The sequence below is a fragment of the Cibotium barometz genome, chromosome 12, assembly GCF_041138505.1.
Source record: "Cibotium barometz isolate CiBa-2024 chromosome 12, ASM4113850v1, whole genome shotgun sequence".
Classification (NCBI taxonomy): Eukaryota; Viridiplantae; Streptophyta; class Polypodiopsida; order Cyatheales; family Cibotiaceae; genus Cibotium; species Cibotium barometz.
In genome coordinates this window covers 5,334,233-5,406,321 of record NC_141057.1, presented here as the reverse complement: position 1 = coordinate 5,406,321, position 72,089 = coordinate 5,334,233, and the positions used below count along the sequence as shown (strand labels likewise).

General features: G+C 40.6%; 1 protein-coding gene across 2 annotated transcripts; it reads left to right on the top strand.

Annotated features, from left to right (window-relative positions):
* Window positions 1–36,568: 36,568 nt before the first annotated feature.
* LOC147632980 (uncharacterized) lies at window positions 36,569–61,973 on the top strand. 2 transcript variants are annotated; one of them, XM_086805983.1, is made up of 2 exons: window positions 36,569–36,814; window positions 61,427–61,566. In XM_086805983.1, exons 1-2 carry the CDS (start codon window positions 36,653–36,655, stop codon window positions 61,520–61,522), a joined length of 258 nt encoding a protein of 85 aa, XP_086662109.1. In that variant the 5' UTR covers window positions 36,569–36,652; the 3' UTR covers window positions 61,523–61,566. The 2 variants fall into 2 exon arrangements, with proteins under 2 accessions (XP_086662109.1, XP_086662108.1); XM_086805982.1 differs by having other exon boundaries at window positions 36,582–36,814; window positions 61,532–61,973.
* Window positions 61,974–72,089: the final 10,116 nt, after the last annotated feature.

Genomic DNA, 72,089 nt, shown 5'->3' with positions numbered 1-72,089 from the left:
TTTAAAAGAGGAATTTTCATCGTACTTTAATTAAAAAATACATAAATTAAATTCAGTGTTAAAAGAGAAGGTTTCACCATAATTTCATGTAGAAAATTATGGTATATTAATGTTGAGGATCAAAATGGAGAAAATAATATTTTAAGATATTTCTATGCGAATAAATCAATAAAATGATGTATGTATATTCACAAATGGATTATTTGAAAAAGAGTTATCTTTATAAAATTTCATTATTCTCAAATAGAACTATTTATAATTCTATTGTGGCCAGGAAAGAATAAATTTTCATAATTTTGGATTTTACCCTTGTTAATTTTATCAGATAAATAGAAGAAAAATCCTTAGGAATTAAAACTAGGATTAAATCCGAGTAATTTATGGTTAGACCACGACCACGTGAGAATGGTGGGCTAGTAAGATGCTTACCTATCTCTCGAATCAAAAATTAAACCAAAACCTTGTGACCATTCCCATTTCTTCAATACGAAGAAGGAATTACCCGGTGGTTTAGAGAAGTTTTCCTTAGACTGGAATCATCGAGAAATAAGTCAAAAATTCATTGTAATTAATGGGTGGGTTACCAAGATACTAGAATTGTGATTTTCATTAAGAAAGTTTGGATACTGAGAAAAAGGGTCTTGTGGAATCAAACTCAATGGGAAATTCTTACTTGCATAGAAACTCTGTTTTTCTAAAGGACTGTCTTACGCCAGAATGCTAGAGGAAGCATTTGGCTTAAGGTTTAATCTAAGGAGAATTACGTTGTAACAGGGGAGTCATCGAAGGACATCTTGCGGCAAAGCCTGCCAAGGTCTTGACCAGCCTTGGTATCGTTAAAATGGTGCGCTTCCGGTACGATGGGCAAGGGCCGACGAACGAAGCCCGTCCGAACCTTGTGTTGCTATTTCCAGTTGGCCACCTTTTGCCTCCCCTTCTTATCCCAAGTTGGCTCTTTCCCCACCTCCAGGGTCTCGGGTTGCATGGGCCTGGTCACCGCCATGGTTGATGATTCTGCCACCTCTGTGGTGGTTGGCCTGATTTCTTTCTACTCGTTTAGAGCTAAGGTTTCCACAGGCCTGAGGTTGAAGCTTGGGCACCTTCCACCTCTGCCCTATGCTTCCTCTAGATTTTGCAATCGAATTTTTGATGGCATGGTGCATGGCAATAGAAGCATGTGAAAAAGGGTCGCTAAGCACCTGGTACACCTCTCTGGGAGAAAAATTCCCGCGTGGGTGGTATGGTGGCCTTCTGTATGGATCTTGCGGAGCCATCTGTGGGGCGGTAGGTTGGAACTACTGACACCACTGGGGCTTGTACCACAGGTTGCTGAGGTGGTCTCCTCCCATTTTATCTGCATGCATCGATGTTGTGTGGCTATCCTACAAATGGCACACCAGAGCTCATGTAAGCCGTATCCTTTGGCTCCATGGTCGTGATTTCGACACCTCAAGCATCAAGTTCCTGATCGAACTTTCTGAGGGAACTTTACTCACTGTTCAACTGAGCCATGGTGGCTGTCAAACATTTGCATTTTGACACATTTACATTTTTTCAATGAGACACATTTGCATTTTGATGCACCAAGTATGATACTTGGATCCATCAAATTTATCGGTTTTGTCAAACATCTTTCCCACCATGTTTGCCATGATTCTCAACCTAGCACACATACACACACACACAGTGCTACACAAATAAGGAAGTCCTTTATAGCTCTAGGAGTTTACAATGGAGCTTGTATTTTACCAAGAAAAATGCTCTACTCAAGTATCCCTTCACCAAATAAGTGAATATGTGTACACATAACCTTTGAAAACTCCAGATAATGTGACTTTGTCTTGATCTTGAAATTGGTTCTAGTGTAATTTGAGCTTTAGTTTTAGTGTGTAAATACCTTGGCATTTCACTAACACACCACACCCTTGAACCCTTTCCACTAAGAAATGCAAGATGAGATGTGCTCTTTATAGTGTTAGAGCATATGCATAATGTTAACAGTTCACAAAGGATGCATATGTAATGCTACTCTCCCACAAAGATGCAAGCAAATATGTTATCAAGAGTGTGATAATCCTCCTTCATCAGAAGATAAATATGTATGATTCTTTGAAACCTTAGAGCTTTTTTAAAAATCACAACAAAGAAATTTTTAAAAAATACTTTCCCTCCTATAATGAAGGAGGAAAAGGAGCTAGCGGTGGAGGACAAATTTCTGCCTGGAGTGTGCCCCAAATCGTACGTTGATTGGAGCTTTTGCTGCGACTTTGAGCTGTGCCACCTGCTTGGCTGCTCAATTGAATTGATTAACACCCGATTGAATCAAGATTAATCGACTGATTAACCTCTATTTTCTTGTGCTCTTCCTCGACTCTGAATTTGATGCTGTTCACGTGATTTACTACAACTTTGAGAGAGGTTTTGGGCTAGGCTTCACCACCTTGAGAAGGACTACAAAATCCCTACGAAGCTAATGCTGAAGGTTGGCTTGATTAGGTGAATTATGGCCTCCCATCCTTGCTATTCTCAGCACCACAGAAGGCTCCCGCCCGTTAATTCGATTGTAGGCATCTGTTTTCATGTAATTTTTGCAGGCTCAAGGCTCAAAGCTTAGCGCCCCGAGGTGGGATACTAAAGCCCCAATGCAATGATGGAAATGTACAATCACTCAAGTGTGATTGAAGCCTCCAATTAGTACCTTTTTTCACACTGTTTTTGTCACTCAGAGAAAAAACAACAAGGAATACCTTCATTATAATGTTGTTCTAGCAGAGCTATGTTGTACCCCATTGAGTTTGGTGTTGATCATCAAGAGCTTTAGATTGTTGATGATTAATTTGAAGGAGGTCTTTGAGCTCAGCTTCAATTCTTCAATATTGATGCAATCAACTCTATTCACAATGCAATCACCACACCAATACTATGCTCTTCACGCAAGGTTCTCTCACATAGAGGTTCCCTTCTTCTAATGGTGTGTCCCACTAAGAGATGATCCCTCCCTTAATCTCTAAATGTTTCACTCACTAAGATAATGAGAGTGATAGTTAAGATAATGATCACAAAAAAGCAAGATTCACATATAATGTTGTGCTCACACAGAGACTTGCACAGACATGTGTGGACAGATTTGACACCTTCTTCTTCACTCCAACATGCCACCCAATGAAGTGATGAATCAACCCTAAATGCAACAATAATTTTCTCACAAAGAATACCACTTGATGATAATAGAGAATTCTTGTGAGCAACAATAATTTTCTCACAAAGAATACCACTTGATGATAATAGAGAATTCTTGTGAGCGCTCACACATACACCCACAATCACTAAGATGTACCTATTAACACATGAAGGATTACACTCCCATGGAAAGGAGCTCTGATAACATGTTAAAAGACATGGTGTGAGATTAATGAATGCATGAATCGAGCAATGGAAATGATCATCACATAGACAAACTCACACCACTAGAGCAACGCATGCCATCACTTAGATAATAATTAGATGTAACCCATGAGCAATAGAGTGTACTCAAGGTCACCACAAGCATCACATAAGCACAAACTAATAAAAAATGCAAAGAGAAGAGTATTTCCACAAAGGACCACTTAGTATATTGATCATCTAAGAAACTACACAAATCATGGGCATTACACTCTCCACTTAGCTCTCTAGTTAGCTCTAGAGTGTGAGTAGTATACCTTGTTTATATAGGATTATGAGAAGGAGGTGCCTAGGGCCCATGAATCTCTCCACCTCCCTTAGATTTCTCACCAGACTCACCTAAAAGTTGATGCCTCAATCATAGGAGAGTATCTACTAGACCTACACTCAGTTACTCTAGTAAATGAGCCTTCTAACCTTAGAACAAGACACTCTAAGGTATCACTAAGAATATCACACTAAGAATGGATGCTAGATCACATATTTTCTAACACATAGCTTATCAATCACATGTATGTATATCTTATCTTCTCAAAATCTTTGAAGAAAGGCATCTCTGATTGCATCGTATGTCGAAAAATGAGCATACTCATACTGAGCAACCCAGAGAGCTGCACCCTTTTGTAAAGTTGGTACAAAAGTTACTTTCTTCAGGTTCTGATCAACTACTCCTGGGATGTTCGCCTGCCAGGCATTGTCAAAGAGAAGGATGTGGGCATCCGCATCCTCTAAGGATTTCCTGGAGAATTTTGGATACTTCACTGTTGTGACAACTGGTCATCGCTAAAGCATGTTGTATTGTTGAAGCTGGGGAGGGGGTGGTGGTATGTATAGTTGTGGTTGTGGTGGCAGAGTTACCGTTTCTTCATCTTGTGATGATTTCAAGATGGAGTTAGCAAACTAAAGTGCCGGAGCCTGTAGCCACGCCAAATAGGGTTGTTCACGTGCGGATATGAATGATGGACTCAAACACAAAGGAAATCAAACAACAAGTGAAACAGGCACAACAAGATGCATCATGGTCGCCAAAGTGTTTCCGAGTGACCCGTTACCTGATAACCTACCGAGTGTTCTCTAGTTATGCGTGCAATATACACCAGCGTGACATGAAAAACATATACAAAAAGATGTGAAAGACAACGTGTAAATAGAATTACAAGAGACGCAAACAATTTTACAAGAGATGGATCGACCCGCATATGTACTACCAGATTGAAAACAAAAGACTGAAAAGACAAATATATAAAATGGTATACTTTGATCAACACAACTGGCTCTAACAGAACCAGTGTACAGATTTCCATTACATCTGCTTAATGTGCGGTTACGAAAAAAATAGATGGCATTGTGCTTTGAGCATGGCTGAGTTACATCCATGATCTCCTATTAACCGGTTAATCTGTTACTGTTACCCGATTGAGCCATGACTGTGGTGTTAAATGTGCTCGACTAGGCCATGACTCTGGCATTCCGACTCGCCTGGTTATCTAGCCGCCCCGATACCTTCTATAGGAAAATCAGTTACATGGGCATGTATATTGTTTCACCAATTGAAGGCAGAACTAGATAGCATTAGGCCAAATTCAAAGACCAAGATTGGTATGTATATTCAGTTCATGCATCAAGGAGTTCTAGAGGACATTCAAAATCTTAATACTGCTACCATGGGTGCCTTAAGATTTTTTCACAAAGATAAAAAGAATAAGAAGAATCAAGTGCAAGGAGGAAGTTCTAGAATGTACCTAGGAAGATCAACCTCGGAAGGAATCTAGAAAAGCATCCGTAGTTTCGGATCTAGCTGCACAAAGAAGAGCTCTGGCTTGGTTTCTTCTTTTCCAAACACTGTGGAGGAAGTGGATCCTGTCATGTTGCAAGTTGCTTGTTGCAGATACATTTCCCAGTGTGCCAAAAAGACACTAGTCCTTCAAACTAAAATAGAATTAACAAAGGAGGAGCTGTGTAACGCTAAAGAAGATTTGCAAAACCTCTTTGTAGTTCAACACAGGGTATAAAATCTAGAGGCGGAGTAGGTTCATTTTTGAAACTTCATTGAGATCCAAGACAAAGAGCTATCACAAGCAAGATAAGGTGCATATGTAGTAGCAAATCCAAGATCTACAATAGAAATACATGAAAATTGAGGTATAAAGTCAACATCTTTTGTGCTAGCATATGTTCGTCATGTAGCAACATGAGGCCCAAGCCAAGGCAGATCAGGCAAGCTTATAGGTCCTGAAGAGCAATAGTGCTTTTGAAGCCGATGATAATCAAGAAGTTTATGAGTTGTTCACAAGCGAGGTGGATACTTTTATGAAGCCCACATCCAAGAACTCGTGGATAATTATATGCAAGCTATATTGCAGAAATCAATTTTTTTTTTGAAATGACATGTTGCCCCGATGAGCTTCGTATAACATGATGAGCTTCGTATAACATGATGATAAATCTGGCATAGGCAAATCTGCCAGAGGTCGTGGAGAAGATGGACCTCTTGGTCCTATTCATAGCACGCACGACAAGACACTCAAAAGGATCAAGGCCAAAACATCAAATGATCCTAAAGGCAAGGGCGAGTAGGTAGGCTCATCTACGGATACAACTTTAGCCCAACTTCGTATGCCGTATATTGTAATTCAGGGGAAAGATTGGGCATTTCATCACAATGCCTAGTAGTATAAGAATGAAGTCGAGGCATTAAAACTAGCCAATCAGCAAACTGGAGGAGCGTAACGCTGAGCTGGAATGTGAGAAAGTCCATGATTTGGCCAGGATTACAAATCTACATGAAAAAGTTGTTGCTTCCGCTAACCTGAAGGATACAATCAAGAAGTTGGAACAATATGAAGAAGAACTTCGGCACATGCAGAATGAACATACAGAATATGCAAATGAAAGTGAAGGTAAAGTAAGAGTTTTAGAAGTGCAGGCAAGACAACTTAGAAATTCAATTCAGGTTTTGGAAAGGGAGATGGACCGGTGTGCAATTTGAATACAAGAAACAGTTGCAACCTTACGCTTCCAAAATCTTCCACTTCCCTCCAATTAGCAGGTAGTGCAGAATATTTTGAGATATCAAGCTCATCTAGTGAGGCGGTGGACACTGATGACCCGCCTGGGGGGGGATAGGCCCCACACTTACACCACTGGCATGGTTGGTGAAATCATGGGTGATGTGCGGCCACTGGGATGACAGGCTATGTGACAGCCATTCTAGAGACTGGCATAGTTATAGCGCCAGCTCATTTAGTTGGGTTCACACTATAGAGAACCCTAGTATGCATTTGGTTGAGTACCTTTTCATATGTGTGTACTCTTATCTTTGTATATGGTGTGTTGAGTGTTGTGTGAAGAAGAATAAGATTTTCAGCCTCTCACCTTGTGTGTTCTCTTTTAGGGTTTTGTGAGTGTGTGTGTGCTTGCAAGAGCTCAAGCTCTCTTCTCCCCTGCATCTTTTCATGGTATCAGAGAGCCTGGTTCATGCTAAGGGCTGAGCTACAAGCAAGAGAAGCACAGGAAGCGGTACAAGGGTAAGAGGAGCTTCATCTACTCTTCCCTATTTATGTTGGCGACTACACCCTTGTCGGGAGCTCTACGGGAGGCACCGGCAAACGATCTCTGATTGAGGAGCTTTCTTCACAGGAGTAAAGCTACAGGGCAACTATATTGTCTTATCGGACTATTTTTTGGAGCCGAAAATGCGTTTCGGGCACGTTAGGACCTCCGTTTTTTGGAAAGCAGGTGATTTCGAGCACTGCGTGTAAGTCATCGATTCCTTGTGCTGTAGAACTCTGTTTTAAGAACTACAGGAAGACAGATTGGTTGTGCAGACATTGTGTGTGCTGCAAGGAGGTCAACAGTGCCATTGGGTGTATGTATGCACATTGAGGTCACTGGTTGTGACATTTGAGTGTAGTACAGTACCGCTGCAGAAAATACAACAGTTTGTGCAGGACAAACCAGAGTGCTATTTCTGGTAGGTCAACAGTGCCATTGGGTGTATGTATGCACATTGAGGTCACTGGTTGTGACATTTGAGTGTAGTACAGTACCGCTGCAGAAAATACAACAGTTTGTGCAGGACAAACCAGAGTGCTATTTCTGGTAAATTTGTGTGTTTGGCAAGATGTCAAATGATGGCATAAACCAAATTGTTTCTGAGAAGCTTGATAAGAACTTCCATGCTTGGAGGTTCAGGTTGACAAATTTCCTGATGGGAAAAGGTTACTGGGACTACATAGAAGGTGAGCATGAAGAGGCACCGGAGATACCGGAGATCAATCCGACTGCTTCTGCAGATGTGAAAGAGTTCAAGGATTGGAACCAAGGAGCTATAAAAGTTATGTATTGGCTCTCTATCAGTATACAGGACACCATGATTGGGCACATATAGGATGCCAAGTCCCCCAAGGAGGCGTGGGACACCTTGGTAAAACTCTATGAAATTAATACCAAGGCACGAAAGATACAATTGAAGAATGAACTTCATACTGTGGAGAAAAAGAGTATGTCTGTGAATGACTATGCAAGCATTGAAGATCAAGGGTATTGTAGAATCCCTTGCATCTATGGGCATTTCAGTAGATGATGATGATAAGGTGGAAGTTTGTCTACGTGGTCTCGGGCCACAATACAAGGCGTTCAAGACGTCTATTCAAACTCGGAAAAACATTCCCAATTTTACAGATTTGGTGTCTATATTGATTATAGAAGAGAAGAGCTTGGGTGAAGACCAACAGTCTTCACAAAACAAAAACAGTTCAGAGCAACAGGCCTTCTACACAAGTTCACGAAGAGGACAAGGTAGAGGAGGCCGTGGACGCGGCCAAAGAGGTGGCCGAACAGGTAATCAGAATTATGGCCAACAGTAGCAACAGAATCATAATTCATATAAAAATCATGCATGAAAATTGAATCCTCTCATTGTGTAAACCAATAGACCAAAATTGGAGTGAGATCTAAGGATTCTATTGCCAATGCAACTAGAGTAAGTTTCAGGTTGGGATCATAGGTGTTGTCAATGCTGAGAGTGAGCGAGACATGAAGCTTCACATGGACTACTGCGGGTCATCAATTTGAGGGAGGGATTGATGGATAAAATTTATGAGTACATGAGGATGAGGGATAATATATGAAGCATGACCTTAGGGAAAATGTGTGTAAAGGTCAAAGGTCAAAGGTGTAATCACCAAGCAGTAAAGTATCAAAAGAATTCATCCAAGTGGAAGCCATTCATGGAGAATCTGGTAGGTGAGAGATCATGGAGGAGAGAATGTAGCCGAGTGATGAGCTAGAATCAAGGAAAGAATTATGGGAAGGTGGCGACGATGATTTGGAGGTGGATTCCTGACCTCATCATTGATGTAATCAACTATGTACTTGTGCCTATTCAAGAGGAAAGATCTAATGTAAATGTATCGCCTGCATTTTATATCATTATATGCTGGTATTCTGTTGATTACATTTTCTTATTGTTAATCACTTAATGATGTGCATGCTTATGTTAATCACTTAATGATGTGCATGCTTATGTTATATCCACTATGTTGATCTTAATCTATGATCCGCCTTGAAATCTAACTCTAGCTAGGGTGGGGACCTTACAGATACAAACTTAAAGATGGGCACTTCTATTACAACCATCACTTATATGTCCCAAGCAACAAGAATTTCAAATATTGAATTTAGTTAAGGCTCATGACAACCCAATTACAGGAGGACATCCAGGTTATGTGAAGACCTTTGCAATAGTCAAGAAGAGATTCCTTTAGCTAGGAATGAAAAAGGATGTACTAAATTATGTCCATCAATGCCTTTATTTTATCAAAATATTAAAGCTGAGAAAGAGTCAAATTGTTTGGGAAACTTCATCCTTTGGATATACTAACAATGAAATGGGAGTGCACTAGTATGGATTTCATCACCGGATTGCCTTCTAATTCTGGATATGACTCCACATTCATATAGTGACAAACTTACCAAGGTTTCTTATCTTATACTAGTAAAGAAGAACTGCACTACCTCAGATATTGCCAAGATATTCTTGTGAGAGATCTTTCATTTACATGGATTATCTGCAGAATTGTGAGCAAAAAGATCCAAAATTTACTTCTCGATTCTAGACTTCATTCTTTGAAGCAATTGGGACTTCTCTTGATCTTAGCATAGCTTATCATCCAAAGATCAATGGCTACACTAAAAGGGTTAATCAAGTTATCAAAGATACCCTTAGATCTTTGTGTGGATGCGAGCCAAAAAGATGGTTGAATTACCTACAGCTGGTGGAATTCACTTATAATGCTTCTTATCTCTCGAAGTATTGGTATGAGTCCTTTCAAAGCTTTGTAAGGTCAATTCTATCTTATGCCTTTAAGTTAGTCTGACCCTCTGATTAAGGTAGAATTTTCAAGGTACTATGGACCTTATGTTATCACAAGGAAGATTAGAGATCAAGCTCATGAGTTGCTTCTTCTTCCATATCTTAAGATTCACAATGTCTTTCATGTCAACCTACTAAAGAAGTATCATCCAAACCCTGAGCACACCTTAGAAGATAATCATATCATCATTCCAACATAAGGACATATGGATTTGGAACTTAAAAAGAGCCTCGATATTAGAGACAAACCTTTACGAAACAGGATTCTAAGAGAATGCTTAGTTAAGTGGAATTATTTTCCTATTGAAGATGCAACTTGGGGAAAGAGAAGGGTCTAGCCAAAGAGTATCCCCATTTTGTGAGATAAGGACATGTTAGTGCTTAAGTGGGGGTGTGGGGGAGAATTTAATATCCCTCCTACCCGTGTAAAAAGAACTTATTAAATAAAAAGAATTTAATATCCCTCCTACCCGTGTAAAAAGAAATTATTAAATAAAATAAATTTGGCCTAAAGTTATTAAAATTGTGTACTTTTGAACAAAGGGTAAAATTATTTAAAATGTGTACTTTTGAACAAAGAGTAAAATGTGAACACAAGGAAAGATTATAATGAGAAGGATAAAAGCCCTTGAAAATTTAATATTTATTTGGAAACCTTGAAATTTATCCTAAAATCTAAGGTGCATATGCGCACACTTGTGTGTGTGTGTGTGTGTACCCTTGTGAGAAGGCACTTAGGTCCCAAGAGAATTTAAAAAATATGAGTCCACATTTAAATCCATAGGGGATAGTGTGGGGTTTACCCTAGGGCCAAGGGCATGGGCAAAAATATTATTACTATAGCACATTGAAAAAAATAAATTAAATTGGTGTGTACCCTTGGGTAATTTTATTAAATAAGTCTAAGGTTCTAAGGCTTGGGTAAAAACCATGGTTTTATGAAACCAAGTGGAATTGGGATGAGTGGTAAACGGGAAAGGGTAAGTGGTTTGGCTGACACATGGATTTTACTAAAGGCTTTTGGTAAACCATGGGTTGGCTAGTGGTTTGGTGCATGAGTGGTGTTCGACTCCCTGAACTTGAGTTATATTTGTGCATGTTGGGCTCTTGCTTTATTAAGACTTCATCTAGCCCCTTTCTTATAAAGTTAACTAACTTGATGTGAAATGCATGATGTGAAGGAGCCAACATCTATATAAAGGGGCCCCCCTTTCTCATTTTTTCTCCATGCCTAGTAATTTCTCATTATTTTCTTTTGAAATTATTCCCTTTTCACCCTATAATACTTATATGACACTCTTATAGCATCTAGGACCACCTAATCTAGTCAACTAGGTCATTTAGGTGATAAGGAGGTGTGGGTTTTTGAAGGGCTTGGAGGTGGTTTTCCTTATCCTACAGCATACACACATCAAGCCTTGGGAAAATTTCAAGTAGGTTATCACGTATTTTATTAAAATTTTTGAATCTATGAAGGTACACCTTTTGAGCTTAAAGTATTTACCTTTTTATTTTTCATTTCCTTGTTAATTAAATAATAAACCAAGGATCTATTAGATGTGTACCTTATGTGTAGAGTCTATTAAATTAAATGAAATAGGGGATTTAACCACATGGGAATGACCTTAGAACATAATGTTGTACCCTACAAATAAATTATTGCAGCAGTGTTGGTGGTGGAATAGCCCATTTGGCCACCACCACACCAAGTTTCCTCCCTTCTACAACGGACTCATCAATGAGTCGATGTTTCTTGTACTGCAAACAGTTTCTTGAAAATGAATAGTACGCCTATGGATGTAAGGAGTTGAAGGGAGATTCTCCCCAATATGTGATATGTGTGTGTGATAATGTTCGAAGGAGAATGTCTTCTAGGTTGGTTATCTCTCTTGTTACTACTCTGTGTTGCAAGGTTCTATCTCTCTTATTGCTATTTTGTGTTCCATGAATATCTATATTTGTGTTAACTACTATTAGGAGGCATGAATGAATGGGAATTTAAACCACATGCAATCTTAGTTAACTCCCCTGTGTATGAGTAGACCAGAGATCAACGCTCTACATTGGCTTATCGTATTGCGAACAATAGAGATAGTTGTTGCTCTTCAGGAGCTAACTAGGTGGTCAGGAACCACCACTAAAGTGTCGAGTCTTGACCAAATGATGACACTTTTGGCAATCCTACTAGGGAGCTTGAATGCCAAGAAGGGGAGTAGGAAGGTAAGGGGTTAGTTCTACATAGGAAGCTTGAATTGTTTTCATGTGTATGAAATGCATGTTCTACTGATTAAAACTCCTAACATAGAGGAATAAGTTAGGGTAGGTCTCACGAGGGGAAGTGTGAACGTCATGGTGTTTGGTATGTTTATGAGTAAGTCAAAGTAGTGCAATGGATGGTGTATGGAGAATAAAGGAAGTTCAAGCAGAGCAGTACAGTACCGCTACTGTAGGAAGTCAGAGGCCTCTGTAAATGAGGGATAGTCACATCATGCGAAAAAACATTCGGAAGGGGCCCTATGCTAGCAAGATCAAGAACGACAAAATCAAGATCCTCTGAGAGATCAAGAGGGAGAGGGAGAACACCAGAAGCTCTAAAATAGGAGGTAGGGAGACCAAGAAGGAGAAGAACAAGTAGCATTAGGAAGAAGAGCAAGAGGAAAGGATAGTAAAAAAACAAATAGTCGCTCGATACAAGATCAAATCGAGAGCATAACTAAGGACAAGTGCATACATAGATGTGACCCATCATGATTACAACCAATGCATGCTTGACACTTGGCATCCACATGTGCATACGTTAAATATACATGGAATCCACACGTGAAAATAAATGTGTGGCGGCCGCCAATGCATGAATGCCACATGTCAAGGTCGTTCTCGTTAGCCGCACATTCACTCTTGTGTTCTTATGCAATTCATTTCATCATTCAATTATCGAGTCCAATTCATTTCATTTGAGCAGCCAAATAAGGCCAGTACAAGATGAGGCTAAGTATGTGCATTATCAATAGTATGTACTTCAATCATACCAAACCCCATGGTCATCGAACACTAGGAACCATATTTTTCAAGCCCCCCAAAAACCCTCATGACAAAAGTTGCATACTGGCCCACTGAGCACAAATTCTTGGATAAATTTCCTTGGACAGTAATAACTTCTGCAAAAGTGTCCACTTTTACAAACTAATTATATCAATGGAAATCTTGAAATCATTAGATAAATTTAGACTACAAGAACACCCCGATCAGAGCTGTATAACTCAAGTTATGATCTCAACAAGTTGGGGCTATTTCTGGAGCAATTAGGTGTATGGGACCAAATAGATGTCCACGCCTAGTTCAAAAAGGAGCCTAGCGATGACAGATGTAGTCAAGGAGTTACATATAGCAAGAACAACGTCTAATATTGATGCATACCAAAGCTTGGCTCATTTCAAGTATGTTCGCTATATTTTTAAAGCACTCCAAAAGAGCACATGACAAAGATTTGGCAGATTGGCATATAGGGTAACAAAAAGAGGACCAAATCATCTCAGAATAGAACAAGAACTGGTATGGAAGTTAATCTCATTAAGAAGCTTAGGCATACCAAGTCTCATGACATTTAGACAACTCCAGCCAAGGGTTACCCTTGGCTGGTAGGCAGGGCTCACACGACAAAATACATTGAAATTGCTCTATTTTGGTAATTTACTATTTTTAGATGGGTCAAAGTGAGCATCGGACATCTACTAAGCTAAATCTAGAGAAGATTTCCACGCCTGGTGAAAATCTGACATTCCCATCATCAGTTTCTAACTTGCTCATAAAGATATGTTCATCTGTAGTGAAACTACATGTATACCAAATTATGGTAGTTTTCGGGTAACCTCGGCAATTCAATAGGTGAAAATACATGTTCTAGGTAGTAGCTTGTATGCAAGAACACCCAATAGCAATTATCTATCCACGGTGTAAAGAGGGGATAGATGGTCTCAGTTGGTTACATGGCTTCACATGTGTGGAAAACCCCCAGGCTAGGCACATGCCAAATATTAAATCATTCTGAGCAAGTACTGCTATTTTTCCAAGCTGTTCAAATATGCTAAAGGGCCATGTTTCTCCACATGCATCCCCTTGTAAAAAGTTGTTCACACCTTGTCACACGGGAGCTTTTGTAATTCTTGAAGAAATAATTAAAAACTCACAAATACATCAATAATTAAAACAAAGACTTGAATCAAATTGATATCAAAAAGCATAACATAGCATAAGACACGAGAAATAGAATGACATCACCATCGACAAGATTGGGTGCAATCTACTCCCCATGCGTGTAGCTCCACTTCCACGACATGAGTATTTTGAGAATTATATTCAATAAATAGCCCAAGAAACTATTAATAGTAGTGCATACAAAATTGAGCTTTACTTTTCCACTTTTTACAAAAATAGCTCAAGCACTAGAGCTTGTTCATACACTAAGTGTAAATAATTAAAACTCTTTTAGCCTATGTGCTAGGAATATAGCAACGTCATGCACAAGCATACATAAATAATTTGTACAAACATTTGGCACATGGCCAACAAAAATAACTCATAAAATAACCTTGTGCTCATTCACACATATAATAACCTTGTGTACATTCGCACATTCCATTAAGCTAATTTCTGCACACATTAAATCAAGATCATTATGCATCAAAAATATGATGAAATATATACTTGTAACACACCTGGCAGAACAACAGAGGCTTTAATAGTATCAAAATCAAATGCAGCTGAGTATGTGAATTTATATCAACTTGAACTAGCCTTGTGCTAAATATCAACTTCATTAGACACTTTAGAGTATGTGTTGTGCTAATAGCCCATACAGTGAGCCAAATTTTACAAATTAAGTCTAAAATTAGCAAATATGTGGTTCTATGTGTGACACATGTCAGATTCACATGAGATTTCAAAGTTCTATTTCCTAATGATGGAGATGCCACATATCAGTTTTGGTCACATTGGATATGCTTAGCCAATCATCATCAACAGATAAAAAGATGTTTCCACCTGGCAGTTTGCTACCCTTAATGCTGATGAAATTGGGTAAAATCTTACATATGGCATCTACCAAGTGCATAGAAGCCAGTATATTCAGGGCTTGAGTCATTTGAACATGTGTAAGATGCTAAAAATAGAAATATTAGTTTTTGAGCTAGTAAAAGAGCAATTTTCTCAAAATTGGGTTGTAGGAAGCCTCCTAATGACATGTATGTGCTAACAAGAGCTAGACACCTCCTACAACATGTATACTATGTAGATATCAAATCTTGTCCCAATCGGACAACCCTAAGTATGAATGTCAAATAAGTGAGTACAACTAGCTAGATTCAGACCAAATCTATCATCAAGCCCAAACTGATGTTCATGCCTGGTAAAATGATGCCCTTTTGCACCTCAGATGCCAGCAAGGCTTCATACATGGATTTATAGTTGTCCAATCTTCTTGCAGATCAAATCTCATATCAAACGAACAAAGGTAAGTACAGTTTTTAGCACCTCAAAGTACCCCCTTTGCAAAGATTAGAACATTGAGTCATGACAAGCCAAAAGTTGGTTATGACTGCTATTTTTAGCTTATTGAAGCCAGAATTAGATGAGGTTTCCCACAGGTTTGAATTATATCTTAAACTTGCATGATATTGAATCTTACTCAAACCTAATGCTTACAAACAAAGATATCAGCCAATGATAGGTTTACGCGGCAGTATTCAAGATTATGCACAAAATCAGGTATCAAGGCCAGTGGTATGTAAACGCCTGATAAAAAATTGGTCTTTTATATGATGGAATCTTGCTATAGCTTGTACACATATTGTTTTATATCTAACCTACAAGCATATCAGATCTAGAACAAATCTAGCATTGTTTGGATACTTTTCACGCATACCAAAGTAGGCCCAGAACCTAGTTTTCACATACTGCCTTTGGGAGCCAGAAAGTTGATTACACCCAGCTTGGAAATGGTGTTGTGGTACTCAAATGTTTAGGAGTTTCTTCATACTTTCTATAACCTATAGGAATATGAAATTTGAAGTTCTTCAGAATGGTTTTAGCTAACCAACCACATCAGATATGCATTTTTTTGCACTGTGGACATGCAACTAGCCAAGCCCAATCATTATGCCCAATTGTCTGTCATTTGGTAAAAACAAGGGCTTCCCAAGGTCTAAATTTAGCAAAGGTCATGCACATCATCTCTTCATACACATTACCTCAAACATACCATGCCTCAAGTCATTCCGAATCAATCTGATATGTTTTCAGAGAACTGGAAAAGAGTATCTGACATTGTTTTCGCATTTAATATGGGAAAAGCACACAGATGTCCATGCATGGTATTTTCTACCCCTTACACACACTAAAATGCTACATGCCAATGTACATGGGTCCACAACTTCCTAGACTCCGTGCATACCAAATATGGAGGCAATCTAACCATGTATGGTGAACTAACTACCTGAAATTCATGAAACGGGCAATCTAACCATGTATGGTGAACTAACTAGCTGAAATTCATGAAATGGGCAATGGGAGCATATTTTTGACACACAAGCCTACTAGCTTGTCTACACTTGGTCAAATGAAGGGTCTTGCACCATATGATGACTGTGCCAACTAACATATGTTGAAATTTTACTATGGACTTACCATATACCAAACCCTATTAGTTTCTGACAATATTGTCTATGTTTTCAAACACAGGGAACATGCCATATAGCAAACAGTTGCATGGTTGACCAATAAGCGAAAAAGTTATTTATACCTAGCCAGTACAAGACCTTATATTTATCCAAATACCATAATATTATGCAGAGCCATGTAACTAGGTGTACTTCATAAGACTACAAAGTTTGGTTGCATTTTGGGCACTTAAGGTCAATCAAACCACTTTCCAGGCCCTGCCCGGGTTTAACAATTGCAGAAAGTGAAAATCTAGCATCATGGCCAACTATCTATCCACACCTGGTAAAAAATATACCTTCTACATATATCAGTTTGCTAAAGGCATCTAAGTTGCTGATCTTCATATACCAAAATAGCCATAGATTAGACCTCAAGTCAAATGAACATATCTAGCATGTAAGGCTGTTGATATAGGCTTCGAGCATAGATTTGCAACTTACATGTTACGTCTCATCAGATGTCCATGCCGACTAATTTGAGAATGTAGATGGAGTTAGTTTTGTATGTGGCCTGAGAGCAGTGTTTCAGACATCCTGTAGTTACCCTGTGTCAAATCTTCACCTATTTCGACTATACTAGAGGCTGATTACTATAAATAGTAATTCAATGAAACTAGGTCTGCTTTGGAGGATAACAAAAGAAAAATACCTCGGAAGTAAAAACCCTGTTCACACTTGAGTGGTTGATGTCTCAGCATACACCTAATGACTATACAAATTTGTATGAGGGCTGCCCATACAATAACCTACAAATACACAAAATCTCACATGCCACTGGCTAAAATTAAGGCATTCTTAAAGCTGCTCAAATATTACCCAGACACACTGGACAAAATCTACAAACCACGACGTGGCCATGTTTACACCTGGAAAATTGAATCTACTAATGGACTCGAGTGGATACAAGATTTTGTACCAGGCAAAAATTCAACATGACTAATGATCTTGCCAAATCTCATCAAATTTTGACCACAGGAGGCAGGACTTCCTTTACAAGGCTGTAAGCTAAATTTGGTATTAATTACGTATTTTTGGGATTAATGATGATAATGAATGTTTTTCAAGCTTTAAATTTCCACTTTTCGATAGATTTTGGTGATTTTTTCAAAAATTTTAGCTATTTCACTCATTTTTTTGCCATAAAAATTTATTTATGCAAGTGAGTTGGGTTTATTATCACAAATTGATCAAAAAACAACCGTAAAGAACTCGACTGCTTCCCTTCACCCTACCTATTCATCATTGCAAACACCTTTCCCTCACCCTACCATAAAGCACTTAATTGCTTCCCTTAACCCTACCTATTTATCTTTGCAAACTTTTTTCCCTCAAACACTAGAATTCTACACTCTACTGAGCTCGAAATGCTCATAGCCTACTGGCACACTATGCATGCTTGCACTCTGTGATTTTTGAAGATCTTCGACCTGAAGTTTGCATAAAGAAAATAGACTTGCTTCTTCACTCTCCTAAGCCCCAATTTGCAAAAGTACTTGCTAATTAGCATCAAATTGTGGCCTTGATAAGTCGGTTAACCAGATTTAAGCTCTCTTTTGCATATTTTACTCATAAAATTGATTTTTTCACTTGATTTCAATCAAAGCTTTCGAGGAGAACCTAAACCTAAATTAATTATCAATTCTCATTATATTTTCAGGCTTACTTATGCTTTTTGATATGCATATTTTCAGGCTTGCTTATGCTTTTCGAACTGCTAATGACTTTGATCTCGTATTTTCTGTAAATTTTTGTTAAAAAATGTTCTTTTCAATTAAAAATTAAGTTGAATTACATTAATTACTGCTTTTTAATTTCAAATTCATGGTTGGTCATTAAAGATTAAGTCTGTGCAATTATTATATCGTAATTTTACACATTTTAATCAAAATTACGATGTACAGCAAATATGGGGAGGTTATGTAGAAATTTTTCAGATTTTCGCAAAGCCTGTAAGTTCACTCGAATTTAAATTTTTCAGCGATTCATGACTGAAATGACTTAAGACTTGGAATAACAGTCCATAATCATGTTCCACACAAGCATGAAAAACCTTGTCCCCATTTGAGACCATTCACTGGCTATTTTTTTAGCATTTTATGCTAAATTAGGCTATTTTGCATAAATTCAGAATTAGTTGCTTAACACAAATGTTGAGGTTTGGTCACAAAATAAAATCAAGTTTTATGTAAGTGTCAGTACCCTCCACAGGCCTACCAAATCTCATAACAATTGAAGGTCATCTACTGTACCCTATATTAGGTAGCCACCATGACCCTAGACGAGCATTTTTTGGGCCAATATTGGAAAATTTGACTATTTTCTTCCAAACCAATTAGTTTTTGCTCCTACTCATGGGCAACTCTTACATAATTTTGAATGTCATATCCCAAATCAATGAGCTCATGTTTTCGCAACAAAATTTTTAACTGTCTATTTTTAGACAGTGGCATTTTTGGACCAAAATCACCTTTTTGGCTGGACAAGTACCTTTTTGACTACTTCTTGCTCTGGAAGGCTATCCTTGTTCCCATAATAATTTATTTTCCAACCCAACCTCAACTCTTTATTTCTAATGTACTTCCACACTCGTGGAAGAGTGTGAAACGTTTAGGCAAGGGGAGGGGATCTTTATGAGTCTCTAGCTCCCAAGATTTTTTACTACCTTCAATCAAAAAGGAAAAGGGCCATAAGAACTCACAACGGAAGTGGGAAAATTTTTAAATTTTATATTGAATCCCTCTCCAAGTTTTGTGGGCTTTGGGGTAGAAGACACTTTATGGGTTGCATCTCATTATCAGTAATTTCTCACTAAGATTAAAAGAAGCAGATTGCTAACATAAACTAGTGAGTGCAGAAACCATGTCTACCAGGGCTCATGAATGCTCTACCGACAAGCTTAAAAGCAACTATGAAGAAGAGGAGGCCAGAATTTCCTAATTCGTCTACCTTGGATGTTGAAGGATAGGCTATCAAACACAACTATTCAAAAACTTGTCTAGGTGATGTGGGTAAAAATGGAGAGAGCGTCCATCTATACGACCGATGAAATACGGTCCTAACCAGCAAAATGAGTATTTATGTACCATTCACCTATATGGTACTTAATTCTACAAAATTCTAGAGTACAAGAGAATCTGTAAGCCATAGGACTTGGTCATTTAGCAAGCTCTTGGTCAGAAGATTATGATCCCATTTAGATTTTAAAATTCCTCAGCATATATGATGCAAATTTAAATATGGGGATAGTGGAACTAAGAGGTCACATAGTGGAGGTGGCCATTGATAGAGAACTTATCGTAGAAGCCCTCCAATTACCAACCTCACCCTGATACACAAAACTCACAATGGAAAGCTTGGATTTGAGTACATACTTAAGGAATTGGCAAAAGTTAAATGCAGAAGTACCTTTAACGTCATCACATATCCAATGCTTATAAAAGTAAGCCATGATCTATGTATGCTTATGCAAGTTAAGTACATAGACAAACACAATAGAATTAACCCAAGACCATTGTACATGTTAGCAACTGGAAAAGAAGATGATTAAGGTTTTCAATAATTCACAAGGATATACGAGCTTGCTCTACAGAGAACACAAGAACACAGTAGCCAATCCGTTCTTATTGCATAAGTTGTTCCTCCAGTCGGTTTGTACATAAAATATCATTTGCCACTGTCGAATAAATAATCATCACATGCCATGCGTCAATAGATTTTCGCCGAAGCAAGCCCAATGGATCCATACACATCTCGCACACTAACCTTGCCCTGATCTGCACTGACATTCACAATATAGCTCAAAATATGTGACAAGTTAGAGGTGATCAGTCTTGCTTGCACATAAAATAAATATCCATCAAATAAATCCATAAATTTTAAATAATGCAAATAATTCCAACATTCCTCCCTGGTGAAAAACAAATGTCCTCACAGTTGCTAAACATGCAATACCTCAAAGTTGGTACCTTTGCATATTTAAACAACAACGTGCAATACCTCAATTCAGTGACCTTTGCGCACGAAAGAAAATAGCAAATTGAAAATATCCATCACCAAAATCCACAATATCAAAACCTCAATACCTCAATTCCTCAATACCTCAATTCGGTGACCTTTGCATGGAAAAATAACCATGTGTAATACCTCAAATCAGTGACCTTCACACATACCAATGCCAAATACCAAAAGAAACTGACAATCGTGTGATACCTCAAATCAGTGACCTTCACACGATTACATCGGGCCCAATACCAAGTGTAAAATTCACTAGAACTGTCTGTGAAATGAGTTGATTAGGGCCAAAGTGTGTAGCAAGGGCATGGTCTGGAATCCACTGAGATTCTTCGATAGGATGATTCTTATACTTAACCAAATATCTGACATAAACATTGCCATTGCAAGTTGTAGTTTGCTCACGATCAAGAATTTCTTATGGAACTAAAATTTATGTATCAGCCTCTAGGAGAGGTGGGTCATCATAAATGGGGGTAGAAGGTGGTGTACCTTTAAAGGGTCTAAGTAGACTAATGTAAAAGGAATTATGAATATTCCAATGGTCAGGAAGGGACAAACGATAAGCATTGTCATTGATCTTAGCAGTTATTCAAAAAGGCCCATAAAATCGTGGAGATAATTTAATGGTTGGATGTTTCTCAACAGACTTTAGTCTGTGCTTTTCTATGCGAAGCTAAACTAAATCATTTTCTTCAAAAGTCTTTGGTCTTCTATGCTTGTTAGCCTATTTAGTGTAGCCTATTTAGTGTAAGCTTGTAGAGCCTTAATAATAGACTCACAAGCTTCAGCCAAAATTCGGTTATGAATCATGACAAAATCATCGGCCCCGCTGGAACTTCATGAGAAAGTCTAGTAATTGGAGTTGGAAGTTTCTTACAATAGACAATCTCAAAAGGAGCTTTAGCAGTGGTTATATGAGGTGTGTTATTATATGAAAATTGCAAAAGATGCAAATATTGATCCCAATGTGTAGAAGATGAGATAGTGTAAGACCTCAAAAGATCTAAAATAGTGTTGTTTGTGGCCTCAGTTTGTCCATTACTTTCTAGATGATATGCAGAACTAAAATCAATCTTTGTGCCTAAATTTGAAAACATTGACATCCAAAAATGATTACAAAATTGAGAATCATGATATGAAATAATGACTTTAGGTAATCCATGATTTGTGAAAACAGTTTTGATAAACAATTGTGTACAATGTAAAGCATTCAATGTTTTACAACATGCAATGAAATAAGCTTGCTTACTAAACCTATCAACAATTGTCCATATCATATCATTTCGAGAAGATGTGGTAGGTAAACCACTTATAAAGTCCATAGAAATTTCTTCCCATGGTGCCGCGGGGAATAGGTAAAGGCATGAGTAGCCCATACTGTTTCCCTTGGTGTCTTTTAACTCATTGACATATCACACATTCCGATACAAAAGAAGAAACATCATGTTTTAATTGTGGCCAGTAAAAATATTCTTCTATGGTGCGAAGAGTAGTGAGAATGCTAGATGAACAACATATGGGGGACGATGCATCTCTTCAATAATAAAAGATCTATAAGGGAGTGTAATGCATAAACGCTTTTAAAAGAAAGTGAAGCCATCATTATATGCATAATCATGAAGAGGCAACCAATTATTAGTTTCTAACTTGTACCAAACATCAAAAAAATCAGGATCTGTAACATATGAATCACACATATCATGCAAAGTATGAATGTCAAGCATTGAAATGTTAGAAATTGAAGGTCGTCGACTAAGTGCATCAGCCACTACATTCTCTTTACCAGGTTGGTATTGGGATAAGAGGATGAAAACTCTAAATAAAAGATGCCCATTTAATATGGCGGTTTGAGATAAGGGGTTGATTAAGAAGATATCTAATACTTTGTTGGTCGGTCTTAATCATAAACTCAGAACCCATAAGATAATGTTTCCACATGTGTAAGGCATGGACAACTGCTAATAACTCCTTGTCATATGTACTATATAAAAGTTCAGGAGGTGTCAATTTTCTACTCTCATAAGCCAAAGAATGTCCATCCTACATGAGGACTGCACCGATTCCTGAGCCACTAGCATCAGTGACTATGAGGAAGAACGGTAAAGTCTCGAAGTTGGAGGATAGGGGCATGAGTTAACAAATATTTTAGTCTATCAAATGATTTTTGTTGGCTTTCACCCCATCGAAAAACTAGACCTTTCTTAAGCAACATTGTCAAAGGAAGTGCTATCAATGAGAAATTATGAATAAACTTCCTATAAAAACCAACCAAACCAAGAAAAGATTTAACACATGTTGGAGTAGGCCAAGTCTCAATGACTTTTACCTTTTTTGGATCAACTTTGGTACCTTCACCTGAAACAATGTGTGTTAATCCAATTCTATGATTAACAAGAGCTACCGCCATTATCTTACATCAAGGAGTAATGATAGATACACCAAAGTGTCATACATTCAAGATATAAAGTAATAGTGTCCAAAGCTACAACTTGGATGGGTGCCCGTAATGGTGTGACGGAGTATTTATGGCAATTCTCGCTTCAAGAGTGTGTGGTAGCAAGTTAGGATGAAGTCCTAAGTGATGTACTTCATGGATGTATTATGAGAGTAGTCATTGTAATAGCATTAGGCCTCTTATGAGCCTAAAGTGCCCGGCCGACCATAGTTTAAGTGAGTGTGAGCACTTATGGCAATGTATATAAGTGAATTTCTCTCATAATACAACATACTCTCCCATTGTGCAATTGAGTCTTACTCTTGTTAATATCTCTCTCTAATCATGCTAGTGAGTGTGTTTGAGTGAAGTGAGGTGAGAGAAGGGACGAGGACTCGTAGTGCAACGCGACGGTGTGACAACGTTCGAGGGAGACGCAGTGGAATTGCTTCTCAAGGAGTTGTGGAGCTTGGAGACCTCAAGGGTTACGAGCTCGGCCATTGGAAATATCCTCACGATAGTTGCAGTTCACCAGGTAATCTCTTTTTGGATGTGTTTCAAGGAGCGTTAGGGTGGGCCATAACATTTTTGGCGCCGCTCTGTCGGGGAGCCATCCCTTAGCTCATCCCTTAGCTTTTTCCATCGTTTTGCCTCTAATCTATATATAACCCATTGCCCATTATCTTGATTAGTGATTTACCATGAAAAAGATGTGTATTTGATGGTGATTTGTGTGAGATTTGGTGTAGAATAGCTCTCTTTTTTGTTTTTGAAAAGAATGCTTTTTTGTTTTTGAAAAGAATGCTTTTTGCTTAATTTTTAGATTAATTTATTATTTTTGTTGTTGTTTTGGTGGTTTTTCATGTTCTTAGGGCTTGCACATAGTTTGTATTAGGCTTAGTTTGCATCCATTGCATCAAACAATGCAATAGAATGCAATTTTTAGTGAATGTTAGCTCTCTTTAGTTTAAACATAGATCCAAGATCATTAATTCTAGTTTAATTGTGTGTTTTGTTGAAATTTTTTGGATTAGAGTGTTAGCAAGTATTAGTAGTAGCTTAATCTTTTAAAAAATTTCTTAAAACCATCAAAAAACCCTTGAATTTGACTAATTTCTCTTAATGGACTGGTTTTTGTCATTAAGGGTGATTAATCTTATTCAAGAGGCTAAAAATTTAGAAAATGTGTTAATTGGGGTTTAAATTGGTCATATGAGTAGTCCAAATTGAGATTTTCGAGTGTTTTGAGAGCATCTAGATGCATTAAAACATCTAATCACATCAAATTTTTTATCAATTGGATAAATTTGACTCTCTTTGTGCTGAATTTTACCTTAAAGAGAAGACTATAATTAAGAGTCTAATTAATTCTCTAAATTAGATTAATTTACACCATTGTTGATGCACAAAGATTAGCATTCCCTTGCTCTATCCAATGATGTGCTCAATTGTGTGAATTAATTAGGGATTAATAGTTAATTATAGTCTTTGATTAGTGTAAAAGAGGAAAAGATAAGTGAAAGGATTAATCTTGGATTAATACTTAATCACTTTTTTACATAACTTATTAAGGCTAACGAGCATTCAATGAGAAGATGCTCATGAGTTGTTAATTTGTCCATTTCGGGGGTCATTTATGAAGGATGTAAGGTGTGTCATTAAAAGGTTGACTTTTTTTCCACTTACCTTTTTTGGGAAAATACCAATATCCCTTTCATTTTAAATTCAAAAAATATTCCCCCCAAAAGGAAAATTCGTATTTCCCACTAGACTCCAAAAAATAAAAATTAAAAAATTTAAAATTTAATTTCCGTGTGAAGTCCGGTCCACGCGTGAAAACCGTTTCACGGCATGAAACACTAGTTCACGACGCGGGTCAAAAAAAATCAAAATCAAAATTTAATTTCTGCGTGAAGTTCAGTTCACACATGAAAACCGTTTCATGGCGTGAAACACTAGTTCACGTGGGCAAAATAATAATGATTCAAAATTTAATTTCCACATGAAGTCCGGTTCACGCGTGAAAACCGTTTCACGACGTGAAACACTAGTTCACGCGATAAAAAGATAAATAAATTAATTAATTTAATTTTTTCGTGAAGTCCGATTCATGTGTGAAAACCGTTTCAAGGCGTGAAATACTAGTTCATGGGGTTTTTATAAAAAAACCAAATTTAATTCCACGTGAAGTCCGGCTCACGCGTGAAAACCATTTCACGGCATGAAACACTAGTTCACACAGGTTTTTTTTAAAGCAAAATTTAATTTTCGCGTGAAGTTTGGTTCACGCATGAAAACCATTTCACGGCATGAAACACTAGTTCACGAGGGTTTAAATAATAATAATAATCAAAATTTAATTTCCATGTGTTTGGTTCATGCATGAAAACCGTTTCATGACGTGAAACAGTAGCTTCACGAGGCCAAAAAAAATATATCGAAATTTAATTTCCACATGAAGTTTCGGTTCACGCGTGAAACCATTTCACGACGTGAACTAGTTCATGCGGCCAACCAAAAAAAAAAGCGAAATTTAATTTCCACGTCAAGTCTGGTCCATGCATGAAAACCGTTTCACGATGTGAAACACTAGTTCACACGGCCAAAAAAAAACAACCTGTTTAGAGGCCCGTATCTCCTAAACCATATATCCGCTGAAGGTGCTCTAAGGCTCACCAAAAAGCTGACATCGAGCTCTTCGACTTTGGACTTGGTCGTCCGAAGTCAAAATCGGTCATTTTGGCCTTCGACCAGGAGCCTCAAAATTCAACCCGAAAATCGAGGCAAAAACATCCCAAAAACCACGAAAAATCATAAAAATAGCACAAAAACGACGAGGAGTCATATTCGGGCTACTTTTTGAGGGTCTAAACGACAAAATCACGGATGACTCGTGGGAACAAAGTTATAGTACTCCAAAAATACTACAATCTCAAAGGTTCATGTGCATATAGCGCCTAAGCTAATTAGGGCAAACGGACACCCGTTTGATCCAACAAAGAATACGCCAAGCCTCTTGAGGCTTTAACGGGCTATAGGAAAGTATAAAAAGCAAAAATAAAAAATAAAAAAAATTATGATTGCTCATTAAGGAGCATTTAGGTACTCTGACATGGCCAGGGTAAAGCGATTACCAGGGATCACACAAGGACTCAACCCAATGGTTGACATCTTTGAGCCATTGAGATCTATGCCACCAATTCATCTCCCCATGCCACTGGCCATGCCTATAACAAGCGTGTCATCGGGTTTTACACCCCTTGTCACTTCGATTCAACCGGGCTTTGGTCCCTTGCCTAACATTCCCGCAAATCCTATAAGTACCAACCCTTTCCTGGATGCCCACACCTTGGACATACTGACTAGTCTAGGAAAGGGGGGTGGCCCAAGGACTCACTGAGTCTCTTCCACAAGAGCACTCATATACGGTCTCAATGATTCATACAAAAATACGACCGTTCAAATTTCTAAAATTATGGGCAAATACGACAGAACAACAGACCTTATTCAATTCATTCAAATGTTTGAACAGAGACGTGAAGCCTTTGGAAATCCCAATTACCCCACTAAGGTACATGTGTTGAACTTATGCTTAGAGGGAAAAGCTAGTCGATGGTTTATCGCATTAATGCCAGCGATCAAGACCAACTTCAAAACCTTAAAATCAGCCTTTATACATGGCTTTTCCTCCAGACAAGGTGATCGATGGAGTGCAGTAACAGAACTCTATTCAATTGAGCATCAACCCAATGAATCCATTAGAGATTTTACCCTTCGGATAAAACTCTTGGACTGACGTTATGAGTCATGGGAAAAATTAAACGATATTTAATCGAGGAGATGTTTCATGATGGAGTTGAAGAATAATAGCTTACACAACTTGATCATTGAATCCAATCTGAAAACATTCGATCAATGTTGTAAAGAAGCAATACGTTTAGATGACAGCATGCTAGAAGATGAGCATGCTACAAGGTGTTCCTCATCTAAACCAAGTGAAGCAATGACAAAAGAAAGATCGATCTCGGAATTGACATTCCCAGAATTTTATGCAGCCTTGTTTAAAACCTTACAGCCAACATCTGTAAGAGAGGATGAAAACCTTCAAAACCAAACATCCTTAATGCCTATAAAAGTGAGGAGCGAAATGCCTTGTGTTGAATGCAATTAATACGACCATCCCAATCCTCATTGTGCATACAAGACACCTGTTCTTCTATACTGCATATATTGTAAAACCTTTGACCATGATAGTAAAAAGTGTCCCGCTTCATCCACAATGGACTCAAAACCTCCATCTCCCATGCACCAAACAGAAACAATCCAAAGGGTAGAAACTACTCTCAGGAAGCAATTAATCGGACACTTCAGTGTTTCTATTATTATGGATCTCACAAGGTGGCAGACTGCATAGTCTGGAATACTTCCATGTCCATAGTCACTGACACCTTACGACCAATGTGTGAACGATGTGGCATTGATCATAAGTTCCAAGATTGCCCAAGACGAGTTGCTTCAATGTAACTTGTCTCATAAAATACAACTCTTAATATCTTAAGTGTACAAAATGGGTAATTGTCCACGGTGCCCTTGAATGTGCTTACACGCTTACAAGCCAAGGCACGACAAATAGTCAAAAAGAACGCAAAAGACAATACCTCAACATGGGTAGAAGAACATGCTTTAAAACAGAACCCAAAAGAGAAAACAAAACCTTCTAAACCCAAGAAAAACAAAAGACAACAAATTGTCAAAACCAAGGTCAAAATAAACAACAGAGAAAAGGAGTTTGTAGAGGACATAAACCTAAAAGGGAGCATAAACACAAAAGAGCCAAACGTTATACATGATGCAGAAGCATCCACCTTAAAGGCCACCACATAAACCTCGACACCCATAAGTGCGACACAGGATACAAAAACCTAAAAGAAAATTCGATCTCATCGCATGTGTAAACATAATGAAAAACTGAAAAACCAAAGGAAGTCAGATAATGAAACAAGTTCTAGTACATCACTAAGTGAGGATGAAATAAGTTCTTACTCTTCACTCAGTGTACCACAGAGACCAATCAAGAAACTAGAACCCACCCAACTACCCCAAATGGATAATAATGATCACATGACATATGCGGAACGCAAAAAGCAAGCTCAGGAGAGCATGCTTAGCTTGGTTGAATGTCTTACAGGGTCACCGGTTATGATTGAACCTCATAATGCCAAACCTAAAACAGCAACCAAGATACAAAGCCTAGAGGAGTACCACTTTCCCTTTCAAGATGAAGACATACTCTCCACAGAAAAGTCATTTGAAACAGACTGTACGAACTATAGGCTTGAGAAAGCACGTGAGGAATTCGATAATTCCCTTACAAGATTAGAACAGTCTCTCAAAACCTCATTCAAAGGAATGCTCTTCTCTCATGATACAGCTAGCATCACATCAACACTTGCACCTTTAATGGATTAACCTGAGTTATACAAGGACATAACAAACTACATAAAACAGGAATGTCAGGATTCACAAGTTTCCAAACAACCCTCATTAAGAATTGTCAGAGGACCAAGTGTGCCATTGTACGCATTGGGTACTCTTGAAAAAGCTGAGACCCAAACAAAGGATGAAAGTGAATGGGAATATGAAACAGATACAGGATCTGAAGCTGAAACAATAACCGAAACACCCATGGTTCCTTTGGAAGATTCTATCATGGTATGGTTGGATTTTCCTACAGGTAATGATGTTCAGCCCCCCAAACGCGCATTAATTAGCCCTTGAGCAAGTCATAACATCATGACAATAGACACTTGTGTGTCATTGGGAAAACCTAAACTCACCCGACAAGCAATAGTCTTGCAAAAGAAACCATTGAATAAAACATTGAAGTTCCAGGTTACTTTAGATACACTACTCGAACAATCGATGGCAATATGGAATTTACATTTCATATCACCCTAGATTCCCTTGAGTATGATGTCATCATTGAACGAACGTTGGATAAGTGAATCGTTGTATTTACTAGATGAATCCATGCAAACAATTACCTTGAACACTCTTCCATGCAATGTACAATTGTTATTTTACGGGAGGAAGAAGCCTTGCAAGACTGGAACTTCCAACATATCTTACTGAAAAGATCCCTAGGATTTTGGGTGGGATTGGAAATTTCAAATGAAATCACCACAGCTCAAGCACAGCTTTATCCAACACAAGAACACAATCTCATGACCCTTGAGCTATGGGATTTGTTAGGTCAACCAACACTCACGGCACATCCTGAAAGGATTACCTTCACACAAGACTTGAACATGCCATGTATGGGGTACTTTGAACATACAATGTATATTGAAACTAACCCCCTCACTTTGCAGGTTTTTTGTGGTTGAGTATGTATTGGAAGTAGATTTAATCTTGGGGCATAAATGGACTATTGCTGCCCAAGTAGAGTACCACTGTGCTTTGCTAGCGATAGAGTCATCATGATGGTCAACGACAAAGAGTTGACAATACCATACTGCTAGGAAGAGGATCCAACTTTAATGAATATCTATGATGCTGAACGCAAAAGGATACAAGCCTTTTCCACAAAAGCCCCTCTACATAATGACCTACCATCTACGTCAACAACCAACTCCGATAAAGCCTCTACTCTTTCAACCCCATCCTCACCTACGAAGTTCGATGCCAAAACCTCGCAATCAGCACCTATTCCTGGAAGAAGTTTCCAGAGCCCAACAATCTAACTCTAACAGGAAACTCAAAGGAAAGGCCCCGCCTCCTATGCATCTTTATCAAACCTCACCAAAGGAGACAACCACATGCTTAAAGGCTTCGTCACATCGACAGAGCCACTCCACAAGAGACTCTAACCTCATCAACAACAATGCCAATGAGTCTCAAACCTGCAGCCTCAGCGCCAACCCAAGTCAAGGAGGGCACCAAACATCAACACCAACCCAAAAGAAAACTCCACCAAGATTCCCACAATCACGATATCTTAATAGTATCAAAATGTGGGTGGAGAAGCAGCTACTTGTAGCTCAAGGCTACTATGAAGGTGCCAATCAAATTTGGGTGCCTCGACAGTCAAAACCTCTTCCTCAACGTAGCACTCAAAAGCCAAGGAAGAAGAAAAGTAATCCACAACAGCATCCAAAAAAGCCTATGCAAGTTCCTTAAAGAACTCCACCAATGCAACAAGTGTGGGTACCAAAAACACTACTGCAAACAAGCACAAGGGTACTACCAAAGAAATACCAAAGCTTGGGTCCCCAAGCGCATCACAAAGTCCCCTAAGCTTGCACAAAGAAGAAAGCCTCAACACCAAGCACATCGGCAACCAAATTACAGTGTTCATCAAAGATGGGTGCATGTGCATGTACTTCAACAACACGGATACTATGATGGTAATTCTATCATATGGTTGCCAAAATCGAACAATGTGAAGAAAACCTCACCACCGACTTCAACCCCAACAACTTCACCTATAGTTCAACAAGAATAAATCCCAAGCAACAGTAAGCAAATCACTCAACCACTCTCGTGCATTCAACACCAACACAAGAGCTTGTCAGTTCAAGAAGCAAATAATCAGCAGTCTTCCCTACTACCTCGACATTTAAGATCAAATACGGAGACTTAAGAGCATATCAAGAACAAAATAATAATTCTCTCGTCACCCCTCTGGTAGTGAGAAATGAGCGCACAAGAAGCTGTTGCTTATTGCAAGTCATGACCTAGAAGACCCAAAAAAAAACACCTCCAGGTTAAAAATTACAAATTCACATAATTCCATCTCACGGAATTACAATTCAAGGAGTTCCATCTCACGGCTTAAGAACCTGTACTTTCACATTTAAGCATCATCATGGATATATCACACAAGAGCCACTATATATTTGTGTTAAGCTTATTGCTTACTATTCTTTTGGCTAAATTAATGTAGCAGCTACTCCATGAGTACATATCCACACTCATGCACTGGAGAACATTTGCACCGAAGCCTCACCATCGACAACTTCCAGGTATATCTCTGGATGGGGGGGCCATGGTGGGCGAAAGCCTAGTCAATGGTACAACCCATCGCCTGGAATTTTCCTTCAAATTATAAACCTCTCCAAACGATGCCACCATCTTTACAAATCAATGATCTTCAATCCTTATTGAAGATAGTTATATCAGCCTCGCAAGTCGACGTAATTCTTTCAATCCTCACCAAAACAAGTGGCTACTTCAACACAGAGCAGTTCAATAAGAGTCTATATGACTCAATTCTTGTACTTCATGTAAATTTGCTTTCTAAGAGCACTTAAATATGCATAAAAACATTAAAGCACATGGGCAGAAGAAGACAAGATTAGGTCCTACTCAACAACATTTGACAAGAATCCTGCCACACAAAGGGACATCATCAAAAGCCAATTACTTCAAATGATGAATGCCGCTTCAATGAATCAAATGAGGAACTAAGAATCACCATCTCGTTGTTCTGATGATTAAGTCTACGTTCCTCCGGATCCTTCTCTCTCTTCTCTCCTATTATTAACATCTCTTAGTGTCCCCACTAACAAAAATCACATGTAACCTTGCTGATGATTGCCAAAAACAAAGTGGGCCCAAAAAAAAAGTGCTCACACAAAAATAAAAATGTAATCATTCACAAAAACCCCCCACCCCGTTAGGAATTCCCAATACACAACTAACCTCTTCATTCATTAACTAGCTTTTCTTATTCCTTCCAAAGGAACAAAGACCATTGAACGTCATTCAACATCAATGCCATCGACAAAGCATGTTCATTCTCCCCACACAAAGGTCTTCAACGCGATCACGCGAACGTGATCGTCATCTCATGAAGGGGGGAATGTTAATCCAATTCTAGAATTAACAAGAGCTACCGCCCCATTATCTTACATCAAGGAGTTACGATAGATACACTAAAGGGTCATACATTCAAGATATAAAGTAATAATGTCCAAAGCTACAACTTGGACGGGCGCCCATAATGGTGTGACGGAGTATTTATGGCAATTCCCAAGAGCGTGTGGTAGCAAGTTAGGATGAAGTCCTAAGTGATGTACTTCATGGATATATTATGGGAGTAGTCATTATAATAGCATTAGGCCTCTTATGACCTTAAAGTGCCCGACCGGCCATAGTTTAAGTGAGTGTGAATACTTATGGCCATAGTTTAAGTGAGTCTGAATACTTATGGCCATGTATATACATGAATTTCTCTCATAATACAACATACTCTCCCATTGTGCAATTGAGTCTTGCTCTTGCTAATCTCTCTTCCTAATGCATGCTAGTGAGTGTGTTTGAGTGAAGTGAGGTGAGAGGAGGCACGAGAACCCGTAGTAGTGCAACACGGCGGTGTGACAACGGTCGCGGGGGAGACGCGGTGGAATTGCTTCTCAAGGAGTTGTGGAATTGTTGTGAAGCTTGGAGACCTCAAGGGTTATGAGCTCGGCCATTGGAAAGATCCTCTCAACGATAGTTGCGGTTCACCAGGTAATCTCTTTTTGGATGTGTTTCAAGGAGGGTTAGGGTGAGCCATAACAATGTGGCCTAAGTACTTAATTTCATCTTGGAAAAAGAGACTTTTATCTCTGGATTAGCATAAAGTTGATTTTCTCTTTAAGAAGATTAAACACTAATGCAAGATGCTCTTCATGTTCGGCATGATTCTTACTAAAAACAAGCAAACCATCAAAGAAAACAATGACGCAATTCTGATGGTCAAGAAATATACGATTCATCATGCATGCAAAAGTAGCAGGTGCATTGGTTAGACCGAAAGGTATAACCGAAAATTCATAATGACCAGTTTAAGTACGAAAAGCAGTTTTGAAAATGTCAGAACTAGTCATTTGAACTTGATGATATCTAGATTACAAATCGATTTTACTAAAGACAAATGCACCTTTAAGCTTGTCTAGCAAATCATCAACACGAGGGATGGGATATCTATTCTTAACTGTGACCTTATTGAGGGCTCTATTATCAATACACATGCGGTAAGTCTTACTTTTCTTTTCAACAAGAAGAATAGGTGTACCAAAAGGAGAACTACTAGGTCGAATAAGTTTCTTGTATAATAATTCTCTAATTTGGCGTTCTATTTCTTTTTGTTGAAGAGGATTTGTACGATAAGGAGATCTATGAGGTGGTTGGCTACCCGGAATAATCTCTATAGTATGGTCTTTAGGACGTGAAAGAGGTAAGGTAGGAGGTAAATCATCTACAAAACAATCCTAAAACTTAGCCACATGAATGCTTGCTGAGAAGGAGTGAGATTATTTTCATATGCTTGCACTTCATTAACTAAAATCACGTATGCACGTGATTGTTTCCAAAGTGCACGTTTAGCTTGGGTATGGGATAATAATGGATACATCTCAAGAGAACGATCACCAACTAATTGCATGAGAGTACCATTATGTGTGAAATCCATATTATGCATAGAATAATCAATATGTGGATTGAATTCATGTCTAAATGGCATACCAAGTATGATGTCACTAGAATGCAAAGGTGCAATGAGAAAGTTTTGTTTTTGTTTATAAGGTCCAATTTGTATCTCAGGGTCACGCACTTCACGAGTGCCCATGTAGCGTGTGCCTTGAAATGTAAATTTAACCTTATAACACGAGGGATGAGTCTCCAAATGCAACCTACGAACTTCCTTTTCAGAAATAAAATCATGCGTACTACCATCATCATGCAAAATAGTGATATCATTTCCATTAATAGATCCTTTCATACGAAGCAAAGAGTGAGGAGTGATTGAAGTACCTGCCGATTCACTTTGCATACCCACTTCTTTATTGTTGAGTTGTTCTTCCATCCGTATCACCATCACCATCATAGTATGTGTCGTCTTCGATATTGTGAAGTTGTGCTACTTGAGTAGGACGAAAGGTACACTTGTCGGCTCGATGTCCCACTCGATGGCACTTGAAGCATGTAGGCACGTTATTGCCCTGATGAGGTTGGGTAGAGCGAGGAGTGGGTGCATTACTATTGTGATTAGAATTGGGTTTGGGGTGTACATTGCTTGGGTTGGTAGTATTAAAATTATTCTTTACATTTGAATTGGAAAAAGTGTGTGCATTACTACTACCATTACCAAAATTACCATTATTACCATTCCATGGACGCCGTTGTTGTGATGAAGGAGACTGATAAAATTGAGGGCGTCAAAAAGAATATATGAAACCTTGATTCCCCATGAAAGAATATTGTGGGTTGGGTGGAGAAGTATACTGACCATTGCGAGGTAATTGACAAGGCTAACCTTTCTTTTGCTCGGAATCATGAGCAAGAGAGATTGCATCATCAAGAAAAGTTGGTTTGAACATGTTCACATCCACTTGAATAGTTGTCTCAAGACCATCTTCATACTTTTGTTGGAGTGACTCTTCAGGAACATCCTTGAGCATAGGGGCATAAGAAGTGATTGCCAAAATCTCTCCATGTATTGAGAAACTGTATCATGATATGTCATGCGGAGAAGATTCCATGCTTGATGAGTGTTAAGGTGGAATTGTGGAGGAAGAAAAGCCCTTGTGAGTCCGTTTTGCAAGTCGAAAACAGATTTGAAAATCTTGCTCAAGCAATCATCCTCGAGAGGCATGACATCATAATATTCCTCATCATGACCGCGCTGGCGTTTGCATTCTTCAATTTGCATCTCGAGTAGAAGAATGCGCTCCTCCAAGGTAGGAGCGGGAAGAGGTGACACATTCGAAATGGTTGGGGGTTGAGTGCCATCATTAAAGTCCATGGCTGTAGATGCTTGGTAGAAATCGAGGATGGAGTGGAAACAAGGATTGAGTGCCATCATTAAAGTCCATGGCTGTAGATGCTTAGTAGAAATCGAGGATGGAGTGGAAACAAGGATTGGAAAAAAAATATACCCCTTATAAAGATATATATATATATATATATATATGTATATATTTTTTTGTTTTTTTTAAAATACTTTTTCTTCTTCTTCTTTTTCCCTCTTCTCTCCTCTCTCTCCTTCTTATTCTCTTCTCTTTCTTCTTCTCTCTTCTTTTCTTTCTTCTTCTTCTCTTCTTCTCTTTTACTCTCTTACTTTCTTCTTCTTCTCTTCTTCTCTTTTACTCTCTTACTTTCTTCTTCTCCTCATGGGTGGGTTCACCTCAGAACACCACGTAGCCCTCTAATAATCCCACATAGCGTTAAAAAGGGAAATGAACTAGGTATAAAGGGGAGAAGAGGATAGTGTTTGCCTTTGTCTCTTAGGAGACACCCACATTGGGAGTGCGGGGAGGTGAGTTCGCACTGCCCATCCGTCGCTTCTTGCTGGTGCTCGTTGCATCGGGGTTGTTGCCGATGCGTGTTGGCAGTGCCGGCTGTATTCGATGCCCCTTATGCTCGCTTGTATCTGGAGGTCGATAACTGGCGGTATCTGGAGGTCGATAGCCGTTGTGTCCGCCGGTGACCCGTGCGCTTTCCACTGTAGTAGTGTGTAGTGTAGACAAGGAGATAGGCGGTGCTCTGACAACTGGGGTCACCCTGGGGTTTCGTGTCGGCGGCTCTCACCTTCACACAAAGGACAACAGTCCTAGGCTTTTTGACTGCCCAATACACAACCTTTTTTTTCATGACAAGAAAAGTACGCGGCACAATTCTCTATGTTCCCTTGCTCTTTGGCTTTGATACCAATATTGGAAGCTCATAGTTGGCCCTCTATTAAAAAATCAACTTGAAAGAAATACTCAAGCTCAAAAATAGAAGAAAGCTATGCATGCGACATAAGAATGGGTTAAATATCCCCCACCATGAGAGTGGCTCACGTCCTCTTCATGGTGTATTTTAATATACAAAAAGTAAGAGCCAAAAATACATGTAGCCAAAAATATGGATCTCCAAAAATATGAACACTCTAAGGTTAACTCATGAAATGGAACTAATGTATATCAAAATGTTGCACACTAATGTGCACATAAAATATCACTGCCCCACTGTCGAATAAATAATCGCCACACGCGCCATGCGTCAATAGATTTTCGTCGAAGCAAGCCTTATGGATCCATGCATATCCCGCACGCTAACCCTGCCAAAGTGTGCGGGATAAAGAGAGGCGATTAGCTTCTCTCCAAAGTCCATATCCACTATAGTACATCATTATTGTCTAGATTAAGAATGTAATAAATGTTGGTTCGAGGCAGTGTCTATCGTTCACTCTAAGTCATGTTGAGATCCGGGCAGTGTTCTCATAGGGCAGAATAGGCATGCCCATGGTTTCTAAAGGGTTTTACTAGGCCTACTACAGCTCGCAAAAGAAGATCCATTAGTGCAATGCAAGTTTTGTCATCGAGGCTAGCTTGAGTTTTTCTCACACATAGAGATCTACCTCATCAAGTCATATGTGCAACAACTGACGAGCGATAGAAGCAGAAATATTGAGGACCACCAAACATCCTTTCTACACTTTTTTTTTATAGCGTATCTACTTTGAAAAAGCTTTGTCCCTCGTTGATTTTAAATGATTTTCCATAGTAAGCTTATACACTTTTTCGTGGTTAAGCCATTATATAATCATAGAAATATTAAATAAAATGTTGGTTTAACAAAGCACTAGCTAGGTCTTGTAGAAGCGAGAAGCGAACTATCGTTAGTATAGTAGTCAGAGCCATGAAGCCCATCATCGGGGTGGTGCTGTCCAACAAGATGCAGAAGTCGGTGGTGGTGGCCTCGTACCATTTCTGGGAGGACACGGTGCACAAGAAGAAAGTGCAGCGCCGGACCAAGCTCATGGCCCACGACGAGAAAGACGAGTGCAACATCGGCGATTGGGTAATTAAGGCACCCTGATTTGCATTCACCCTAATTTTTATGGGATTTAATCATTCTTCCAAAAATAAGAATGATTTCTCTTTTCTTATGTCTTGTAGCTGCATTAATCTGTATATGCTCTTGTATTCATGCAGACACAGACATCCATATGCATGCATGTAGTGTGTGGTATCTCTGATGTGTGCTATTTTGCAAAAGCTGCGCAGGAATAGCCCTACTTATTTTGTATGTGTTGTGTATGTTTATGTTTTTGTATTTCTCCAGGTTGAGATTTACAGTTTTCACGTTTTTGCTTGTCCTAATGCTACTGTGTTCCCGCCCCCCCCGCCCCCCCCCCTGCAAAACACCCACCCACACACCCGCACACACACGTGCGTGCGCATATTATTGGGCTGCCCCAGAGCCGAATTGGGACAGCCCAGACTGGGCATCCAACATTGATCCAGGTTTGCCAGCATGCCCTCCTAAAAAAAGGGGCCACGAAAGAGGCATTTTCCCTGTCCCTATTTAGGCAAGTCAACATTTTCAAATCTCCAACCATGCAACAGATTTAGAAATCTAGCGGAGGTGGAACTTAAGGCCCATTTTTTCCTCCTCAATATTTGGAACGTTTGGAGGATGAGTTTCGATGTCTCAAGTAGAATTTGCAACCGGTTGTCACATGCAAATAGGGTATCCCAATTAGGACATCAATTACAGAAGTCCGACATGGATTGTTTAGGTGCTTTCTTGTATGGTCTAGATGAACAAATCTAGCGGGATGTCCAAAGTCATCGTCTCTAGACACTGGCAGATGCTATGCCACTCACTTAGAACATGTACATGGAGATGAAGTACAACCATGGACTTCCCCAGTGTTCAAGTGCCTAAGAGGGGTAATAAGGCACAAATCCAAGGGGTCTCCTGAGACTCCAAGGGCACTCAACCAGAGTTGACTCTAGAAGCAAGTTTGGGCATACTAGGAGGGAAATTGTGGCCAGCAAAGGTGCAATAGTATTGACAAGAACACCGGTGCTTCATTTGTCATACTTTTGGGCATCCCAATCATGAGTGTCCTAAGAGGTGGTCTACTTTCACTAGTACGCTTGTCTTTTTTTTCGAAATCCCAACAAAGGTGCAGTATTATTATCGACAAGAACACAGGTGCTTCTTCTGTCATACCTTGGGGCATCCCAAGCATGAGCGTCCTAAGAGCCGGCCTACTTTCGCTAGTACGCCTATCACTACTGTTACAATCATTGCTTTGTCATATCTTGGACATTTATCCGTGCTTCGGGCTTATGTGATTGGCCTAGGGATCCTTGTGTCCACACCTAGGACCAAAGAGAGTGGACTAGGGACCTTGTGTCCGCACCTAGATCTGCCTGGATTGGGCTAGGGACCTCGTGTCCGTACCTAGACTCAATTGGCTTGGATTTAGGGAACCCATGTCCGCACCTAAATCCGCCAGAGAGTGAACCCGAATTGTCGAGGGAGTAGGGCCTTTGACATGCTTTTGTGAGAATATGTGAATATGAAGCAGAAGCAAATAGAGATCACACAAGAGAGAGTAGACAACCAAGAGAGATCCAACACTTGAGTCAAGAACTGAAAGTATTGAATAAATTAAGAATGAACAATGTCCATGCTTATATACATATTTGTAGAGCCAGTCGGCCTGGAGGACAGATGTCCATGATTGATAAAAATGCCTAAAATAGCCTGAAGAAATATGGAAAAAATTCCTAATGACATCATATAAATATTTGGATAAAAAGGGGCATAAAATGGAGTAAAAGAGAGCTGGAGATGACATGTCCAACACCTCCTCTCGACTCCAGCATGGGGGTCGTAGTATCTAGTCCATACTATGCATAATGGAGTTGATAGTTATATAGTCTCGTGGGTTGACTACCATGAGTATATCACATGCACGTTCCTAAAAGGTGAATTTGGGCATGTTCCTGGATTCATCTGGGTATATATATGTAATCTGCTAAACAATGGAGAATAGAGGTGTGGGTCCTAGAAATAAGTAGGTAGCATCCTTCGGGATTCATGTTGATGTAATGAACTCGTTCATGATTTATATATATATATATACATATATATTTGGTCCCAAAAAAAAAAGAGTATCTTAGTACTAGAGACCCATTTTGGGAGAGTCTATAGAACTCATCCTTAAGGTTGGTCATGTATTTGGGAGGAAGAAACCCTTTTTTGAGGTTGGACATGAAGGTGTCCCATACACACTGAGGAGCCCCTGTGATCGGATCTACATGTAGTCTAGACTGGACCAATTTCGGCACTGGGTAGCTACTTCGCCGGAGAGATGAGGTGCTACCAGGTGGACTCGATCTTGAGGATCTGAAAGCTTAGCCAAAGGAAAATATGCCACAAATTGATGACTAAATTGCATAACTGTAGCATGATCACACTTACCATCATACTTACTAAAATTTGATTGAGCTCATATGACGGTGGTGGTTGTGGTGGTGGAGGAACTCGGACCTTGTTGTGCCAGGGTAGGGAGAATTGATAGCATGTTTGCCTGCATGGATGCTATCAACTACTGGTTCTCGAGTATAGCGTCTCGATCAAGCCTTTGTTGGTGTTCTCGGGCTGATTGGTTTGCCTTTCATTTGTCTTCTTGAGCCCAACGTTTGGCTTTGTTCATCATCACGTCGGGCTTCTTTGGCCCTTCGTTCTTTAGCCTTTTTGGCTTCTTCTTTTTGCCTTTGTTCCTCCATGATGAGGAACAATCTTTCAAGTTCTGAGAGTTCTTTTGGCTTTTCAGCTGCTTCCTTGGCTTTTTCAGCCTCCTCTTTAGCGTTTTTTTCTTTGGCTTTTTCTGCTGCTTCTTCTTTAGCCTCAATTTGTTGCTTGAGCAATCTGATTGCTTTGACAAAATCTTCATTGAATTGCGGAAGCGTTTATGTGGTGGTGGTGTCTTCTTTGTTGATCACTCCTTCCATATCTTCTTTGTACCTTTCTGAAGAAGCCTGGGTGGTTTTTCTTGACTATAGTTTCACTATCCACAGAATGCTCTCACTTTTGGGTAGCTAAGTTGGGTCACAACCTGTAGCTCTGATACCAATGTAGCATGCAATAGGTTGATTGTCGTAACGCACAACAAAGATTTCTTTAAACCTGTGAGTTTATGCAATCCACTTTACTTTGAGAGAGAAGATCGATAGTTGACACTAGATTGGGTCCCAATTAGCCATTGAAGCACCCCTCCCCCCCCCCCAAGCAGGAGTATTTGCTTGTATTTCTTTGGAGAACTTTGTACAATGATAATGAATGATGATTGAGGATGTCACCATTTGGTCCATCTCCATTTCTGGAGCCACTTCTATGGGACTGTCACTCCATAGAGCGGCCAGATTTGTGCCATGTTCACATGGGGCCAGGCCAGTGTCCCATGTGAAAGGGCCAGTTTTATGGTGTCACATGAACGGGAGCCACATCAGTGCCACCCGTGTGCGACCAGTGCTGCGTCACATGGACGGGAACCAGTTTCGTGTCACCCGTGTGTGATTTGCTTCGTGCTGTATGGACGGGAGCCTATTGGTGCCACCCGTGTATGGCCAGGATGGTGTCTTACCTATGGGACTGTCACTCCATAGGAAGACTAGGACATATTTATTTATATTTGTCGCGCCAGTTTTGTGCCCTACAGGAACCTCTTGTACAAGTTTCATGAAAGGGAGATTTCGTCCATTATTTGTATACATGCATTTATGCCTGCATGCATAAATTTGTTTTTGCATGACTTGTTTGCGTGTGTCTGCTTGTTATGTCGTGCCAATACACTGGACGGGGACGCCCCCAGTGTACCGTGGAATGCTGTTTGCTGACTTGGTGGTGTGGCGTGTGAACAGGTGGTAAGTATTTTCATTTTGGCCTTAAAAAAAAAAGGTAAAATCCATAAACTATGGTTAACTTTAATGTTTATAAGCTAATATGTTCACACACATTTTAAAAAGGGGTTGGACATTTTCTAGTGTGGGTGCCCATAGTATTGAATGGGTATTAAGGTTTTATAACCTTTAAAAATAAAGGCTTTTGCATGGACTCTTTTTGGAAATTCTCCACGTGTGAGGTTGGTGGATTTTCTCTCTGCATCTCCTCTTTCTCCATCGCCTCCTTACGGCTGCTGTACCCACCTCCTTGCTGCTGGCTGTACCCGCCTATTGAGCTGCTGTACCTGTACGTGCTGTACCCGCCTTACAGCCCTGCAATACCTGTCACACAGACCTGCAGTACCCGCCACACAGCCCTGCTGTACCCGCCGCCTTACAGCCATGCTGTACCCGCCACAGCCATGCTATACCCGCCTTATAGCTCTACTGTACCCGCTTGTAGTACTTGATGTGCTTGCTGCCAACGCTTGTACCTACTTGTGTACCTGTTGTACCTGCTGGTTGCCCACGTGTACCTGACCAGTACCTGCCGGCTGTCCATATGTACCCGTTGTACCTGACTGTACTTACTTGTTGAATTCATTGTACCAGTTGTACAAACAGTACCTGTTGTACTTGCACACATGTGAAGTTCTTGATGTGTTGGATTGTACGTGCTACAAATTGTACCGGTTGTATCTGGATTGTACTCACCGTACCAGGTGCTCTCATATTTTTCTCATTTGTATAAATCTGAAATTTACAAATTTAAATTCAGAGAATGCTTTAAGTTGTGTAGTGCAGGAGCAAAGCATGTATATGCTGACCATGCTCAGGAATGTTCTTCCTGGTGTGGTCAGTATATTTCCCTGTGTGGTGTTGTTAACCGCGCTCTTAGAGCTTCTGAGAGCCAGTGAAGGCTAGACTCACTAGGGAATTGGGAGCAAAGCTCATTGGGGAGAACCAGGGTACGTTCCCTCCGCGGTGTACCCTTGGCCTGCGTTAGTACATGTTGGTGCACGGTCCCGGAAGACCAGTGAAAGGCAAGTGTCCACCCAGTGAAGGTGGGAATGAGCCTGTGATTTGGAGCTACTCCGACCAACACCTCTTCATCGACTTGAACCAGTTTTATTTGGTTGTTTTCACTCCCTTGTGGACAAATCTGGCCAGTCAGGCCCGTGACACTTGTACAAATATAAATACTCCAAGAAATACAAAAAAAAGTATTGAGAGAGGGGCCGGTCCTTTCCGGCCCCAGTGTTGGTGTCATTTGTATTTTTAGCATTTCGAGTATTTGTGTTGCTGATGTTGTTTCCATTGTTTAATAACAGTTAAATTAAGTGTTCTAAATATGTGTATATTGTCTTCCGATCTGTAGGCCTGGCCATTTGGATTCTAGGTATGTACATCATGGGGATAGTGGTCGGCATGCAAGCCAAAAGACCTTGCCTATTGAGTTGTCTCGAGGCGAGACAAAGAATCTTTCAGCGAGGTCACATGCAATGGGGCCACAAGAATCAAAGACCCATGTCACTTTGGCTAGTGGAACACCTATCATTGCCCATGAAGCCCATGCAGAGAGAGCTGCCCCGGTGGATAAGGAGAAGAGAAAAAGAGAAGAACATGTACCACATTCCAAGAAGCTCAAGGAGTTCAAAGCCGGGGACAAGTGCGTGAAATTTGATGCCTTTCATGGAGAGTATGATGCCTCTAAGATGCTAGCTTTTGTGGCACAGTTTGACATTGCTTTTAGTGATGAGGACTTCATTGAGAAGTCCAAAATTTGTCATGCAAGCATGTTCTTGAAGGGGACAGCTGCCCATTGGTGGATCACTGAAAAGACCGCCAAAGATCCCATTTGTACTTGGAAAGAGTTTAAGGATATATTTTATGCCCAATTCTTGCCTCTTAATGCGGAGCAAACTCTCATCCTTTAGTGGGATAGACTTGAGCAAAAAGATAATGAAAGTGTGCAGTAGTATGTCAATACGTTTTGGAAAGTGTTGCTTGAGGTAACTCCCTTTATGCAACTCTCCGAGGATGAAAGAAAGAGGAAGTTTCGCTCCGGATTGCAACCAGCTTATTGTTCGGGCATTGAATTGCACCTGAAACACACTCTGCAACAGCTTATAGCCTCTGCTCTTGCTACGGAGCAATTGGTGCTCAAAATTAAGCAAGATCAAGGGGGTTCTAAGGGCAAAGAGAAGGCTGTCCCAAACCTGCAAAAAGGTGGACAGCCACCTAAAAAGAGTTTTCGGGATGTCCAGAAGGGAGGTAAAGCTGAACATACCTCATCCAAGGATCATGGGCCAAAGAAGAACAAATTTGGCTTGACCCCCGAGCAAAGGAAGCAATATGCAAAGGAGGGGAAATGCTTTTCTTGTAGCAGCAAAGAGCATATGTTTAGACAATGCCCTAACCGCAAACCAAAGCATGAGGACAAGCAACCCAAGGCAAATGTGCATGCAGTTCCCGATGTGCAGGGAAACACAAAGCATGATGGAAAAGAGAGGATGGTATGTAAAGCATGGAGTCAAATCAAGGATCAGCCCGCTCTATTTATGTTTGATGATTGTGCAACAGATAACTTCATCTCTATTCAGATGGCAGCCGCCTTGGGTATTGAGGTTGAGGACATGGAGCCTCAAATTGAAGCAGAAGCTGCCTTTGTTGGTAAAGAGGTGCAGGCTACCCCACTTATTGGGAAGTTGCGCATACATATTCAGGGTTATCTTGATCATGAGCATTTCTTGGTTGCCCCACTTAATGGATGCGATGTATTGCTTGGCAAGCCATGGCATCATAGGCTTGAGCCCCGCAAAGAGTACAAGACAAACAGGATTTCCTTTATGCATAGAGGTCGCATGCATGTTATTGATGTCGGCAAGGAAGGGGATTCTATCCCACTTGTATCTTACATCCAGATTAATAAAGCAACGAAAAAGAGTCTTTCTGCGTACTTGGTTTTTGTTCGCGATAGCATTGAACCAAGTCATCAAAATATGGATGTTTTGATTGAGAAAAGGTTGAATTTTTTTCATGCATATAAAGATTGTTTTGCTGATGTATTGGCAGGTGAACTATCTGTTGAAATATACAAGTGAATAGGGTGTGTGCGGGAACAAGCCCTTGGTTAGAGGTTGTAAAAGAGAATGTGTAAATGTGAGAGAGTCTGTGAAAAAGTGAGAAGAATCTACTGGAAGAAAATAAAGGATAGCATAAGAAGATTTAGGAAGTGTGGAGATATTCTGGGAGGTGTGGAGATATTCTGGGAGAGGTGGAGAGAATCAAGCAAAAGAGGTGGAGTGAATCAAGGAGAAATCAGTGGGATTAGATGCTTGGATGTAAACTCTATAAATTGAGGCATTGGCCTAATGAGAATTTGCTGGTTTTTGATTATCCATGCCTACATTAAGCTATTTGCTAATTACTCACTAATCACATCTTAATTATTTGCTAATCACTTGTTATGATGTTGATTCTAGTATTTGATCCACCATAGCTCATCACATTGCTCTAATTTCAACATGGTATCAGAGCCATGCCTAGAATCCATCATTTTGTGAGCTCATTATCTTGCTAATTATTTTGCTAATTAGGATTAGTAGAAAATTATAAATTTTCCTCTTTTTTTAACTCACCTCTGTACCTCCAGCTGGTGGAGGAGCTCTAGCTCCTTGCACACATCACATTAGGCCAAACCCTTCTAGCCAAGCTAGCTATCTTATTGCTCTTGAAGCTCATCAAATCAGCGCAGCAAACCGCCGATGCGTTTGGGAGAAATCGCGATTTTCTCAGGCGTCTATTTCTGGGAGAAATTTGCAGATCTCTTCTTCATCAGTTCAAATGGGTCTAATTCCTCTTAGCCCCAAGTGTTTTCAAGCATGCTCTACAAGCTGGTGAAGACAGAATTCAATTTGATCAAGTCTACAGTGAGATCCAAGCTCTTCATCAAATCTGCAGGTGACTTTGGTAAAATAGAGATTAAGCATTCAATATTTGGTCAAATCTTGTGTTTATTGACTTAATCCTCTACTAGACTCATTGCTATTGATGGCCTTGAAAGCATTTGAGCTCATTTGAAGTCTAAGGCACCAGATCTGGACTCCCTGCATACTCTGTTTTCTGCACACAAAACAGTGGATTAATTTGTTAATCAATGATTAATCAGTGCTAATCACTGTATTTTGGTGTAATTGAGGGTTCAAATTAACCATTAGGTATCTGATACAGATCCCTATAACTTCAGATTACTGCGGAGTTGGTTTGATACTCCAACCATTCCATACAAATTGATTACCCTTGATTTAATGTAATTTTTGGTCATTTTATGCTGATAAATTTGTTGTAATCATCTCTTAAACACCAGATTGAGTTGTAAAAGGGTAGACACTGCCCTTAAATCTTGAAATTGGATCAAGAGGTAAGACCCTCTTCACATCATCATGAGGAAATAGCCAAATTTAATGGGGAGCAATTTTACACATGGCAGACAAAAACCATGTATTTGCTCATGAGGAAAAATCTGTGGGGGCTAGTTGAGGGAAGAGATGAATGTCCAGAGAGAGGGGAAAATGAGTGGAAGAGCAGGAATGAAAAAGCATTGGGACTTATTACACTCAGTTTAAATGATGAAATCATTCATCACATCACAGGGATACAATGGGCAAAAGATGCATGGGATGAACTCAATAGATTATTTGGCACACAAGCTAAAAATTCAAAGATAAATCTGTTAATGCAATTCTACAAATTGGACATGAAGGAAAGTGAACCTTTAATCACACACTTGAACAAATATAGCCTTGGACACATAGAGAGAGAGTGTTAAGGACTATGGAGTTTAGGGACTTGAGGCACTGGTTGCGGGCTATCAAGTAAGAGAGAAACTTGGTATAGGGTCCAGGTGTGCTAGAGAGTATTCACTTGAGGGGAGGTGTTGAAATATACAAGTGAATAGGGTGTGTGCGGGAACAAGCCCTTGGTTAGAGGCTGTAAAAGAGAATGTGTAAATGTGAGAGAACCTATGAAAAGGTGAGAAGAATCTACTGGAAGAGAATAAAGGGTAGCATGAGAAGATTTAGGAAGTGTGGAGATATTATGGGAGGTGTGGAGATATTTTGGGAGAGGTGGAGAGAATCAAGCAAAAGAGGTGGAGTGAATCAAGGAGAAATTAGTGGGATTAGATGCTTGGATGTAAACTCTATAAATTGAGGCATTGGCCCAATGAGAATTTGCTGGTTTTTGATTATCCATGCCTACATTAAGCTATTTGCTAATTACTCACTAATCACGTCTTAATTATTTGCTAATCACTTGTTAATGATGTTGATTCTAGTATTTGATCCACCATAGCTCATCACATTGCTCTAATTTCAACACTATCTTCTCAAAGGATCGAGGATCATCGCATAGATCTTGTGCCAGTTCTCCACCTAACAAACCTGCATATCGTGTGAGTGCCGCACAACAAGAAGAGATCATGAAGTAGGTTAATGAGCTTTTGGAGAAAGGTTTGGTTCAGCCAAGTTTCTCACCTTATTGCTCTCCTGTGCTTCTCGTTCAAAAGAAAGACGAATCATTCCGCATGTGTGGATTATAGAGCTCTAAATAAGCTCACCATCAAGAATAGATTTTCGATTCCGCGTATTGATGACATTTTGGATAAGCTTGATGGCTCAGCTTGTTTCAACCGTATTGATTTGAAGAGTGGTTATCACCTGATACGAGTGGTGCCACAGGATGTCCACAAAACTGCATTCAGGACAGCTTTTGGATTGTATGAATTTTTGGTGATGCCTTTTGGTCTCACCAATGCCCCTGCCACATTCAATCGTATGATGGATAGGATATTCTGACCCCATCGAAAATTCACAGGATGACATCTTGGTTTTCTCCAAGAATGAGCAGGAGCATAGGACTCATTTGGCCACAGTGTTTGAAGAGTTGGGGAAGCATAAACTCTTCATTAATGCCAAGAAAAGTGAGTTCTTCCTTTCAGAGATACACTATTTGGGTCACATTGTATCCAAGAATGGTGTAAGAATGGATCCTGCCAAGATTGAAACCATTCAGAATTGGCCAGAGTTGCAAAATGTACATCAAGTACGTAGTTTTCTGGGGTTATGTTTATATTACAGGCGCTTCATAAGGCATTTTGCTATGATTGCCACCCCTCTACATGATCTCACGAAGAAGAAAGCCACTTTTAAATGGACCCCACATTTTAAAAAGAGGTTGGACATTTTCTAGTGTGGGTGCCCATAATATTGAATGGGTATTAAGGTTTTATAACTTTTAAAAATAAAGGCTTTTGCATGGACTCTTTTTGAAAATTCCCCACGTGTGAGGTTAGTGGATTTTCTCTATGCATCGCCTCTTTCTCCATCGCCTCCTTACGGCAGCTGTACCCACCTCCTTACGGCTGCTGTACCCACCTCCTTGCTGCTGGTTGTACCCGCCTATTGAGCTGCTGTACCTGTACGTGTTGTACCCGCCTTACAGCCCTGCAGTACCCGTCACACAGCCCTGCAGTACCCAGTGAAAGGTAGGTGTCCACCCAGTGAAGGTGGAAATGAGCATGTGATTTGGGGCTACTCCGACCAACACCTCTTCATTGACTTGAACCAGTTTTATTTGGTTGTTTTCACTCCCTTGTGGAGAAATCTGGCCACTCATGCCCGTGACACTTGTACAAATATAAATACTCCAAGAAATACAAAAAAAAGTATCGAGGGAGGCTTTCCGGCCCCAGTGCTGGTGTCATTTGTATTTTCAGCATTTTCAGTATTTGTGTTGCTGATGTTGTTTCCATTGTTTAATAACAGTTAAATTAAGTGTTCTAAATATGTGTATATTGTCTTCCGATCTGTAGGCCTCATGTAGGGAGCGGTCACAGAGGACCGCCCAACGCAAGGACAAGGAAGACCGAACACAGGCTGAACCATATGTTGTGTCCAAGACACTTTGAATATCTTTTCAATGACTACTATGCAAGCCTAGAATTGTTGAGGGATGCACATATGCTGGCTGAATGCTGAAGAAGATCTTTACTGCGGCCTTGGGGATTATAGCACAATGAAGTGCTGAATGTTGGATGTATACACAAGAACCAGAGGTCCTCAGGCACACATCTGAAGACTTGATTGATGACTTGATGATTTACACAAGGACTGAAAACACACTTGTATAGGGTGTCAAAGAGCTGGTCGCCTGATTTATGACAATTTAGCCAACCGCCATCCGAAGGTTGCTTCAAGGTCAAAAAATTTATCCATGTGGGAATTGTATGCTTGACAGAGACCTACAAAAGAGAGGATCTCCTGAGCATTCTTAGAAACGTCCAATTCGAGAGTTGCCCTTACCTTTTCAAGTTCAAGGCTAATCTTGTCTGCGTTGATGACATATCCCAGATAGTGGATTTCCACCACTCCAAACTCACTCTTCTTTGCATTGATAAAGAGCTCATTGTCCCACAATAGTTGCAAGACCTTTTCAACATCTTGCTCATGTGTGGCAGAAAAGATGAGTATATCATTTATAAAGATGAACACACTTTTCTATGAGCTCCACAAAGACTCTAGACATCATCTTGTTGAACATTGCTGGTGCATTGGTGAGTCCAAATGGCATCACCACAAACTTGTAGTGGCGGTGTTGATTCCTAAATGTTGTTTTTGGAATGCCACCCGTAAAGATCCGAATATGATGATAGCCATTTGAAATGAACTTAGGACCATTGAGTCGCTCAAGGATATACTCAATCTTGGGCATTGGGAACCTGTTTTTAACTTTGAGCTTAATGAGTGCCTTGTAGTCTACGCATAATCGTGCGGACTTGTGTTTCTTTTGCACAAATAAAATAGGCACAGCAAAGAGCGAGGATGAGGGCCGGATAAATCCAGCTTGGAGTAGCTGGGAAAGCTGCTGCTCCAATTTGCTCTCCAATGCCTTAGAAAGGCGATAGGGGAACTTACTGGGTGGTTGTGTTCGGGGGACCAATTCAATGCGATGACTCTCAGGATGACTAGGTGGGAGCTGGGGCAAGAGATCATCCTTCAACATAATATCTTGATACTATGCGAGAAGACCTTCCATCCTTTGCTTCAAAGGGGTTGTTGGTTGAACATCAGGTTGCTGGCTACGGACATATATCAAAGCACATTCGGCTCCTTTTCTGATGGCTCTTTAGGCCTAGATATGGGAGATGAGTGGAATGTCGGGGATGCTCCTATCCCTGTTAATCAGGACAGGCTTAGGAACACCATCAACAATCGTGAAAGTGTCCTACCTCCAATCAGGAATGGGTGCATACTTCCTAAACCATTGAATGCTGAGAATCATATCACACCCCAAAAGAGGTGAGACAATGAAGTCGAGTGGAAATGTGGCCTTTTGAATTCAAATTGTTGAGCCTTATGGGAAATATGAGTGCGAAGACCATGTGTGAACTTGTCTACGACCTGATGATGGGGTACAAGTGGCAACCTCAAAGATGCCAATATTGAAGAAGACAATAAACTGCTGTCCCTTCACTGTGCCATAAGTATGGATAACGGCTTTCTTTTGTCCTTCACCCTAACCCTCCTGCTTATTGTCAAATACCACAGTTGGTACTGAGTTAAAGCAGTTAAGAGCTGTACGGCATCCGTGGCCAATGGTGGAGGTGTGGATGTGTTGGGGTAAAGGCATTATGCCCACCCTTATAGTGTGTACAAGCCCATAAGTTATAGTACATAGTACACTTAGTACTTTTAATGTACTAAGTGCACTATGTGTACTAGTGCAATATACATGTGTGATAGGGGAGTCACACACTCAATGCTATTGAGTTGACTTATCCCCACAACTCTCTCTCTCTCTCTCTCTCTCTCTCCCTTCTCTCTGTATATGTCTCCCACATGAATCTCTAACCCTAATTCTTCTTCTCCCATTCAACTGGTATCAGAGCACTGTGTATGGTCTTGAGACAGCATGGTCTGGCGCAGGCAAGTAGCTTGCAGGTGTGTGTCCAAGCAAGCATGGCTGAAGGCCGATAGCCTGTGCGTGTGAGCATTGGTATGCGCAGTGCTGGACCTTGGCGTGAACAAAGCACAGGGCAGATGTGCGTATGCTGGCAGAGCCGATAGCCTGGAGTAGAAGAGCTTTCAAGCGTTGGGCGCTAGACGGTGGGCTACTAGGCGAAGTCGACGGCTGGAAGAGGGGCAAGTTCGGCGACGTGCGACGGGTAGCCCGGCAACCTACTCACGCGCACCACCTACACACGACTGGCCTTCCTTTGCTCGCCAGTCCTATTCTGAACAATACCCATCCGATCGCAGGTACGAGTACCCCTATGAGGAGAACGCCTCTCGCGTCGCTCGTACTCTCAGCAAGCGACGACATCTCTTGCACGGCCGCGTCTGCTTGAAACGTCGCAAGTAATAGCGTCGACGCCGCTGCACCCAGGCCTACGGCGCCTAGTAACCCCTTCGACGACCTCATCTTGCTGATCTGGTTCAGCGCCGGCTGCAGAATGTTGAAAAGCACCCAGGCTACGGCTGGCACTAGCGTGAGTAGCAAGCCTAGCCCTCTATTATCATCCCCAGCCTAGCCCTCTATTGTCAGTGTGTACAGCAGCATCAACAGCAAAAATCGACGCCTCCTTTTCTGCAACAGCATCAACAGAAATTCAGCCTGCAAATCTCAGAGAAATTCAAAAAGTAAGAGGTATTTGCCTTCAATTTTGGGAATTTCTTATCAATTCAATCAATTGAGCAGGTACAGGTGCCGAATTGCTCAATTTCTGAGCAAAATTGGCAAAATTGGGTGACATTGGTCACAATCAAGATCAATTTGCAGGAAATTGGATGTCGAAATTTGGGGCTTTTGATGTAATTGTGCAATTAAGCATTCATACATGCTGTATGATGTGAGAAATCGCACATTCGGGCAAAATTGCAGCAAATTGCAGTGCAAATCAAGGGGCTTTTGTGCCAATTGGATTGATTTGCATGCAGGCAATCGCATTTGATGCTTTGGGCAACGTGTTGATGCCTGTCAAGCACTCAATGTGCCTGTAAATCAAGGGGCTTTCATGTATTGGATGTATATGTGGCCAGGGGGAAGCATCGCGAAGACTCTGGATGCCTTCATGTGCGTCAATGTACCATGTATGATCAGCAATTGATCTTAAATCAAGGGGCTTTTCAAGATTTTATGCTTGTTAAGCTTGGCAAAGTAGCAGGCAAGACTTTTATGCCTTGAATCCTCAGAAATCAGCTTACAGTCAAGGGGCTTTTGCCCAATTTCTGTTCGGGACTGTTGTATGCAGTGTTCGAGACTGTAAAAGTCTGATTTTCACTCATTTGGACAGCCAAGAGAGCATTTATTGCTATTGTACCTGCTGGTACAGATTTGGTACAGCTTTGTACAAGTTTTGGCATGGCTGCACATTGATTTGAGTGAGGAAAAGGTTCATTTTCAGTTGCTGTACTTGCCGGTACAGATTTGGTACATCATTGGTGAGCACTTGGTACTGTCGTACAGTACTTTGGAAGGGCAACAGAGCACATTTAAGGTGCTGTCCTAAATCTGCAGCAACCAGATTTTGGTGATTTCATCACATAAAGTGGGAGAAAAGTTGCATTTGTGCTTCCGCAGTGGGAGATAAAGCTTGGGAGAACAACTGTGAGCACTTTGTGTGCTTTTGGTGCAGTGTTTGCACATTTTGCAGGGAGTCAGGCAACCACAGGTGAGAGCTCTTCATTGCTTCACATCAAGAAGCTTGAAGGCTCACATAACTATGATATTTGGCAAACCCAGTGCTATAATGTGTTGCTCCAGAGTGTCAGACTCTTTACTTTTCAGCATTCGTGAAGAGAAGACAGCTTGGGGAATGTGGCAGAGATTGCAGGACTTGTATGCCCAGCAAAGTGCCTCAAGCAAAGTGTATTGGTTGAAGAAACTCATAGGTCTTCAGATGAAGGAAGGGGCGTCTATGACAGCCCATCTAAATGAGTTTAATGGTATTGTCAGCCAAGTTATCAATCAAAAGTTGGCAATGGACGATGAGTTCAAAGCCACCTTTCTCTTATGCACTTTGCCAGAGAGTTGGGACACATTCAAGACAGCCACTAGCAATTCGAATACTATGCTGTCATATGCAGATGTTGAGGGTGCTCTTCTTCAAGAAGAGATGAACAAGAAAAACAACTCTGTTGGAAAGTCCAATGCAATGAATGCACGTGGGAGATCCCAGCAAAGGGGTAAAAGCCAAGAACGGGGAAGGAGCAAGTCTTGCTCCAAAAAGGACTTGGAATGCCATTATTGTGGCAAGAAGGGACACATCAAAAAGCAATGCTACAAATGCAAAAATGATCAAAAGGAAAAGGGAAAAGGCAAAGACAAAGACAAAGATGAAGCCAAAGATGTAAAGCCAAAGGGCAAAAGTGGAGTCAAGATTGAAGAAATCAATGTGTCACATGCAGGTGACAGTGAGGATGAGGTCCTATTCACGTCTTCACTTGATGCCCATTCACTTCTTACAGGAGATGGTCATGGTATGCACTCATGGATCATTGATTCAGGTGCCTCCTTTCATGTCACAGGTTGCAGAGACTTGTTTGTCAGGTATACTGTTGGCAATGAAGGAGTAGTTTATTTGGGTGATAACCATGCATGCAAGATTCTTGGCAGAGGTGATGTGAGGCTTGTGTTTTCAGATGGCTCACAACTTATGCTCCATGATGTCAGGCATGTGCCTGAGATCAAGAAGAACCTGCTTTCTACTGGACAGCTTGATGATGCTGATTATGTTACCACATTTGGTCGTGGAAAGTGGAAGATTAGTAAGGGCTCACTGGTTGTTGCCAGAGGCTCTAAGGTGGACACTCTTTACTTCATGCATGCAGGTGTTTGTCACCATGCTAATGTAAATGCAACCGAGCTGCCGGAAATCTCTATGTGGCATAGCCGTTTGGGACACATGAGTGTCAAAGGAATGGAGCAATTGTCTCGTTTGGGTTACTTGCCTTCTCTAAAGTTTTCAAGTTTTCAGTTTTGTGAGCATTGTATATATGGCAGGTAACTGCAGTGCCCCCACAAGAAAGCTCTTGGACAGAAAGATGCTCAGTTAGAGCTTGTGCATAGAGATGTATGTGAGATGCCTCAGCTTTCTTTGGGAGGGGCAAAATATTTTGTGTCTTTTATTGATGATGCCACACGCAAGGTGTGGGTTTATCCTCTTCGTTTGAAGAGTGATACATTCTCAGTGTTTGAGAAGTTTGTTGCTCTTGTTGAGAATCAAACTGGCAAAACACTGAAGGCTTTGCGTTCCGACAATGGTGGAGAGTATATGTCCAAACAGTTTCAGGACTTTTGTGATGCTAAAGGCATCAAGAGGGAGCTCTCTACTCCTTATGATCCTCCACTTAACGGGACAGCAGAGAGGATGAACAGGACTATTCAGGAGAAGGTCCGTTCTATGTTGTGACATGCTGCATTACCTCATGGTTTTTGGGCTGAAGCTGTTATGACAGCCGTTCATCTTATAAACAGGTCACCGAACACGAGGCTTGGTGGGAAAGTGCCATAAGAAGTATGGACAAGGAAGCCTCCGTCATACAAGCACTTGAGAGTGTTTGGTTGCGTTGCGTACGTGCACATACGCAGGGAAATGCGCACCAAACTTGATCCTAAGTCTCACAAATGCATATTCCTAGGATATGGTGACAGAGGTGAAATGGGGTATAGACTTTGGGATCCCATGAATAGAAAGATCGTACGCAGCAATGATGTCATTTTTGATGAAACATGCATGTATAAGGAGCCTGCAAGGCAACAGGAGCCTGGCAGAGTCATCTTTGATGATGATGGACATCATGGACAACAACCAAGGGCTGTAAATCAGCCATTACAGCAGCAAAACCAGCCCTTAAATGGTGCTGAAAATGGTCCAAATGGACAGCTAGAGATGGCAGAAGATATCCCTATGGATATACCACAGTTAGAGGAGATACCGGGCATGATTTTTCAGCCTTATGGCATGGAACATGAGCCACCAATAGGTGATATGCAGGCTGGACAACAACCTGCAAATGATGGTCATTGGGTACGGAGGTCCACTAGACCCTCCAGAGCCCCTGACAGGTTTGTTCCAGGGGTTGACTACTTGATGCTCACTGACTGTGGAGAGCCCTCATGTTATAAGGAGGCTTTACAGAGGGCAGACAAGGCTCTTTGGGAGCGTGCCATGAAGTCAGAGATGGATTCTCTGCACAAAAATGGAACATGGAAGTTGGTGCATTTGCCTGCAGGCAAGAAGGTTTTGCCATGCAAATGGGTTTACAGGCTCAAAGTTGCACCAGATGCAAAGCCAAGATACAAAGCCAGGTTAGTGGCTAAGGGCTTCAAGCAGGAATATGGTGTGGACTTTGAGGAGATCTTCTCTCCAGTGGTCAAAATGACCACACTTAGAGTTGTGTTAGCTTTGGTTGCGCATGATGATCTGGACTTGATTCAGATGGATGTGAAGACTGCTTTTCTTCACGGTGATCTCCATGAGGAGATATATATGCAACAGCCAGAGGGTTATGCAGTGAATGGAAAGGAGAAGCTTGTATGCAAGCTGAAAAAGAGTCTTTATGGGCTCAAACAGGCACCAAGGGAATGGTATCATAAATTTGATACATTCATGAAATCACAGGATTTCAGGAGAAGTGACATAGATCACTGCTTGTACACCAAGAAAGCTTTGGATGGCAGTCTATTGATCCTCATCTTGTATGTTGATGATATGTTGATTGCCGGGAAATCTCGTAAGGAGATGGATACCTTGAAGAAGAGGCTGCATCAAACCTTTGATATGAAGGATTTGGGTGATGCAAATCACATTTTGGGTATGCGGATACTTCGGGACAGAAATCAGCATGTGTTGTATTTGTCTCAGAAGGAATACATTGGCAAAGTTTTGCAGAGGTTCAATATGGACGGGGGGAAGAAGACTAGTACTCCTTTGCCTCCATATGTGAAACTCAGTGCTACGGACAGCCCACAGTCAGATAGTGGCAGGGCTGATATGGCCAAGATTCCGTATGCTTCAGCTTGTGGCAGTCTCATGTATGCCATGGTTGCTACTAGGCCGGACATTGCATTTGCAGTGGGAGTGGTTTCTAGATACATGGCCAACCCTGGCAAGAAGCATTGGGAAGCAGTGAAAGGTGTCATGAGATACCTGAAGGGCACACAGGATATGTGCATTTGTTTTGGCAAATAGGATGCATTAGTGCATGGTTATACGGATTCGGATTATGCCGGTCATCCAGATAACCGGAAGTCTACTACCGGTTATGTGTTTACATTCACAGGAGGTGCTGTGTCATGGATATCCAGGATGCAGAAGTGCACTGCCTTATCTACTACAGAGGCCGAGTATATTGCAGCCACAGAGGCTTGCAAGGAGGCATTATGGCTATCTCGGTTAGTGGTTGATTTGGGCTATACAGGGGATATTCCATTGTTGCATTGTGACAGTCAGAGTGCCATCCAGTTGGCAAAGAACCCTGTCTTTCATGCAAAGACGAAGCATGTGGATGTGAAGTATCACTTCATCAGAGAGGTGATAGAGAACAAGCAAATTCAGCTTGTTAAGATTCATACGGATGACAACCCGGCTGATCTGTTGACAAAGAGTTTGCCTCCGGAGCGGTTTGCTCATTGCAGACACTTGATGGGCATTGGATGAGGCCAGTTTCAGCCTTGATATGGCCTTGTATATTATCATGTACATGCTGATTTTTCTTTTCCTTCATTTAAGGGCACTTTGCCTTTAAGTGGGAGGTTGTTGGGGTAAAGGCATTATGCCCACCCTTATAGTGTGTACAAGCCCATAAGTTATAGTACATAGTACACTTAGTACTTTTAATGTACTAAGTGCACTATGTGTACTAGTGCAATATACATGTGTGATAGGGGAGTCACACACTCAATGCTATTGAGTTGACTTATCCCCACAACTCTCTCTCTCTCTCTCTCTCCCTTCTCTCTGTATATGTCTCCCACATGAATCTCTAACCCTAATTCTTCTTCTCCCATGAAGCTGTAGCGGTGGCTACTGTGGAGGTAGATGTTTTGGAGGCTTGTGCACCCTGCCACTTGGTACAATCTTTCTTACCATGCCTCGTGGTATGGTAGAACAAACATCGGTTCTTCGCCTTGTAGCGCGTTCACTTGTCTGGTTGGAGATATCCACTAGTGATACCCTCCTTTGTCACATGCACTCTGCACTCAGTGCATGGTGACAAGATGGCTCATCATTAGAAGTGCAACAATTGTACAATATTAGAACCCAGTAGGATGATATTTGTCGTACGTCGTGACCCCATTGTACATCCTCAGTCCAGGATAAGTCAGGCACGAGCTACGTAGGTCATTCCTCAGCCTTAGCGGGTCAATCAGTCAGTCAAGTCCCTTAACCCACTTGGAGAGAATCATTCATGCATGTAGAGTCAGTAGAAGCCTTAGGGTTTGCATCAGAAAGCACTCTGCATCTTGCATAATATGCATTCATATGCTTGTGCATCATTTAGAATATCCCAGAAGCCTTAGGGAATTTACTAGGATTTATCTGGTATTTTTCTCATATTTTATAGTATTTATTTAGCATTTATTGTCATTTATAAATATAAACTTTATTAAATAAATGACCAACCAACTCGACCAGCCTCTAGTTAGTATAAATAGGCTTGCATAGGGCTTAGTTTATCATTCAGTCTTCAGTGTGCTAAGAGCTTTCCTCCTCAGCCCTAGGAGTTCCCTTGCCTTCAGCACTAGACTAGTCTCAGCCAGCCCTTGGAGTGCTTGAGGTTGCTTCAGCCAGCCCTGTTCATCCAACGCCTGCAGTTCAGCAGCACCTACAGCCATAGGCGCCTGCATTCAGCATCAGATCAGCCCCCTGAATCAGCAAGAAGACCTGCGTTTACAGATCTGCAGCACCTACAGCCTGCATATTCTGTCCAGCAGCAGCCGTACTCATCTGCGTTTCTGTCCAGCAGCAACACACCTGCGTTTCTGTCCAGCAGCAGCAGTACAGCCTGCGTTTCAGTCCTACAGCCTGCGTTTTCAGTGTTGCATCAGTTCTATAGCAATACCCCGCCTTCTGTGCATCATCCATACATGCAACAATCATCTGGTGAAGGTAACACAGCATTCATAAGCATTTACAGCATTCTAACATAGCTTAGAACAGTCCACCATCTCCTTTTCTCAGCCTCAGGTGTGCAGCCCAGCCCTTCCTCATGCCCTTGGGAAGAGTGCATAGGCTCGAGATCAGGTCGTCGAGGTGTTTCTACAGCCGTGTACAATTCAGCCAATCTCCGATCCTCCGAGATCTTGCGTTTGGCTTATCTACAGTCCACAGTCATTCTCTCTAAAGAAATAAAGCAAATACTATCTCGTTATCGGGATAGGGGGCCCTTCAGTGGGTAATTCGGTGTACAGCTCTCATATATCTCTCTCTCATCTCTTTAAAGTTTGAAGTATTGAAATGGATTGCTAAACTCACGAAACTCAGGATACAGAAGACGGTGTGAGCATCTATGTGACAGGATCTTCCAATACAAACACTTCCGCTGCATATCACATCCTTGGTCTTTTCCTCTGGTGTCTTCTTGGGCGTGTATTCCCTATCTTTCTTGTCTCCCAAGGTTCTTTGGGAATCTTTCTTTGTATCCTTGCTATTCTGAGCTCCCTTTCTCGAGTGGGGTGATGACTGTTGGGGTGGTGTAAACTGTTGCTAGGGTTTGGAGCTAGGTTGGTTCTACTTGGGATTACCTTTGTTCAGCATCTTGTGAGCCATAGTAAGAGCTCTGTCATATGACTGTGGCACAAAGTTACGTACGGTGAATGTAATGTTTGTATCCAACTCCCTAATGAACTGTTTCGACTTCTCCTCTTGGGATATCCCCGACTGCTGTGGTGATATGATAACTCTATGAGTATGTCAGTCTTGGAGACCCATTTTGAGAGAGTTTGTAAAACTCATCTTCAAGGTTGGTCATGTATTGGGGAGGAAGAAACCTTTTTTTGAAGCTGAACACGAAGGTGTCCTACACATACTGAGGAGCCCCTGTGGTTAGGTCTAATGTAGACTGGACTAGTGTTGCCACCAGGTAATTGCTTTGTGTGAGAGGTGAGGTGTTGCTAGGTGGACTCTTATCTTGAGGATTTGAAAGCTTAGCCAAAGGAAAATACGCCACAAATTGATGAATAAACTACATAACTGCGGCATGATCACACTTGCCATCATACTTGGTAAAATTTGGTTTAGCTGGAATGACGGTGGTGGTTGGAGCGGTGGAGGAACTTGGGCCTTGCTGTGCCACTGTACGGAGAATCGACAACATATTTGCTTGCATAGTTGCTATCAATTGCTGGTGCTGGAGTTGCATAGTGTCTCATTCAAGCCTTTGCTAGTGTTCTCAGGCTACTTGGTCTGCCCGCCGTTGCTCTTCATCAGCCCTGTGTTTGGCATCCTTGGCATCATCACATCGGGCTTCCTTAGCCCTTCGTTCTTGAGCCCGTTTGGCTTCTTCTTTTTGTCTTTGTTGCTCCATGATGAGGAACAATCTTTCAAGCTCTGGAAGTTCTTTAGGCTTTTCATCTTCTTTGATTGCTTCCTTGGCTTTTTCAGCTTCCTCTTTGGCTTTTTTTTTGCTTTTTCTTTGGCTTTTTTTTGCCTTTTCTTCTTGAGCCTCAATTTGGAGCTTGAGCAATCTATTTTGCTCCAAAATTGCTTGGATGAAGTCATTGTTGAAGTTCAAAAGTGTTTCTTTGGTGGTATCTTCTTTGTTGATCTTTCCTTCCATGTCTTCTTTGAAGCTTTCTAAAGAAGTCTCCTCTAACATTGTGGAGGCCTGGGTGGTTTTTCGTGACCATAGTTTTACCATCCACGGGATGCCCTCACTTTTGTGTAGCTAAGTTGGGTTACGACCTGCAGCTGGGAGACTAATGTAGCATGCAATAGGTTGATTGTTGTGACACGCAAGAAAGCCTTCTTTAATCCTGTGAGTTTATGCAATCCACTTTACTTAAAAAGAGAAGAGTCGAGAGAGAAGATGAGAGTCCACAACAGATTGGCTCTCAATTACCCACTGAAAGCAGTGGCGCTCCCCCCCCCCCCACAAAAAAAATAAATAAAAAATTGCAAGTAGGAGTAATTGTTTGTATTACTCTGGAGAACTTGTACAATGATGTGAATGATGATTGAGGATTGCCAAACACAAGAATGCGGAAGACTGAATGCTGATTGAACCACATGTTGACCCAATAGCTCTGTAGAAGACTCTATGAAGCCACTTATGCACGTCCAGATTTGCTGAGGATATGCACATCTGCTTGTTGAAGATGAGAGGATCTTCTTTGTTGCCTAGGGGATGAAGCATGGGATGCTTTTAGGTTGATTTGTATGCTCTAGACAAACCCAAAGGCTTTTAGGCACACATGCTTACTAAATGCTTGATGAACTCTTGAGGAATGAGATGATTTATGCAAGGGAGTGTGGACGCCTTATATATGAGATATATGTTGCTAGAAATGTACTCTGCTGTTGGCCTGTTTTAAAACCCCATGACCTGATAAAATAAGCATTAAATGCTGTAATTGCTGGCGCTTTTTTCCACGTGTGAATCGGCTGCCCTTAAGGCTGGCCAACTGATGCTATGTGATGCCACAGGCTGGCTGATTGGGTATTAGGGCTTGCCTATGATGCTTGGCATCATGTACAAGGCATCACATGCCTCATGGTTGCTAAGCTTTACATGCTTTTTTATATGCTTTGTGTATGCATCTAAAGAACTGACTTAACATGTCCTATCCTGAGGTGACTTATATGCTTGTTCTCCAAGTGGGTTAAGGGACTGACCCTGACACCTAAGGCTAAGAGATTGACCAATGTAGCTCGTGCCTAGCATGTCCCAGACTAGGGCTTACAATGGGGCCATGGCATACGACAAATGTTCCTAAAAGGTTACTAATGATGTAAAATGTTATACTGAATTCTGAGCCAGTGTGTCACATAGCGATGTAGTGCAGGGTGCACGTGACAACATTCTACATCCGCGTGCATGATCAATTGGTCTTCTATTTCTCAGCCTGGTGTTCGCATGTGTAAACATGGAAGCTAGTGGAGAGTAGCATGTGTTTGATGTGACACTCGGGATTTGGGAAGGAGGGATTTCTCCTTGGAGTTGGAGTCGACTTGGAGTATGGATAGAGATATATAATTTGGATATTGGTATTATGGAGACTTATTAGTCATGCCCATTTATTTGGACCATGGGTATGATATCTGCACTTTATGGGATTGAATTGTCTCTCCCATTTATTTGGGACATTGATTCTTTCTGTTATATTGGATTGATGAGACTCTCTCGTCTTAGCCATTTGATGGGACATGATTCTATCATGGATATATGGCTTAAAGTCTAAAGTTGCGGATAACTTTCAAGAAGTTGGAGGGATGTCACCAGCTTGAACATTTCTAATGTGAAAAGGGGTCTGGTGGATTTTGGGACGCCCAAATATGTATTATCGTATAATCTTTGAGAATGGGGGATTATCCGGTACAAAAGATCTAGCACCTGGAGCTTGGTCTAGGCGCCCGAGATGTTTTCTTGGACACACAAATGGACATTGGAGCTCAAGTGTCAAGTGGAAAGCATGCATGGTGAGCTCTTGAGGATTTGGGAGAGATCTAGCATTGAAACATGTTTCTACATGGTGCTCACATACATTTCTAATAAGGTGGAATACAAAAGAACAAAATCCTAATAAGGTGGAATACATTTCTAATAAAGTGGAATACAAAGGAACAGAGTCCTAAAATCTATGAGGGTTGCTATTTTTGGACTACTCCAATGGAAATTCCGTTTGCGTCATTATGTCCGTCAACTAAGCAAATGGGAGGACTTGTCGAATGTCTACGAGTTGAGATATTTTTAGAGATGAAGTTTATGGAGGGGACCATCTGTTGCATTGACACATGTGGCAAGACAGTGGATCGGTCTCACACTTGTCGCCTCAGCTCTACACTTGTCATTATAGCTTTTTCTCACCATTATAGCTCATGAGAGCCCCAAATCTGTAAATTGGAGCCCTTTCTCCTCATTTGAGCCTGCGCTCTCTTGTTGCAAACTAGCCTCTACCATGTTAGGGTGTGAGTGGTTGGACAAGGTGATGAGGAGGGGTGGATAGTGACGGGTGGAGAGGGCAGGGGGGAAGTGTCTCCATGCTGGGGAGGGGAGGGCAGGTGTGTGGGGGACCTTTTGAGGGTGAGGGGGGGGGGTTAGGTGTGACGCTCTATTGTATGGGTGGGGAGCTCCAGCTCTCAATCATACCTAGTCTCTTTTGAATGATGTCTTTTTCAAACACAGGAATAGCCAGTTTAGACTTGCATAGGTTGATCAGATGAACCTGTCAAGTAGGTGCATACACTAGTCAGTTCCTAGACATCAAGTGTTTTGGTATGCACAATACAAAGAAAAACTTGAATTTTAGAGACTGCCTCGCTGCTATGTTGTCAAGCATACAAGCATTTGACTTTATACTTCCACTTTGAACTTTTAAGCTACATAAAGCAGCATAATAGCCTTCTTGGCATCACATAATTCAAATTGTTGCAGCATTGACACATGAATCTACTTGGATATTAAGTTCTAAATGTGAAGAATGTCAATATCTATGAGCTGTGCAGGTTAGGCTTGATCATATAATTCAAATTGTTGCAGCATTGACACATGAATCTACTTGGATATTAAGTTCTAAATGGGAAGAATGTCAACATCTATGAGCTGTGCAGGTTAGGCTTGATCCTTCACGGCCTTTAAGCAGGAGAAAACGCTGGGTTGTAGCAGAGATAGTGAAAAAAGAAAAAGTCTACGTACGGCCAAATGATTCAGTTTCTCAAAGCACTACACAGAGTTCACAATCTGGAGAAACTCAAGCCTCTTGAAGGAGTTTTTATATGTGCTTTTCTACCATAGGAAATGAATGGTCATTATCAGTACAGGAGCATTTGGAAGTGGACAAGCCTAACATGTGGTGAAATTGGTAAGGATGTGTTTATGGGATAAAGTGGCTGAATGTTTGTTAAGAAGGGAGTAGACATCTCTTGGCATCAAACTGATATGAACTGCCAATTTCACGACTTAGTTAATATTTGCTGGCCATTCAAGCTGAGAAGAACAGGTTTTGGGGTTTCTGTCTAATTTTCAGTCAGAGTGCGCTGCATTTCACAGTGATTTCATTATGTCATTAGCAGTTTTTGAAATAGTTGGAAAACAACAGAACTACAATGTTTCAAACTCTAATAGTTCTACCATTAGGGCCTCGCAAATCTTAGCAGTTGTAAAAACACTGCACTTCAAAGTGCATGTCTTGTTCTAGTGGGATTAGTGCTAAGCTTGTCACTAGACAGTCATCACACTATAGGGAGTCATCCTTGCCTCTCTTACACGATCCATTCAATTTTATAGCCTTACAGTTGGTCGATTATTGGCTAGGGTGTTTTTGGGCCTGTTTAGCAGAGGCATGTGTTTAAGTTTGCCTTTTAATGAATCATGACATATTTTCTCTTGGATGATATAACGATCTGCCATAAATTTTTCATGAATTTACGATCACTCATAAACTTGCTATTGTACCAGAATATCGTTGCAGCAGCTTGGGTCTCTCTCTCTCTCCCCCCCCACCCTCATTGAAGATTTCTGCAAAGCCAAACAAAACCCAAACCTAAAAATTAGACCCAACTGGTGAATATATTTAATGCGTGGCATCGTAGCTTTATTAGATGATTAGGACTTTTTTTTATGCTGGCCTAGACATTTGGCTTGAGACCTTGGTCTTTGTATTGTGTATTTGGTCTCATAGGCCATTTGGCACTTGTGTAGCCTGCTCCAGTTACAGGTTCGTGGTTGATTGAGATGGGTACAAACACGGCCTACTCATATTCTAATGGAATCAAGTGTTGTCCCACAGCTTATAGCCCTACTTGCCATCCACACGAAAGTGATGGTAGCAGTGTTGTGGGTTACCTCATTGGGTGATTGGCCTTGTTTGGTTTCCATGCCCTTCTGTTCATGCCATGTGATAGCCATCACCAGCTCGCTATCAGCCTGAAAAGCTTACATTATGATCAACCCCACTTAAATTGTCATTCAACCAAGAGCAAGACCCAATCTACGACTAAACATGTCCATTATCCAATCACATCTTCTCTAGAGAGCCTCTCTTCCACGCATAGAGGAAGCCTAATTTCCTTTTCTAGTCTTGCACACAACTTATTGCAACCCAACACAACTTCTCTATGAAGGCACCCGAAATCGTGCTCTCACAGTTGCACAACTCACTTCTGTCTTAGTCGAGCTTTAGAACAAGTCCATTTGACAAAGCCTCCCCCAAACCTCATTTGAAAATCCGTTAACATGGTAGGAGGGGTCTGCATTGATCTACAAAACTACCGTGTCAAACATCTATTTAAAACACATAAATGGTATATCGAATGCGAAATCACCTATAATGGTGCATGTGTTGCTTCGTAGTTTTTCATAGCCTCTTCTCCCGTCTTGGTCTCTATAGATACCATGCTAACTTGTTGAAACGCTCAAGTCTTGCATGTAGTAGGGTGAGTCCTTGACCTTGTAACACATGCTTGTTGGCAACTACTTTTGGCCCGAAGGTGTCTCACCTTGGTAAACGTCTCCATAGCAAGGAATCTTTGAACTCATGAGTGTGACCTAGAATCTCTTACATGGTAATCACTTGGATTTATCAATATATGATTTTTACTATTAACATTTTAACTCTTATTAGCCTCTAGCTAGCTTTTGGTTTACCCAAGTCAAACCCGAAACTCATCGTTGCTAGTCCTCAATGTTGTTGTAGAGATGGAGAGAGGAGGAGGAGAGGAAGATTGTGTTAAATGTCTACAAAAGACCCAAAGGGTCTATGAGACCAACATTGATTACATAGGATCCATGAATAATGAATGTCACAATGCGAGAAAAGAAACAGATACCAAAGAAAATAGGCCTCTATACTACATGGACCTATGTGTACATTTAGAAGCTCATCAGCGTAGCTTATCAATGACATCCTCCTCCTCGATGATATCATATAGGGAGGTGATGTCCACTATGGTAGACCCACAAACCTATAAACCCTATCAAGGTTTAAGAAGCTCGTGGCATATCCCAAGTTGATAAGCCCGATAGTGTTTGGCTAGCAAATGTCCTTCCAATTATGGGTCCCATTCAAGTACCAACTCCGATCCTAAGGTCGAGATTGTTGCGAGGCAATCTAGCCTCAACATCACACCTCAATATCCCATACCACCAAACCACGTACTCGCCTACAACTACCTTAGCCATGAGGTTTTCCAGTATCAATTGTGAGGAATTCTCCTTAATCCATAAGTAGCCAATACTCTCTTATATATAGCGATAACCAAGCCAATCCATGCCTCATCCTTGCTACCAGCTAGCATCCTAGGTAGGTCCTATTAAACCCGACGCCTGGCAAAGCCCTGACCAACCTTGGGTTAGCAAATTTCCTTAACCATAGATATCCTAATTCCAAGTAAACACTGGTTCTAAGCCCACTTATTAGAGATGCATAAAATATGAGAAAATATGTGCAGTAAAAAAGTGCATAAAGTGTAAATAATAATACCTTTCTTCTTATGACTCATCAAAGAGATCCACAAAGGGTGGTAAGCTTTGTGTTCGTGTAGGTTTTGCTTGCCTCCTCTCATGTAAGAAGAAGTCCATGCCTTTCCACCTCACTACGTAAAATACTTTGCTCTTTGTTCTCCAATGTCTTGGGTTCCTCATATCATTTTGCTCCTTGTCTCATTTTACTCATTGCTATCTTCATTTTGATCATCATCCTCTACCTATATGGTAAGAAGATGGTCTCCATCACCAACTAGTATTGTCTCCATACTCATCTTCTTGACCAATGGCTACTTCATCGGTGTGTTCACTAAGGTTCATGTGTATTTTGTGCCAATATTTTTCACCATCAATGTTCTTATAAAAGAATGCATGATGGGCCATCTCTATTGTTAAGGGGAATACTTTGGATGAGTCAATGCTATAAATTATGTTCGTTCATTTTGATTTTTTACATCATGCAAAACCATCACAAGCACTTTTGCATACTCTTTGGATTGTGTAAAATAAATATGTTTATTTGGTCACAATTTGGAGGGGAGAGCTTTACTTTGATTCCTTTACCAAATAACATCTTACCCACAATTTTTTCATGAGAGCTTTTATCCCACAATTGTGGAGCGCTTGGGTGTGCAGTTTTACCTTGTGAGATAGTACATAGATTCTTGACTCAACCATCCCTTTACCATATGGAGCCTTCTAGTTTGACTCTTTGACAAAACAAATCTCTTCACACCTCCCATAAACCTCTCAAAGAAGAACATCTATGACTTCTTCGATGGATATCTCACATGAATTATATCCTTTCATTTATCAATGCACTCTCCTTCATTGTTAGTACCCATGTCACCTTATAGTATGTTTCTTTGCATGTGTCTTCTTTTATTATCAACAATAACATTGGTAAAAATAAAAATAAAGTTTCCTTGTCACAGTTTCTGATGTCTCCAAAAAGATACTCTCATATTTTTACAAATGTTCATGGGGTGTGTACAAGCTTTAAATCATGCCAATACTCTAGCTCTTAGAATATTGATCAAGCTTCCTTAATTCCATGGGCTCCCTCTTTCTCCATTCTAAGGTGTTCTTCTTCCTCCATTTCATGAGATCCCTCTTCCTCCATCCCACAAGGTGCCTCTTCTTGCATTCTACAAAACCCCTCTTCTTCCATTTTGTAGCATATTTTGTTCATCATGCATAATTCATTTGTCATGTTAACTAGAGTGGTTATACTAGTGATCTATCAACCCACACTCAGATACATCCTACCTAGAATGGTGCCAAGTCTACATAAGGAGTCTCTCATAACAATCTGGCCAACTATAACCAAACCCATTGTCTAAACTAGGCATTGCCAAACCATCATGCTTAGCACATATAGGTCCTTGAAAAATAGAATAACATGTCACCTACATAGTCATAATGTTGAGGGTGGTGCATTGATTTACAACACAAGTCATAAAAATTCTTACAAATTGTGAAGCCTTCCAATTTGTTAAGAGAACATGGTCACACTTTTAGATACACCACATAATGTGAAGTTAGGGATTTCTCGTGATGGAACAAATTCTTTTTCACATCAATCATCTAGATGATCAACATGGCTAGTTGTTCTTGTAAATCATATGATTTCACATTTCATGTCTATCAAGAAAGAGCATTTGATTTTGACCTTATTAATACTTGATATGATTCAAAACTTAATGACGATTGCATTGTGTTTGTTGTAAACCCTAATTTTGACTTACATTATGTAATTTAGAATAGTGGCAAAAGTAAAAAATATGGACATATGCTTAGCTACATTGATTGAAACATTGTAATCATTGTGGCAAGTAAAAAATATGGACATACGCTTAGCTACATTGATTGAAACATTGTAATCATTGTGGAATACAGACTATTCCCCTTATGTTAAAAACTTTGTTGGTTAACATAGTTTCACCTACCCAACCTATCGTAAGGTGCTTTACGACCTTATTGGCTTGAATGGGCACCTTGCTAGAGTATATAAAGAAGCTTACCACCATAAGCTTACTGGGCTGCTGGAATGGGCACCTTGCTAGAGTATATAAAGCAACTTACCATAAGCTTAATTTCAAATAGGGAAAGTCTAAGGACTTCATATACACACTTGCTTAAGACACTAGTAATAGTAACCATACCATTTTTAAGTATGGCCACCCTTGTGTGAAATAGTAGTCACTTGTATTATATAAGTTAATTTTAACACTAAGAGATACACATTCATTCCCTTGTAATAGAATATTTGTGAGCTCTTAGGCTTTTTTAGTCTTGCTACTAGATTATTGCATGCTAGTGAAAAGATGCAGGGGGGAAGAGAGCTTGAGCTCTTGCAAGCACACACACACACTCACAAAACCCTAATAGAGAACACACAAGGTGAGAGGCTGAAAATCTTCTTCTTCTCTACTCAACACTCAACACACCATATACAAGAATAAGAGTACACACAATATGAAAGGTACTCAACCAAATACATACACGGGTTCTCTATAGTGTGAACCCGACTAAATGAGCTGGCGCTATAACTATGCCAGTCTCTAGAATGGCTGTCACACAGCCTGTCATCCCACTGGCCGCATATCACCCAAGATCTCACCAACCATGCCAGTGGTGTAAGTGTGGGGCCTATCCCCCAGGCGGGTCATCAGTGGGCCACCGCCTCACTAGACGAGCTCGATATCTCAACAGCTAGATGGATGCTTTCTTGAATAGGTTTGATTGATTGTAGGCATTAACCCCACTATGTTGGCTAACATGGTTTTGCTCGCTTGACCTACCATACCATAAGGTGCTTTGTCATCTTACTAATACAAACGGGCACTTAAGATTACGTTGGAATATATAAAGCAGCCTTACCATGTGCTTAATGTCAAATAGGAAAATTCTATGGACTTAGTGTAAATAGCTGCTTAAGACTAGTAATAGAGACCGGACCATTTTTAAGTTTTGTTGGCCTAGTGTCAAAACTAGTCACTTGTATATAAGTCATTTTTGTGACACAATAAGTAATACATAATCATTCCCTTGGTTTACTTGTGAGCTCTCCTTCTTCCCTCTTCTTGTATGCTTTTGAATTCATGCTTGCTTGATGGATGCACGCTTGAGTAGGTTTGATTATAGGCTTCCCTCTTTGATTAGGTTCTTCTTTCCCTTACTTTTTGTAAGAGAGAACCATTGCGAAGGATCCACTCTCCTCTTGCCTCCATCTAGGCATTGAGAGCTCTCCATTCACCCCTTTGGCAAAGAGAATTCTGGTGTGACAATAGAGTGAGGATGCGACGAGATGAGCTAGTACACCTACATGGAAAGTTACATTTGTGACTCGAAGGCAAGACCCAATGACACATGCTTTGGCAAGGCTACGGTAGGCTCTTGACTGAACATATTTGGCGTTGCTATTGAAGACTAGTCTCGGTTTTCTCGTCCATTGCAAGCTATCGGGATCACCCAATATTGGCCAATGTTGATTAGGAGGTCACACTTCGAGAAACATACAGTTTTGGAGCATTGGATGTGTTAGTTTGTTGATTTTGTTTTCTATTTGAAGTTTATTTTGCATTAGCGCAATCTATGTTCATTTATAGGTAGGAAAAAATCTTGATTTTTTTGGTGATTTGCATGAAATTGAAGCCCAAGAAGCTTAGATTTCATTGCTTTGATCCAAGAATTAGCTTAGCAATTGTGATTAAGAGTGGAATCTACTCCGAATACATGAGCATTGAGCTCCATTAGGTTGAATTAGAGTTAAGTTGTCAATTTTAGTTCATACATTTCATATTTTCATAATTTGTTCATTGAAATTGGTAGAGTTATTCAATTTATGCACTATTGCATAGCCAGTCTAGGGTAACATATGTATCTTCTTATCTTATTGAATCTTCAATCTTCCATAGAGAGAAAACCTTCTAGGTTTTCAAAATCTTCAGGCTCTTCTCTAATCCAAATCTTCAATCTTCCATGGCGAGAAAATCTTCCAGGTCTTTAAAATTTCATGCTCTTCCAATCCAAATTTGGCTGGTAGCTCTCATTCATGTATCATATCACCCAAATCATATATAATCTCTGTCTCATGTGATGTCAAATCACATGCATAGCTATTCCATGCTATATGCAATCAATGTCTATAAAGACACGTTTTTGTAGCGATCCATATTTCTTTGATTTCACCTGCTTGTATAAGATATCATCATGTGCATCCATCATTTGTGAATCCATGTCATTCTTCTAAGATATCATCATGTGCATCAATCATTTGTGCACATCTCCATGTCATTCTTCTAATGACGCCTAAAACTTGTTCTGACATGTCTCTCAAAGAACCAAAGCATCCATGAGGTATAACAACTTGAATGCCTGCATCCAATGATATGTAAACACCACAAGGGAATTATATCACATCATCTATGTGTCATGCAATAAGTCTTTTTCTTTCTTCATCAAGCGTGCTTTCCCATGCACCAAGATTTTATTTTTCTTCAGTAAGCATTTTCTGAAGTTCAATCACTTCTTCTATTTGTCCATGAACCCATCTTTGTTCACCTACAAACAGTTTCTCATGTCTTGTGAGTTCTTCATCTTTGCTTGAACATACATCAAATCTGCAACAACTGACAAGTGTTCTCCTTGAATTCTTTCCCATATACCGATCAGACTCCTGATGAGTGACTAGTCACTGTATGTGTCTAACTTGGACAAAATCTTTACACCATGGTGCACCGAATCGTGGAGGCTTTAGAAGTAAAAGGTTAAAGAAAAGGTAATCCGGGTGGATGAGAGGGGTATTACAAGGTTTGATTTTGGTTCTCCAATTGGGAAATTTCCTTTTTCTTCCTCCATAGGGCGGCCCTTTAAGGCTTGTATGAGAGTGGTTTTAGAAACACTTCACCACCACCACTGCACGCACAATCCAAGCAATCCTTCTGCTGCTGTGTGCACATTGAGCTCCCTCGTCGCCTATGTTTCCTTGCAAGCTTCTAGACGATTGGCTTCTAAACGTGACCACCAGCATGTTTTGCTCTTCTCTGTGTTGCGTTCTCTTGCACTTTCTAGCCCTTCTATATCAGCTACCTTGCTCTGATACCAATGCTCATAAATCCTTGAAAGCCCAAAACTTGAACTTATTATTGTGCTTGGGTTTGATTAGCCCTTTATATACAGTGTTCACAAAAGCGAATAGCTTTTCACAATAAAGTATAAAATATTAGCTCTAAAACTTTTAGAGTTTTTTCCATGCTCTCTCCTCCCAAATATTGCTCGAGCTTGTATTCTTTCAACCAAAGGTTTCAAACCTTGTTCATATACTCTTATACTTGAGCTTGCACACTTCAACAGTTTGCAAACATGAGACTAGAGATATAAGTCATAAGCCTGGACACGTGAGTCATGAGTCTGGATACATGAGCCGTGAACCTAGACACGTGAAATCTTGTACACATGAGCTGACCAAATATTACAACCATAAAGGCCCATACAGACACTTACCCATGTCCATGGAAGATATTCTTGTTGTCATACACTGCACAAGCTACAAATTCTAAGAAAAAATCTTGTCTTTCGTATATAGTTATTAGAGAATTAAGTATACTTATTATAATAAGTCATGTTCCTAGAATTTCGTATCCTAGATAGGCCTATTTTATACTAGGGAAGTACGTGACCCGAGTTCATACAAAAAAGGTGTGTCTGTATATGTGAACTTGGACACGTGAACCTACATACATGAGCCAAGAGACATGATTCTAGAGGCATGAACTTGGACACCTGAGCCAAGACACATGAGCTAAGAGACGTGAGTCTAGACACGTGAATCCATAGACATCACTCTAGAGATGTGAGTCTGGAGGCATGAACCTAGATACGTGAGCCTAGCAACAATAGTAAAACAGAAACCATTCTTAGACCTGATCCAGAAGCACCTAGGGGCCTTTGATGTGCAAACCCGCCGATCTAGAAATACAGCCAATTGCAATGCATGGAACCACCAGACCTCCTCAAACCCACCAAACCTTAGGTTCCAGCAATTGACCATCATACTCAATAGAGTGCTCCCCAATTAAGAAGGCTAGATTTCTTCGGATCCATCTCTAGTGAGGAGCTTTGGGAAGAAATGAGTGAAGAAAAAGTGAAACACTCTGGAAACAGGAGCCGCCACCATGGTACTCTGGGCTCCAATTCACCAAAACTGGCTCTGTAAACAACACCTTAAATTCTATGGGAAAAGCATTCAACCGCCCAATCATTGGGCGCAGCTCTAGTTAAAGAACTAGGAGCAGGACCAGGAATCTCAAGGTTCGATCCTACAGGAAGCAATCAATCATGTTCGATGACACAATGTTTCAAACATTTGGTATCAATCCTGAGTTGTGTTTATCCCAAGCAGTCCATGACCATCAAACAACCGAACAACTACTTTGTGATAGAGAATGGGACATGTCTCTTTTGATGTATCACTAGGTATAAGTGTTCCACAATACACCCAATAACAAGGGCACATAGTGCAAGAACCAAGAGTCCTGCTATCCCATAGGAGCCCACTATAGAAGTGCCTTTATCAGGAAACACCATGTTCGAGGTTTTCTCCGTTTGGATGAGGAACAAGGAATGTGGGGAAGGGTAAGGAGCCAGTGTTTGGGATTATCTTATCACAAAGAGAGATCCACAAGGGCATTCACAAAACATGTCCTCACCCGCACAACAGTAAGCCCTGCAACCTCAAGGCCAAGCTAGAAAAGGACAAGTGCCATTGAAAACTACATACCCCAACCCTCTAGGGCAGGATATCCCCCACCCTGAAATAGAAGGTCACACTCAACCACCTCCTAATGTCCCACTTCCACGTGAATATGTAGAAGACATGTTGAAGATGGCATTCAAAATGGGAAGGGGGATTGCAACCAGCACCTAGAGGATCAGAGTTGGAAAAAACCAAGCCAATCCACATCTCGTAGATTACTTGAGTTAGACTACCTGAATCAACTATCAAAATCAAATTTTGTTCCACATTTATTCTCATGCATATCTACTTCTGGGAGGGCTCATTACTTAAAACATTTGGGATTGATCTTTACATTAATCATTTATTTCTTGTAAAGGGACTAGACATTGCCTCTCGGAGGTAAGACCTTCCCTAATAATGGCCACCAAGATAGATAAATTTGAAGGAACAAGCTTTCATACATGGCAAACTAAGATCAAATTTACATTAATGAAAAAGGGGTTGTGGAGCATTGCCAATAGGAAGGAAAAAAAGCCTAACACCAAGCAGCAGCAGCAAGGAGAAGCATTGTGGGTTAGTAAAGATGAAAAAGCTCTTGTTGTCATAGCATTGGGATTAAGTCAGCAGTTTATCCATCACATAGATGGAAAAAACACTTCAAACGAAGCTTGGGAAGAGTTGGCCATATTCTTTGGTGCTCAAGCTAAGAGCTCCAAGATTAGTCTTCTAATTTAATTATTTGAACTTAAGTTAAACAGGGGAGAGTCTCTTGCCCCTCACTTAAATCTGATGAGAAGTCTAACCACACAACTTGCAAGGATTAACTTAACCATGGAGGAAGATGTTTGCATTGCGTTATTGTTAAAAAGTTTACCCCATGAGGAATATGGCAACATAGTTACTACCCTCCTCCCCAACTTGCCTCTCCAACACTAGCTGACATC

Excerpts from the sequence above, each read along its gene's own strand:
- LOC147632980 (XM_086805982.1), top strand. The coding sequence starts at position 36,653 with ATGAAGCCCATCATCGGGGTGGTGCTGTCCAACAAGATGCAGAAGTCG. Across the intron at positions 36,815-61,531 it reads AGTGCAACATCGGCGATTGG|GTTAGGCTTGATCCTTCACG; the intron begins GTAATTAAGGCA and ends TGAGCTGTGCAG.